This window comes from Perca flavescens, chromosome 13, assembly GCF_004354835.1.
Source record: "Perca flavescens isolate YP-PL-M2 chromosome 13, PFLA_1.0, whole genome shotgun sequence".
In the NCBI taxonomy this organism is placed as follows: domain Eukaryota; kingdom Metazoa; phylum Chordata; class Actinopteri; order Perciformes; family Percidae; genus Perca; species Perca flavescens.
This window is the reverse complement of record NC_041343.1, coordinates 14,596,384-14,667,747: the sequence shown is the minus strand read 5'-3', so window position 1 is coordinate 14,667,747 and position 71,364 is coordinate 14,596,384. Positions and strand designations below refer to the sequence as shown.

The window sequence follows — 71,364 nt, the reverse complement described above, 5'->3', positions numbered from 1 at the left end:
AATAAATAAAAAGGGGGCAACTCCAATGCTTTAAAAAACTAGAATTACTCCCTTGTGGTTGTATGCCTCCGCCAACCAGTCAAGTGGCAGTTTACATCCATGTATGTCCAGACTTTATTATATATACAGTGAAGACTTCAAGGAATTTAATAAAAGGTATTAAGTGCATTTTTGGGGCGAAATGGAAGTTATCACTATATTGACATGTATGATTCCAGTGAACAATTTTCGGTGAGAAACATGCTGTCTTCACTCAGAGAGTGGGGTTGTGGCATCAAGGTTTGGAGATCAGGTTGGAACTGGACAGGGTAGAGATAGTGGCGGAAGCCATCTTGGATAACCCCTCTCACCCTCTTTACAACGAGCTGTGGCAGAATGGCAGAATTGTTGCAGAGAGAAGGATGAAGGACAAGATCAAAGCCTAGGAGTCATTCCTCATCCGAGTTGAAGGATAGAGGATGCAATTTGTTGTGCAGATTGTGAAGCTCCTTCAGGATTTTTTTTATTTTTTTATTTCTGATATAAGGATATATAAATAAAATTGATTTTACTTTGTAAAGCTTTGTTGTTCTCGGTCTGCTGTATGTCTATTAGTAAGTTCATTGACAGAAACAAAAAACAGAGTCAAATTCCTTGTATGTTTTCACATGCTTGGACAATAAAGATGATTCGAAATAGAACACAAAGTTGTAGCCATGCCAGTTTGCTTCCAATATGGATGTTGCCGCAAAACAGCTAAAATTCTAAAACGTGGATGCTTCACACACATCTTCAAATCGGCATCATTGAAGATCGAAACAACCAGCGCAGTTTCAAGATCCTTTTTTTTTTTTTTTTGCAGAACCTCATGATGTCACAGTGAAGTTGACCTTTGACCTTTTCGATATAAAAAGTCATCACATTATCCTATTAGACATTTGTGTGAACTTTTCTCATAATTAGCGTATGAATTCTTGAGTTATCATATGGCCAAAAACATTCGAATCAGTTCGTCCAAGTGGACTTTTGTGCCAAATCTGAAGAAATTCCCTCAAAGCGTTCCTGGGATTCATTCAATATGTGCAATAATAATATCAATATGTGCAAAAATAATATTAATGGGGACAAGGGAGTTTGAACTTCTGTTTTTGATTTCCATGCCTCTGATAACATTTCATCTCCAGCGGGAAAACAGTTTATCCAGCCTTCCGGAGTTCTATTTAATTGAGCCTTTAGGCGATGATGGTGTTAGGACCGCTCTGCTGCGGCCAAATCTTAAGCCTGTCTCAAGTACATATTCCCAGTGTCTTACTGTGTATGGCTCCTTGCAAATGATTCCATTACATGTCATGTCAAGTTATAACTAAAAACAAATCAGACCATGTTTACTGCTGTAAAACACTGACAAAACTTTATGGGTTAAAATTGTGAGCAGAGGTACAAAGTGCATTCAGCTACATCAACTATGACCACTTTAAAATACAAACATTTCTGGTATGTGGAGTTGTAAAATGTCATTAAACTATAATAGCAAAGCGAATCCTGTGGCCGCATAAAAATAGCTCCAATACATCTATATTTTGACATCAAACTGAATTGGGAAGGCTGTTTTCTCACTAACAAATACACGGCTGTGTATTTGCTGGCAGATTGAACCCCAATGCAATGCCTTTTGCTACTTAATGCAAAAAAAACAACATTCAGACAGTCAAATGTATATACACAGTAATCATACAGGAACCAATGCACTTTAAATAAGGTGACACCTCATGTTGTATTTACAATAAATATGTTGATGGTCATATAACATCCTTAAAACACCCTTTACATTCTGAACAGAACGTGGCCCCTTGCACAACATATTTTACAATACAGATTATTTTCATATGGTTAAAGCAAATGGTGTGTTTGAGAAATAGATGCACATATTATCATTACTGAGTCAACAAGGTTTCAATCCCCAAATGAATAACTGGATACTGAGGTTGAAATGACAGTTATCAAACACTGTTATAGCCTGTGTTTTGTAACTTAATGAATTACATAAAAATATGTGATGATTAAAACATGACAGACAACAATGTATCAGTCAATAAACAATATTATAAATGAGTAATTCCACTTGCATTACAGGAATGACACAGGACACCCAAGTGCAACATGTATGAATAAAGTATGTACTGTATGTTATTGGGAATATCGTTATAGTGTCATGGGAGCAAAAGCCATCAGGGTGAACACAGGTCTTCTATCTGCTTGGGATTTAGAAAAGTCACCATCTCTCGTATGCCGTCTTCACAAAGTGTGGTCTGAGGAGCTGTGCTCAGATTTTCTCTCTCCTCTTTAAATTTTCTCCATGTCTCTGGAATAAAAAAAACAAACACTTGAAATTAATATAAAATCAAACACCAAAACCAAAATAGTCCTATTAAAATAAGTCAGCAGGATTTCACAAAACGGAATCATGAAACAAACCTTCATCAAGTGTCGTAAGTAATGTGTAATTTTCTGGATGATCCACAATGTCTTTTCTTTGAACGTCACCAATTTCCATTAATTGTAACACACCTGCATAAATAAAGAACTCAGATGAGAGTCATACATTTGTACAGCAATATTTGTCTTATTCGTCTTAAAGGAATAGTCTGACAATTTGGAAAATACTCTTTGTTTTCTTGTATTACGTATACAGGTGTTGTTCAAAACACGTTTGTCTGTGTGTGTGTGTGTGTGTGTGTGTGTGTGTTTCTTTTAAGCTGGAATTATGTTTCTGCAGAGATAAATAAAACCCAAATTCCTTTGTCTTTGTTTCACGAATGTTAACGTTTATTGATTTTTTCCATGCTTTCTGTACATTGAGGTTTGCTAAATGGCACACTGCTTTCTAGTGGACACTTATGTTATACTCAGTCCGTACGAGTAAAAAAAGAACAATGTACAAATGACGTGCGCAAATGACACCTGTGTATGTTCACTTAAGTGCAGCCTATAGAAGCGTAATTCCAGCTTTAGTTGCGAAGACTTATAGTCTACGACTCTTAGGTCTATACAATAAATACGAAGGTACTACCAAAATCCTTCGACCAGCACTATACTATACAACAACAAAGCATAAAATGTTTGATTTTATAGCGGGCTATATGCTAGATGCTAAAGCTAAGCTAACTGCCTGCTGTCTGTAGCTTCATATCTAACTGACAGATATCAGAGTGGTATTAATCTCAGTTGCCACCAGTAGTTACAGTAGTTACCTTCGACAGTCTTCCATACTTGCACTTCAACCTCAGCCGTACTTTGTCTTTCAACAGCAATGATCCTAACTGTGCTGGGTGAGTCAACTTTCAAAGATGAGTCTACTTTATACACCAAGAGGTTATTTTTATATCCGAGATAACACTGGGTCTGGTTACGTTCAGCTTTACTTTCTAAAAAGACAAAACAGACACAAGTTGTGCGCATGGTGTTTATAGCCGAGAAGACATCATGTCAGTATAAACAGTTAATTATGTCATAAGCCATGTTTGACTACCTGCACAAGTCTTGCAGCACTTTCCTGCTGATTTCATAGGATGTGGGCATGGGTACTGGCTGGGACACGTGATGCGCTTGCAGTCCTGGAGGCCATCAGTACAAGTGCACAGGATGCACTCCAGGACCTTCCCCAAAACTGGGTGCCAAATGTCTCCATGAGAGTACGTCTTGCCATTGTATAAGCACGCTGAGAGAAATGGAAAACAGCTGAGCGTTGTGCTACATATGGAAGTGATCATAAAGTTGTGAGGAACATGCCTATAAAATCAAATACCTATACAGGATCTTTGTTTTGACAACGTCTCACCTCTTTGGTGTTTCCTCTGCAACAAAATCTTCACGGTGGTCTCTGAAGCCCCTTTGAGGTTAAGTTTACTGAGGCTCAGGCATCTGGGAGAAGTCCTGTCTCTGGGTGTAGTGGCACGGTCGGACCGCGCCCTGCTCTGCTCTCCAGAACACTGGTCGACTGAATGCCTCTTTTGTAAACGCAGATATTATAAAACACAGTTATCTTTCATCGTTTCAGCTTTTGGTTTTACTTGCTTTTCCCCTGAGTGATAGCTGAAGGAGCATCATAGCCCTAAATCATAAAAGTGCATTGCCTGGCTCCAGATCTCTGAATCACTTCCCACATCTCAGATTCCTTCAGCAATTCAAATAGAACAACACTGCAATTCAGTCTTATTCTCAGGCCAAGTGGTTTATGAATCTTGAGGGGAAATTTGACTTTGCTTTGGCTTTAATGATTACAGCAATGTGGCCGTTTCAGAATTAATCTGAACAATGTGATGCCAAGATGAGCAAATCATCCTTCCGATGCTCAAGGGAAAACTATTAATTTGCTCGCCATCTTGCACAGGTAGGTCAAAGGTCAGCGTGAGCTACTGAGCAGCTCCCCTAAAGCTGTTAGTGATCTCAGTGTTATGTTCAAGGACCCTTCCTCAGAGCAGACACACACTTGCCTGTGAGACCAGTAACTTGTAGTTAAGTGCACCTGCTCAACTGACAACACCCCATTAATTCCACTACATTAAATATATTTTCAAAGATAGTCAAGTTTCTTGTGAAAGCAATATCTAGGAAATGTTAATTTAATGATAAATCAGCAAAAACATACAACGCCTCTGTTTAGTTGCTGGTTTCCATCCTCAGTTGATGAGGAGCCACTGGTGCCATGATCTAAAAACCAAACAGGAAAAAAAAACAATTGTGAGGATAATGTAATTAACACGGAAAATATGACTGGGCCATAATTCAGAATGATTGTATATCGACTTTTAGTGGAATTTTTTCATAATGTTATGATCGTATTGTGATGTTTTTCAGTGCATTAACATGGAACATTGCATTGAACATAATTTTGATAATTTTCAGTGTAACTTTACATCTATTTGCATTTTGTGATATATATCAATATCTGAAAAAAACATTGTTATTAATCAGCCAATGCTCAGGCCTAATCTGCATGTTTTAGTCCTAAAAAAATATGATTGCAGGTTAGAAACAGAATAAAGCCATTTTGTAAGCTTGGAGGAGTTTAACTACCTTTACACACCAAACAGCAGGTATCTGGGACAGAGACTGGTGAGGAACAGGTGATTGGTTGGCATGTTTTCAGAGCGCAGAAAATATTTCCATTCTGAGAAAAGAAAGGGATGGAAAGTTTCTTATCTTCTTAAATGTCCAAGTATGAGCTCCAGAGAGCAAGGCTTAAGTACTCCAATGTTTCTGCAGGCCTCTTGAGACCTGTTTATTTATTTATATTAACTCACATTTCACTCATAGAGACAAAGTCCACACAACAAATAATCACAGTGTCTTCTGAGATCTAATGTTCTTGAAAAATACCAAAGATATTCTTCTGCCACACATAATGGACACTCTCAGACACCAGTGGTGGCTGAGCTGCTATGCAAGGTGCCGTCCTGCTCATCTGAGACAATAAGGATTTAGTGTCTTCCTTAAGGATACAAATAACTACAAATAGCTCGAAATAATGGACAACATGCTCATAGCAACATCAGGACATCGCATGTCTTGTAAAACTTGCTGAGTGATCCATTTTAAAACCCGCAGTAAATTATAATCACACTGTCTTCTGTGAAACACAGGAAACCAATATCTTAGTAATAAGAAAAGCTGTGAGAATGTTACATTGAAATCAGGCATGAACAGATACTGCAAAGAGAATAGAACAAGTAATTCAGAGATCCATAGAAGAAGTGTATTAGGATAAAGGTGATTTGTACTGCTCTAAATTTTTTGCTAGGAATCTTTTTGTGAAGTACATTGTTATGTGTTGTCTCCTTGGAAACATCTGTTAATATACACCACTTAACAACTCATAAAATTAACTTCTCACATCATGCGGCCTTTGAAGGACAACTACAGGGTGATGTCAATTTTGGCTTCACTTCCACTTTCCTCTCCGATATCTGCCTTTAGTTTGCTAAATTAAAAATGCCATCCAATGTCTTGTGCCGATTACAACCACGCTAAGCCTACACACGAACCAAAGCATGATGCTTTCACCAGCTACAGATTAAATGGAATTTAATGATGCATTTCCACTTTAACTGGATAGCATTAGCAGCAATACTGTACGTTAGTGGGCAGAAATTCTCTTCACGCATATGCAACATTACAAGTACCTCAAAAAAACACATCACACACACACACGCACACACACACACACGCACGCACACACACACACACACACACACACACACACACACACACACACACACACACACACACACACATCTAAAGATGTTCTCTGCATGGAATACGAGATATTTAACATTAATTTAAAGGTGCAGTAGGTAAGCCTTATAAAACTAACTTTCTGTCATTTTTGCTGAAACTGACCCTATGTTCCAGTAGAATTACATGAAGCTGGTAATAAAAAAATCTGCCTCCTCTGGCACCACCTACAGCCTGTAGTGCGATTTGCAAAAATCCACAGCTCCCTGTTCAGATACACCAATCAGGTCCGGGGGGAGGGGGGGTGTCTAACTGCGTGTCAATCACTGCTCATGCACACGCATTCATTCTCCCTTGTGGGGGGAGGGGCTTAGGAGACCGTTTTGGGCTTTAGCAGAAAGGGGGGAGGGACTGAGAAGTTGTCCAATGTTCACATTTTTTGGCTAAGTCTTGGATCTTCGCAATCCTACAGCACCTTTAATGCACATCTAGTAATTAAAGATTTTTTCTTGACTTTGGTGGTAGTGCTCGAATACGCTGTTTAATAGGAAAAGAAACTTACAGAGCATGTGCACATAACACATTGATTGCTTTGCTTGGAGGGGAAGAGGTCGAGCTTTGTGAAGGTCTCCCCTGGCTGATAAATACTTCCATTATACCTGCAGGATTTCACTGAAGCTCGCAGCCCTGCAGGGATCCTGGGCTCATCTGAGGAGGGCACAACACACAAAACAGCAGTGTCACCCACTAAAACTCAAAAAACTCAGAGCTGATAGGGTGTTAGAGGAGGACAGTCTACCTGTGCATCTTGGACAACACTGCTGAGGCTCAGCTACTGGGTGTTGACATGGCAGAGCAGGACACTTGATTGTGTTACATTTCACATGACCTGTCTAAGAGAGAGTTTACAAGCACAAAATCCCAAGCACAGAGTTCTTCAGACAGTCGAGCAATGTTAGTGTAATATTCCTTTAGATGTTTATTTAGAAGTGATAAATAGGTGTTCAACGGTACCTCCGTGCAGACACAGCGCATACAGAACATGAATCCGAAGGGCTCTAGGTAGGGATGCCAGCTGTCTCCTGGGCTGTATGTCTTGTCTTTGAAACTACATACCACCCCGGACCCTGGGTGTCAAAAATGAGGATGAGCTACATGTGGCGCAGATGACCGAACGTCCATATAAACGCTTTTACATGTGAACTACATAACACATTTTCGTCAAGGCGTCATCAGCTCAAAGTAATGCAAGCCAGAGGAAAACATGGGAAACTGCAAATGAATACCACTGATCCCACTTCAGCCCATTAACACAAACAGAAGTTTAACTTTTGGTAGCTTTTAATTTTCTGTGACAGAACGACAGGCCTATAAATAAGTTTAACCACAAAACACCAAAGTTACACCACACGTTTAACGCTAGAGCAATAGAGGATGTTAATCTTAAAATATCTCTTCAGTTTTGGCTGAGTGCGAGAAAACTTTCCTTATATGAGTAACATTGTCATGCTTCTCCTTATTTTAAGCCCCGCACACGTTTGAACAGGACAGAATAAGCATCAGCAGGGTTTGGCTCTTACCTTTCCGGGGTTTTAGCTCTGCATCTGCAAACCAAATGATGAAAAAGAAGAAAAACATGGACTTCATTTTTTTTAAATGTGCGTGACTGAGTCTTCAGCGCGCAATAAGTGTGTTTCTGCAGGACAGAAACTGCAGGACTGTGAGACAAGGATACAAAAATATATCAAATTGTTCTTTTGGTTGATTTATGGCGCCCCCTTCAGGAGATACAAGATACAGCTCAGGAACTTAACAGCGGAGTAATCGCATGACCCTAAAATACACAAGATATGGTATGGAGTGATTACATTACAGATGTGGAGGAAGTGTTGAGATATTTTACTAACTACAAGTAGCGATTCCAATCCTGCATCATTTTCCTAATTTCCTAAAAAATATCAAAAGTAAAAGTACTCATTAGCTGACTGGTTGGCCCCTTTCTATCTACTATTAATATTGTTCATTATTATTATTATTATTATTATTATTATTATTATTATTATAACAAATGCATTATGTTGCATTCTAATGTTTTAACTGGACATAATTTTAATTATACTATTTAAAATAGTATATTATATATAAATGTTATGAGCTAGTTACTATGTCATATAAATGTAGTGAAGTTAAATATTCATAGAAGTACATATAGGCTTAAAATTAGAGTAAATAGTGAAGTACAAGTAACACTAGAGTAAATGCATATTTAAATGTTATATTGCACCACTGCCAAATAATGACCATTCGTTACCCTCACCAACAGATCATCTGTAGATTTCCTCGTGACAGGAGGGTAGTTGTCAGATATATGTCGGTTGATATACTGAACTTCAGGCAAGAGCGTATAGTAGATGACCAGTGAGTGCACTCATGATCAAGTCATTGTGCTATCTTCTATTACTTCCAGTGAAAGGGAAATTATCCCTGAATAATGCTGATTCAACTGTGCTCATTTTTGAGCCTGTATTTTGTGTCGTTGTATTAAATGATATCGTAAAACACCAAAAACCGTCTAAAACCAGCTAACATTCACAAAGTAGGCCATGAAGAATTGAGGGCTAACATGTAGACAAAATACTTAATACTGTTCTCCATTTATTAACACACATGGGGGGACAACAACGTGCAAACATGTTAAAATAGACATCAAGATGCCAAGAAACTTACTTGGAAGATATGTAAAACCAAAAGAGATGTGACCAATATTCCTACAATGATTCTGGTACTCCTGCTCCCTATACTATGATGCCTATTGCAAGCCATCACCTGGCTTAATAATAAAGTAGTTTGTTTGGAGTAACAGCTTAATTCAGTGCAGATGTACATCGAAACAAAGAAAATCTCAGACTTAATCACAGATTCCTAAAATCCACAAAACAGTATTTTTTAAAATGGGATTCCTCTTGAGATGGAGGAAATGGCATGCTCCCAACTTACCAAAGATCTGAAACAGGTTGAGACTTACAAAAAACAACCCCAAATAGACAGTATTCCTGTTTCCCTTTTATAAACTGCATTGGATAATTGGAACACTGACTTTTCAGCCATGAGTGGCCTAAAACTTTGCTTTCAGGATGTCATCCAGCCTGGCCATAGCTCAAAACTGTCAATATTTTTAATAAAAAATGTCACTTAAGATATTGTGTGTTTTTAAGTAGCTGAACACCCAGAAACATTGTTTGTTTAATCAAAAAATGTTTCTTATACTGTATAGGGTCCAATCATGTGTGTGAGAATCTTGATAGTTGAAAGAACGTCACAAGCAAATGTTAAAACACATATAGTATAGTAATCCAGCTCCTTGATCAGACACACCTAAGCATCCTCCACTAAACAAGATTTGGATTCAACGGCGGTCATATAAGTTACTTTAAATGTCTGAAGTACAAGATATTGCATTATATGATGAATTAGACCGCTCACACACCCACACACACAACAGAAAGCAAAAGTGGTGGAGTCTCAAGAACTGCTGCTCTGCGCCCCTGAGTCGTCCTCTTGCTTCTGCCGTTTCTTCGCTCGGATTTCATTCATGGCTTCCTCTATGGAGCGTGTGTCCCTCTTGTTGGCCACCGGCACTGGAAGGAAAAAAGATATCGAAATAAGGAGTGAATAAAGAGGCGGAAGGAGAACTGAGGTTCAAATTGCGTAAGTGAGGCAAAGCAATACAGTGATCAGTGAAACAACATTTACTCACCACAGCCATAAGCGCTGTTGGCCTCCAGTGTATGTGCTGCATCTTTTGCAGCTGAGGTGCCAATCAGGTGACTGTACTTGTCTCTGTAGTTGGAGTTGGGACATGTTTCTGCCTTCTTTGTCTGACTGGATGCGGTTTCTTCCAATGCAGCCTGTTCCTGCAGTGAAGAGGAAAGAAAAAGTCAGTCACGGATGAATCAACCCCATATACATAGTTAGATATCACCAATGCAAAATGCATTCTAGGAGTTCCTTGGCAGTAAAAATGTAAAACGTATATTTAAATATACCTGCTTCCTCTTAACCTGCCTCACTAGCTTTTACTTCAGTAAATTAATCAACATCTCTCCTGCGAGGACAATGGGACTTGTAGCAGTCAACTGTAGATTATGCATATTACTAAATATAAACTTCATGTAAAGGGCAACACAATAATGATATCCTTAGCCAAAGACCATTTGTGGTCAAGGTTATCGAAGTTAAGGCACCTTTGTATTTCTTTATGCTCCATTGAAGTGACATAAGAAAATTAGAAATTGGGGTTTCTTTCATGATCATTTTCTCCCTCTATGCTTGTTGAGTCTAAATAAAATTGCATTGTATTTTGTTAATAAGAGACGAAAACTGACACAATAAATATTTTACAGTGATTTTGTCCGTCTCCCTCTTTGCTTGTTTCAATTTGTTCTGCTGCAGCGTGGATAGGACGCCATTCAATTCAGACTTGTGAATAAGTGATACAGTGATAGGCCCCCTAGTAAGATAACCGCTGGGACTTTCACGTAAAAGTGAACTGGGTGCAGAACGACATGTTAAATTGCCATCAGATTAATGTAAAAGGGTGCATGTCTGAACTGGGCCTCAGTTTAAACAAACAGTCTTACTTTTAATCTGCGCCGCTGCTCTGCCAGCTTGGGGTCCCACTCATCTCCTTTGCGATAAGCTTCTAGCTCCTCATCTGATGGAGCAAACTCCTGCCATAGCACAAGGTGGAAATTAGTCACATTTCCCCACATTATTTTAATATCCAACACTGGATTACAAGCGTATTCAGACCTTCTTGAAAAGCATGACATAACGGCTCTCCTCGTCCTCTCCGAAAGAAAAAGAAGTCAGACCAGCCACTTCTGCAACATCATGCCTATAAGACAGAAAGGAATGACACGTTAATTGTTGTGAGCATATGATCAAACATGTCCTGTTTTTTGCGTAAAATTAGCTTATTGTAATTATCTGAAGTATTCACTACTTACAATATACTCCTTTCAATCTTCCCCATAGGATTGTATTTTCGTTTCTGTTGTGAACTGTCTTGGATGAAATCCGACACTTCTTTCTCCATCTAAACGAGAGACATAGGGAGTCAGTCTGTGTACTTTTAAATGTGATAAATACCGACAGTGGAGAAGGGAGGCCACAGGAGCTCTGTGTTAGAGCAGTGGCCACTTTATTATATAGACTTATACAATCTAATGCAATCCAATACAACTGTTCTGCCATAAAGTCTACTTTTAGGGTGCCTGTAATGTTTATGTTGCTGTTGTCATAAAGGTGTTAATTAAATTATATGTTTTAGCATTTATGTCACAGTTAAAGGTGGTTTTGTAGTCGAGTGCATTATATTGAGGTGTTTCTAATATTCTGTCCCCCATATTTAAATAAAAAGGCAAAAAAATTACCAATTACTCAATATACTGAAGTCCAGTACAGCACCAGCTTTAACTATAACCTTGGTAAGAAACATAATTGAATTTACACATTTCCAACAATGTCAAAAAAACCTATCTATTATTATAAACGCTGTAAGTTGTATTGGTTTGCATTCGATTGTTGTGGTGTACCTAATAAAGTGGCTATTGAGTGTATATTCAATAGTGTAACAGATGGGACACTTAAGCTCTCACCTTTTTCCTGAACTCGGCTTTCTTTCTTCTCTCATCTTCCTCCATCTTCTTGAGTCTTGCTGCTTGCTCTTAAAAAAGAACAGAAATTAAAGTTGTAATGTCATGTGGTTTGTTTGTGTTCGATAGCGTTTAAAGTTTCCATTGTAAAACACAGATCAAATAGTCTTACAGCTACAACCGGCCTGCTCATATTTTAAAGACTTAAGTCATGAAAAGGCTAATCAAGAGACAGACTTCTTGTAATCCCAAAACCACATTTCCAGAACATTCAGGGCAAGTACACAGTGACTCAAATCCTATTATTTGTTGCATGTGTCTCCAGGCAAACATCCTCTGATGTTTTATTGCAAGCCATACTCATAACAGTTAATGAAATGGATTTGGTTACTTTTTTATCATCGGCGTTTTGTGGTTATGTCTTCACAGCAACTTAAAATGAGATGACGTTTGTTTATTTGTAGCAACACTACACTTAGTATTGCCATAATTTTGTGCTGGGCTCTAAATAAGTACAGTTTTACGTGAGATCTGCAAACAGGAAATATTTTGACTAAATATACTTAAAAAGTACTATTAAAATAGATAGGCCTATATGGAGCCTAACAGAAAAGTAGCTGCTGTTCGTAACTCTGAAAGTCTCAAAGGTAGCTTTCAGTAACTTTTAAATACATAGGTGATTTACCATCTATCTATTTATCTATCTATACCAATTAACCAATATATGAATAATTAATTATTATGTACACTTTGATTTTTTTTACATTATTCACTTTTGTCTACTTACAAAATGCCCATAACCTGATCTTATAGCAAAGATATTGGTTTTTGAAAAGGAAAAGCTGTCAGAGAGAAATGGTAGCAAAAACTATGATCATGAATGGAAATAATAGGATCTTTCAAGAAATTGATATCTAAAGGTAGAGCACTATGAATTAGAGCTGGGCAATATATCGATATTATATCGATATCGTGATATGAGACTAGATATTGTCTTAGATTTGGGATATCATCATATTGTAATATGACATAAGTGTTGTCTTTTACTGGTTTTATAGGCTGCATTATGGTAAATGTAATTTTCTGAACTTACCAGACTGTAACTGTTCTATTATTTGCCTTTACCACTTAGTCATTATATCCACATTACTGGTGATTATTTATCAAAAATCTCATTGTGTAAATATTTTGTAAAAGCACGTCAACACTACAATATCGTTGCGCTATCGATATCGAGGTATTTGGTCAAAAATATCGTGACATTTGATTTTGTCCATATCGCCCAGCCCTACTATGAATGTTAAGAGGAAACTTATTATCCATGTCAACATTCAGGAGGCTGCAGATGAACAGTGCTGGTTGTATACATGGTGCTTAGAGCAGGTTTGTTATGTAACAGTACTATAACAGCAGCGCCACTTGTATTCTGACTAGCGTAACAGTTTGATCATGGTCACAGATTTAATCCATTCATGAATATGAATAACGTTACACATCAAGGATTTGGCCAGCAGATATCGCCATTTTGATTGTATCGAATGTTTCAAAACAATTAACCTTTTTTTTTTTTTTTTTTAACACAAGTCATTCTTAGTTCATAGTTATTCAGTGCATCAGAAAGCTTCGTTTCCCACATCACTAGTCTAGACTGTGACATCGGGTCTGCGTCTGCGGCAGTCTGCGGACATGCGGGCTGCATGATCCGCTGAGGCGGTGCTAACCCAGGGCCACAACAGTGCAAACCCAACTGGCCAATGGCAGCACCAGAAGTGCTCTCTTCGCCTGTCCTTCTAATTTGTGACACAAATCTAAGTTCCTTATTATATCTATTTGGACTGTTTTAAAGTAACGCAAAACGAGTCCTTATTTATGCAAAACATGATGTACCTCGAGCCTTTCGTCGGCTTTCCTTGTCGCCGACTGTTGGAGGCTTTTCCATCGAGTTTAAGATTGAGCCTAGGAGGTCCGCCATCTTGGAATGATAGGGCACACCGCTGTCTAGGGGGAGGTTGCTACAGCCAGGTCGAGTTGTTGCTAAAAGTTGCTTAATGGCGTTGTGATGTCATTACGCAAAGACGTAAACTGTATCATTACGTAGAATACACAATTACGTTACTCAAATATAAACACGTTTTTTATGATCAGATATATTTTTTTGTTTCGTTATATAGGCTATATAAAAAGGCTATATATGTAAGCAGGGTTAAAAATGAACTTTTCTGTCCACCAGCCCAATGGCTAGTGAATGTTCAAATTTTAGCATCCACTCAATAGATTACCATTGTTTTTTTGGCTGGTGAGTGAAGAAAATCTACCAGCCACTTGCATATTTTACCAGCATTTGGCTAGTAGATAGTGCTAATTTTGAACCCTGTATGTAAGCCTATATAAGTTTGCTTATTCATATTTCACGATAACAACAAGAATAAAAAAAAAACCTAGCTAGTAATGTGATGTGTTATATAGCCTACTACTAACCAAACAATAGTACTCTGAATGTGTTTAAATGATTTGACCAAAAAAATGTAGCTTGTTGTTTAGTTTGTCTTGTTGAAACCATACTTCTTCTGCTGCATCAACGATTGCTGCTGCTGCCTCTGGCTGGCTATTTAGCTGAGAATTGCAAGAGATTTGCAAATTGTATTAAAATCTCCCAGCATCTTTGCTTTGGGAGCTTTTAATAAAGTGTGCAGATCTTTTGTATGTCCAATAATAAATATAGGCCTATAATACAGTAAATGCAACACTTTCAATTGGGCTATTTTGCATAATGAGTACTTTTACTTTTGATACTTTAAGTGCAATTTGCCGCTAATACTTATACTTACATACTCAAATATTTTTGTTATTATGTACTGAAGTAGCAAATGTATCTTGCTATATATAGAGAGAGAATGGCTTTCTGTACTATTGAAGCCCCACAATGTGATTCACACTGATGAGATGGGTGTGCTTTAAGTGTATCCAGAGTAACCTTAAATCAACATTATGTTAGTCATTCATTACTACAACTATTTAATTTCTCTTTTTTTTGTCATACATACAATATCTTAAAAACAAAGGAGTGTGCTGCAGTCATGGGATTTGAGATGGGAGAGCTTGAAAAAGTTGTTGTTCTTCTCAGGAAAAAAACAAACATATATGCAACTGCATTTAATAGTTTTAAATTCATTGAGCTGTCATGTCTATATTTATGAGGCAGCAGACCGGGAAACTGACACATCATCGTCACTCTTGCAACAGACATAAAGAAGGTCGGCAGGCAACCAGGTGCAATGACCTTTTCAAACACTGGATGTCATTACTAATAAACTCCCTTTAAATACGTTTTGACAACTTACTGTATATTCAAACTATCTAGATTATTATTGTTTCACCTTCAAGTCTCTTATACACCCAATTGCCCTTCAAAAAAATGGGAGGAGTGCTACATACATCCTTATGTGCAACAGCTCCAAATTTTTAATAAAGAAAAACACAATTCACACAAATATAATCATATAATATCAGCTGGTGTAATCTCTCAGCTGTGCCACTTCATTACGTGCAATTTCAGTTAAAAGGAGATTCACGACCACTAATAGTGTTAGCAATTTATGTGCAACATTAGTAGAGAGCAGCAGTTGTAGCTGTGTGTATGTGTTTGTGTTTGTGTGTGTGTGTGTGTGTGTGTGTGTGTGTGTGTGTGTGTGTGTGTGTGTGTGTACGTGTGCGTGCGTGTGTGTGAGAGACAGAGAGTGAGAGAGAGAGAATACTGTGATTGTTTCATCATTTTATAACAGTCATGCCTCACTGTCAATTTGAAGATAAGCGTTATCTCCAGTGTGTGTGTGTGTGTGTGTGTAAACAGTTGGTAGAGAGTAAACAAGCAAACATCTTAATAAGCACTAGGGGGCATGCTATACAAGTATATGTCTATGTCTATCTATGCATGCCTTGTGTTGTTATTGTTTAGTTAACAATCCTCCCCTGTGTCACTGGAGCAGCGTGTTTTGTGCTGTTTGATTGTAGTTTCACAGCATCAGCAATAACACATGAACTTTTGCCATATTCAGACGTAGGCAGAGCAGTGGTCGAACAGAAAACACAGCAGGACAGACAGTATTGTACTGCTTACTGTGTCTAAAACAAATAGATCAGTTAGTATTTCACCTATAATTACAACTTTTGGAGGGCTTGTTCTTTTGAAGGAGTCCTTTGTGGAACAGCAATATAGGGGGTGTATGTAAGTACCAAAGAACGGACCCTTTTTCATTTCGATTTCTCTGATGGTACAGGTAATTTATAGTATCTCAATCACGGAACAGGTTGTATAATAAAGTATTGTTTTGCACAAAACACTTAACACATACAATTACAGTATGGTTCTTTCTAAAATGCCTAAAAGTAAACCTTAAATTCTCAAGAAGCTGCAGCTGTGGACTAAACTGAGTAAGCTGATAGTCCTGACTTTCAGCCCTCAGACTGCCATCATTCAGCGATACTTTGTTATTGTGATTTGGACAGAGCACGACAGACTCCTCCCCCGTGGGTTGAAATGCTGTATAAATGCAGCATCAGCCTGTCAACAACAGTGTCTGAAAGCTTATTGGTACCTAAACATGAAGGGACTGAGTTTGGTTCTCCTTGTGCTTCTCCTGATGCTCGCAGTCGGGGAGGGTAAGCAATGGATACACCCATTTTCTTCCTGTGCGAGATCAAATCAAGCGAATCATGATATGGCAAATGCTCAAACTACACTGTGCTCGTTAGTGGGCTTGTTTGTGTGGCTCTGAGAAGAAGTCAAACAAATTATGACATCACAACTTGACAGTTTTTGTTAACCATTAAGTAATTGCAAATTGCATTTAACTTCTTTTTAAGATGAATGGATTTAATGTGATTAGTTTATAAAAACGAGTCCACAAGTTACGTCAATATTCATCAGAAATATGGGAAGAATGTCTAATTCTTTTATAATTATCTACAGGCAATGATCCAGAAATGCAGTACTGGACATGTGGGTATAGAGGACTCTGCAGACGGTTCTGCTATGCTCAGGAGTACATCGTTGGTCATCACGGTTGCCCTCGAAGATACAGGTAGGCTTGCTAGGATCATAACTGTGCATACATTTAGTTGCAAAGGCAGCATAGCAATGATTGCTAATTGTAAGATTATCTTAAGCTGTACTGTCTGTGCTCATTTTCAGGTGCTGTGCTGTGCGGTCTTAGCATCTGCATGCACCAGTACGAGGGCTGACATCTCCAGCACAGGTAGCTGTGATCCTGGCTTACAGACGGCATTATTCTGGACAAACCATTTTGACGTTTCTCTCAATCAACCCCTCGTGGACATCTAACATGCTTTTGAAGTGGATTTTATATACAGCTCATTTTACAGCTATTAGGTGTGCAGCTGCAATCCTGCTGCTCATAGATTTGTTTTTGTTGCTCGAAACCGTGTGTGACTGATCCCGTATCTCACATTTAATAACGTTTTATAATCAATCCTTTGTGAGCAGTCAGTTTGACTCTCTGAAATGCAGTGTTACCAATAAATGCATGGAAATAAATTGACTGATGTTTTGGTTTGTTGCCGTTCAGTTAGGGTAAACATCACTACCATCTTTAATTATACTGTCCCAAATGTAATGCAAAGTCATTCTTTAAGTTTAATATCTGAAATATAGTGTTAACACTAACTCTGCAGCCCATTACCCACTTGGCTTGACCTTAGGGAAATAACAGCATGGAAAGCAGTCTGAGCTGAGTCTGGCACGCTTTCACTCAGCGCTAGTGACAGGACACAATAATGGTCAAGTGACTGACCCAAATAGCTGTGATGGAATAGAGCTTTTGTGAATGAATTATTGTGTCTCTGTGTTTATCTTAATTCACCATTCTGTCTGTCTGGACAACACTGTCTGGAACAGACAGACAACGTCACAATCCACCATTGCAAAGCAAATTCATTGTCATATTGTCTGCCTTTCTTTTGTCAAATATCTTTGTTGGTGAACTTTGGCTGCGTTTTATTTCATTTATTTAGGAAGCAATGTGACTATCAGCTGAAAACAAATTCCCACCTGAGTTTAAGGCAACATCATCACTGGACAACACAAAGTCATGATAAATGAGTAAATACTGACAGTCTAGTAACCGACTATATGATTCAAACATTTTATTGTCCATCTAGTTACTGAATGTTGTGCCAGAGTTAACAGAGCCAGGATCTGAAGATGGTTAATGACTGTTCCGGGCCACTAGGTGTCAAAGGCATGGATGCTGCTATTTGTAAACACGAGCCGCTGTATTGTGCCGCCCTGCATTGTCATCTGAGTGGAATCTTTGTGCTATTCAGACAGTGCAGCGGGACCAAACTACAAAGGGGTAACCCCCCACAAACCTGTTTACACAAGGCTGTCTGTCTTCACAAAGCTGACAGCTTAAAACAGTAAGTTATTACAGGATGGATGTATTTTTTAACTGTAACAGTATAGACCTTTGTCACTGTAGATAAACTAGGGTTTGAAAATGCTGCGGGTGCTTTTTACAAGTTGAGAAGAAATCACATAGTGATATTCTAATGCTAGCAACAAACTGTGACCTTTAACACTGCAGCCCAAGTACGGGTGCAGTTCCTCAAGTCTGGGTGACTTGTCAAAATAAAATGGTAATTGGAAATTATTTAGAGAGGAAATCACAGAGCCGACACTTGACTTTAACAATTGTGTCTGTACTGTTAAGTAAAAGTAGTGTTTTTGTCAAACTGAATGTTAATCTCATAATACTATAGGCCTAATAAACACATGGCATCATTAAGAAATATGCAAACGCATCAAGGATGATCTTTGACTTTTTGACTATTTATCCATATAAACCTATCATGTACTAATGTTTATTTCTGCTTTGGTGTTGAGAGTCATTCCTAAGACTTGTGAACAAAATAAAATGGTCTCCACTTCATTAGATGGAGCAGTGTAAGTTTGCAGCCTGACCAAGAAAAAACAACATTTTACAACTTCCAGTTCCTCAACTAAGCGACTCAGAAATCCAGACTAGTCCTGAAACCACTCCAGCGTTGTTCTCAGCTGTGTGATTTGGGTAGTTGTTATCCTAAGTCAGAGCACTTTAGATAATATTTTCTTAATGGACTTTGACCAGTCTCTTGCATTTGAGAGGCATCTGTTGTGGTGCTGCCACCACTATAATCCAGTAGCTAGAGCGATGGCATTATCCAGGTGATGAGCAATACCTGGATTTCATTTGAAGTAGTGCTTGACGTTCCAACATGCCGAGTGACATGCGTCACCACGACGTGTAGTTACATTTTTCAATAGGTGCATGTCATGGTACGACGTAGGGTCCGTGCCTCCACATACCTACGTACGTAGCCAATGCGTAGATTTAACGCAGAAGCATAAATCACGTAGCCTAGAAATCTAGACGCACCCTAGTGGCAGCAAATGTAATTTGCAGCCAGGGGGGTCTAGGCACTCTCTGTTGACTTGCGAGCTGGAAAAACCAAACTCTGGTCAGGCCAATCACATCGTGTATAGAGTCAGTGGGCGGGGCTTATGGCTGCTGCTGCTGGGAACAGCGGTCTCCTGGAAGACTTAGAGTTAAGCTTTTCTTTGAGAAAAGAACAAAGAACGGCACTGAAATCATTCTTAAAAAAGGAAGATGTGTTCGGAATTTTGCCGACCGGATACGGCCTCTGCCTTAAATTACCTTAAAAATAAAAAAAAGGCTGTATAAGCAAATACTGAACCACTGAATCTGGAACCCCTTTTAATCAATTTAAACGTAAAACACAGAGAAACATTCAGATATATCTTCTTATTCAGAGGAATACAAAACTAAACGCTTCCCTGACAGAATAGATGTTTTATCCCAACAGTTTCCCCAGAAAATACAAAGAGGTTTTAGCTATTTCACTACAGCTGTACAATGTCATACTTTAATGTTAGAAAACTAATAAATGAGAAGTGGGTACGCAAATGTACGACAATTGTTTTGTCAGGGCTTGTGTTTCTGACAAAATATGTGATCAATATTTCATTACTAATGCTTTTAATCTTATAATCGGAATGTAGCTACAGAATTTAAAGATTAGCTACCACTGAAAATTGCTCTGCTGTCCTGAAGAAAATCTCTGGGATTTTGTGTATGAGAAAAGATAAAATTTAGAAAATGTGAGCATATCGTTGGATGTTGGAGGTCTGCTGCACAAAGCAGAATAACTGAATTATTAACATAACATTGTTAAATAAAACCCATATAGCACTTTCTCTCAGCAAAAAGCCAGATGACCAAATGCAGTAATTCATCAAATCCATTTCTCTAGAATGGGTCCTCAAAGTTGCAAATACCAAACATGTAAATACTAAAAACAAATATAATAGGGTGTGCTTTCACTGCAATTTTTCTGATCATATTTTCTTTTGGTTTCTTTGCAACATGAAAACCTTGGACCTGAAGGTTTTCTTAATTTGAATCCATCCTGCACTATAAATTCATTCCGGTGATTTTTGCTGGCTTTAAGGGCAGACGTACAATTTTGAAGAGCAAATATTGCACAAAATTGTGTTGTACACTACTATAACTTGAGATCTGAGCATTATACATTTGAAAAAGTAATATTTCTCACTGCCATTAAACCCTGTTGAAACAAAAATATCTCTTACGCCCTATTTTGTGTGTAATTTAATTTCATAAAAATAAACATCACACAACTTTGTGCAATATCTTAAGGAGTACAAAAAGGTTTTACAGCACTGTTTATGACCACATGCAATTTCACATCTCCAGTAAAGACACGATTTAGCTTGGATACCTGGATTTATGAGTCAGGCTTGTTGGGTTAAGATCTCTAAGCTGTTGCTGCTGATACAGTAAAGTGCAATCTTTCACATTTGTGGCAAAGTACTCACTAGCTTTAAACTACCTTTGTTTCCCAAATAAAATACTCAAGAAGGAAATCTTTTGTTAGTAATGCAAAAAAGCAAAATGCCCTTGAAGTTACAGCTGTGGGCTAAATTTAAGCCTGAGAAACAGATTGTCTTAGTTTAGGAGAAAGGTGTGATTTGGTGCTGTGTCTGATGGGCCGACTGAGGTTGAAGCCAATCCTCTTTCAATTCAGAATGCAACCTAAAGCTTTATTGTATAGATTAATCGGTGTTCCACAACGTGTTATAAAAAGTTTGATGGAAAAAGTATTAAATATCTTTTTCTATTTTGAAGAATTTAAAAAGATAAAGTGAAATGAGAGTGCATTAACAACAACAATCCTTTGAAATGGTTTATAAAAAAATAAAGAGCCAATCTAACAATCCATGTGCCTGCCAGGACAGAACAAAGCAAACACATCAGAACATTGCAATGTACATATTCATTTGTTGTTACAGAGCTGGATTAGCAGTTTGTTTTAGGACAAAAACTCTGACTCACTCACAAATTGGCAGAGAACATTTGAAAACACACAAAAAAAAAAAAAAAAAAAACACTGGAAAATGACAAAAGCAGTTATGAACTTAATATTGACAACATTAAAACAAAATTTGCAAACTTATTTACACTGATCACTTACTAAAATAGAAACCTATCATCCATCCTTCTCCATCATCTCCTACTCTAGTATGCCAAATGCTGTAATTGAACCAGTCACAAAAAGGAAGCTTTTTAGTCCCAGCCACTTACAATGAAAGGTTGTAGATGAGCAATGCTCAGTGCGCACACCAGTAAAGATATAATCACAAAGACTAACTACCCATAAAATAGTTCGGCAGAGCTTCAATACAAACAGCCTATTAATATTTCAAATGGTAAAAAGTCATATGGTCATTTTACTAACAATCCATTTTCTACAAATGTAAATTTTTGTTCCGTCTTACAGAAGCTGATTTCAACTCAGGAGCTCAAAAGTGATTCTGATGCTGTTTGAATTAATGCCTGTCCAGTGGTGAAGATCAGACCACACAAAACAATGCATGTGTCGGATTTATACATCACTGAAGACGCTGTAGCAACTCTCTAATGACAGGCCTCTGCCTTAAATCTTACACTCAATTATACTCTCAGTCACAGTCACATAAACAACATATAAAAAGGTAGGGCTATGGCTTAACTGTCATTAAAAAATATACATTTGATCACTGCATGCTACAGATTTACCTTGCTAAACAGTCCTTGTGGTTTCTGTGCTAAATTATTGAGCTGAGCCGACACCTGGGTGTTAGCACAGCTTAAATGTGCCCCCTACCATTAGGATGGAGCATTGAAAAGGCTTAAAAAAACCCAAGAAGTGATTTGTTGCTTCCTAAACAGTCCAAACTCTCAAGTAAAATTACACAGGCCTGAAGGTTTACATTCAAAAAGCCAAAACTGTTTTCTTGAAAATGTAGATATCTGATTTTTCCCATTTTTAACATTTTAGCTGTGGTCAGGTTTGAGGTACCATATAAAAGTACTCTTGCCAGTGCTAGTAGGCCTGAGTAAACTACGTACTTTCCCAAGTCATAATAACAGAATCTAATATTTGATGACATTCATCATGACAGTTTTTAAGGAACTGACTGTTACAAAAAAAAAAAAAAAAAAGGACAAGAGACCGTGAAAACATGCTGGCTGGGCACTGGGTAAGCTTTCACTAGTTGTAGTTTAGGCAGTTTACTGGATGGCTGTTCTGTTTTTGTATGTTTTTGGCTGTTTTCAGTGCACCTTTCTCATCGTGCATTATTGTCTTTATCACTCAGACAAGCCACTTTTCACTTCATAGCGTCTTAGGTTTGTGCAATTTAGGAGCTTTTCATACTGTCCATGGCAAAATGTGGACTTACATTTTCACAGCTCTGTAACATATTAAAGTTAAATCAGCTCTAAGGCCTATTTTGCAAAAAATAATGACAAAACAAACTATATATTAGGGTTGGAAAATGGGACAGATATATCAGCTATAGACAATCTACGGCTGATGGAATTTGTTTGGCTGTTTCAAATTCACCAAAATATTTGTATTTATACGTCCACCACAACGGGATTCAAGGCTTCAAAAATGATGCAGATATGTAACCACAAAGGGCACAATTTCTGTCATCAGTAGTTGTAATGGATCTGGCAATATGAGGCTTCATTCATAACCTGCATAGTGTCCTACACAGCATAAAGCACATCACCCGGCTTTTTAAAGGACATCATGTCAGTATGATCTGTGTAATGGCTTTGGAATCCAGTGGTGTACTGCTGTTTTGCAAGTGCAACACACAGTTGGTCACATGGAGCTAATGTAGTGAACACACCATCAATCACAACTTAACGTGGATATGCTGGCCAATTGGAAAAAGTCTGCCCTATTGCCCAACCCTAATATGTAAACTTTATGTTGATGCGGTGGCACAGAACAGTTATGAAAACAAAGTTTTGAAAGTAAAGATATATGGCCAAAGATTTTCAAACACATGTTATGGCCTTGCATCAAAGTGGAGCATCATTAGCACTAGGATGGTCCAAGGAAAGAATCAGCTAAGCACCTCTTCTACAGTCTGGCCCAGCTATGATGTCCAGGTTATACACTGTGGAGTCCGATCCAAGTTCACTCCATACTCTTTAAGAATTTGTAGTCACAGAGGATTCTGATAGATACCTCTTCTCGACACATCTCATCTTTACGAAATTGATTCCACTTTGGTCCCATTCTCATTTCTGAATTTCATCTTCAGCATTTGAAAAGCTGGAGTAACTGTTAAGGACACAGATGATTCCTTGCAGTCCAGGGCAGCTGGCTGGCTTCTATGTATGGTGGTGGCTTAGGCTACTCACATTCAGTGATCTTCAAGGCAGGAGCGGTCATTTGTGAAATAAGTAGATTGGCCTCTGAAAACCTGGGGAGAAAAAAAAAAAAAAAAAAGTTGAAAATGACATCAAGTGGTGGATCACATGTAATGCATACATTTGTTCTGACAAATTAGAATATTTACCTCTTATTGAACACTTTGGGGCCCCAAGGTACTCAGAACTTGTGAAGCCCACCTCTGTTGTAAGGTACGATGAAAACTGGTCAGGTTTGAGGCGGATGCTGTGAAAGTTCCTGCTAATATTATCCTGGCAAGTGAGAGTGAAAAGAAACATTTTAGCTAATCAAACAAAGCTTTAAAAATCACAAAAGGCCACCTGGTATATCCCAGGTATTTTTGCTTTGTTACAAAAGTCATGGTTGGCATCACAACAGCCCTCTTAGTCATCTTAGTTTCTTACCGTCAGCTTCTTCCTCCTCACATAGGACTCCCAGGGCTGTGGCTCCAGAATGAACATGCCTCCAGGACGGAGATGTTTGTAGACTCTCTTGAAGAGCCGCATGAGGCCACTGTCTCCCCAGTTCAGGTGAACCCATTTGGTAACGCTCAGGCACAGGATCACGTCGTACTCTGGACGCTGAGTCAAAAGAAGATTATCGTTCTCCAGTACATAATTGGCCTAAATGGAGAGAAGAGGTGCAGTGAGAAAAAACATGGCCTTGACAGGACAAACTATTTTGTGCTACTCTGAGCACCATGACTGTAATAAAGTCAAGACTGTTTTCTGAAAGAAACACATTAGGGGTATGGCCACAGATGGAAATCTGGTATTTGTAAATCTTATTTGGTTGACGTTAATGAAAGTGTCTTAGATTTGGTTTGGGGTCTATTGGACAGCAGAGTGCAGTGATGACTCCACTGGTCTACAAATAAATAAAAATATATATAAAAAAAAAAAAAACAACACAGGGGCAAGTAAAATATTTTTTAAATGTGTCCTATAATTAATATATAATTATAAGATCGATCTATCTATCTATAAAAAACAGTATGCATTTGTATCTCACAAGCGATCTTCCAATACAGGCAGGTGGCAAAGCTATGCAACCTAAACCAACACAGGAGCTACTGAGGAAGAATACCCACCACATTTTACTGCTGCACTGTGAAACCATTTGACTTACAAATGGTGCAAGATTAATACGAAACCATGTGTCAACAAGTCCAGAAAGGGATTTGTTTTAATAATAAATGTATCACTTTGAGTCATGTATCAAGTTATATAAAAAAAACTTGGCTCCCCCTACTCAAATATGGAGATACATGGACTGATATGCATTATTGATGCGGAATGAGAAACAGTTGAGGAGAAACAGAAGGAGAGTGTTATTTGATCCTGATCACTATTTAAACAGAAGGCAACTGGGAACAAAGTTTGGGAAACTTGATTATCAGAACAGACCTTTTTCACAGTAGACATTTTCAAATGTAATGTCAGGAAAAGACACAGGTGTTACTAGCAATAGCTGGGGTTTGGTCTACCGCACGTCCAAGAAATGTTATCGAGAGTCAAGATGAGAAACCTTTACATTTGAAAGAGAAAATCTGACGTAACATTTGTCAAATTCTCAACCAAAGGTGGCACTGATAGGCCAATGCCAAATGCTTCTAGCCACATTGCAACATCACCCTGGTGAAAAGGACAGACTGCTTCCTCTTTCCTGCTTCCATCTTTCAGTTCTCAAAATCACTGGCAGCATCGGGAATAGTGAGCCTCTGGATGGAAACACACACAAGGTGTGCAACAGACATAAGGGGGGGGACAAACTAGTGGTAATTTCCTCCATTATCACAGCTTGAGCAAGTGAAGATGAACTCAAGACAATACAAGGGACTCAGAAAATCAAACGGGTGCAGATGCTTCCTTATTAATACAATAACAATATTTGTTAAAAGGCTAAATGTGTTGTTAAATTAAGTATGGTGCTGCAGAGACATCCCGGCCTACAAATCCTATCCTACAGACTAAAGAAAAGAAAAAAAAAAGAAATCTTTGTTTGGTACAGATCCTCAAAAAAAAAAAAAAAAAAAAAAAAAAAAAAAAAACTACTACTATCATTTTGACTGTCCTTTTAATTTGAATATTTTTCAATGAAAATCAGAATAATGATACAAAAATGTTCATTCCCATCAATATCGTAAATCATATCGCAATTGCAAGATCAGTAAAAAAAATAATCGCAATTAGATATTTTCCTCATATCATGCAGCCCTAGTTTCTGTACATCATGCTGCTACCTTAGTCTTAATGAATATATAAGATGCAGACATAATGCATGCAGCAGGTAATTGTGAGGTAATGATTTTATTTTGACCTTTGTCTAAGCTCCCAAGATGCAACAACATGGGAACCTCATTCATGCTGCCACCAGATGTTCACACAGGCAATGCAGTCTTACCTTGACGAAGGACACATTTGAGGGGAACTCGCCGGGCCGTGTGGTGGATGTTTCTGTTAGTGGAGGTGCAGCAATGGGCCCCCTGGAGATCCGTAGGGACACAGGAAAAGAGCAGCTCACAGAGTGATCAGCAGGGGGTGAATCACACGCTTCCTGCTCCATTTCCTCTGTTTTGTCGCCCTGTCTCTGGGTCCCCGCCTCATCTGTGTGACAGGAGTCATTGTCATTTGCAGCCTCTGCAGGGCCACTTTCTCCTTTCACCGGTTTACCGTTTTCATCCCTGCTCTCGGCTTCATTGTGCTTCTTGTCTGTGCCTGTGAGACTCTCATTTCCATTCCTTGCCTGCTTAGTGCTCTTTTTCTCCTGCATCGCATGCCTGGCTTCTTGGGTCTGCAGTTCAGACAGATAATGTCTGATGTTCTTACGAGCTGCATGTACCAGACCACTGTCAATATCCAGGCCTAATATGCGGGCAGGTCTTAACATTTTGGCAATATAGAGTGTTAGGTGGCCTGAGTTGCATCCCAAATCCAGAACGTCTTTACCTTCAAACCATTCGGGACGAAGCACACGTACCCGTGCGTCTTCACTAGCGCCTGGGTTGCGGTAGCCATAATACTTGTTGTAGTTCCCATACTGGAACTTCTTCTGTTGCTCCTTCGCCTGGGTGTGGGGCTGCTGGTGCTGGCGACCTCCTGGCCCTGTTTTGGGACCACTCCTTGGTGTGTGGAAGGACTGGGAATTTCTCGATGTACCACAACTCCGGTCTACAGATACTGACTTTCCAATTGGCGTAGAATGGGTCACAGGGGCCTCCATTTTTCCAGAGTTGCGCCTACGCTTGCGTCTGCTTGTGTGCTGGTTTGGTGCCCCCGATGTGGAGGAAGTGGAATCCTCGATAGAAACAGAGGTCATCTCTTCCTTGCAGCTGGCTGAGTTGTCAGCTGAGTGCTCATGGGAATCCCCTGCGACACTGGAGAAACTGTTGGACTCTTTGGAGACATCTAGTGCAGAACATGAGGCTAACATACCTGGAAGCAGTGTGGAGGTGCCAGTTTTAACCTCACTTTTTCCTGATTCTGAGAGGTTGATCTGTGTGGTTGAAATCCCACCACCTCCTACTCCTCCTCCAGCCCCACCTCCTCCTCCAGCCCCACCTCCTCCTCCAGCCCCACCCCTCCTCCTCCTCCTCCTCCTCCTCCTCCATGGTGTCTGTTGCGGTGTCTCTTCCTGCCACCACTTTTGAAGGGGGACACCAAAAAGCTGCTGCCTGCTATCCCGCTGTTCAGGTTCAGTGGATCTGTGATATCTCTGGGAATGAGGATTTCCACAGGGTCTCGACTCTTCGCTGGCAGCGGGGAGGATTTGGGCGTCTCTGCATTGAGTGCCCTGTTGACCTCCTCATCCAGCAGGCTGTTGAGATTCAGTGGGTCAAAAATGTTCCCACCCAGGAGGAAGTTGGTGGGCAGGACGGAGTCACTCTCAGAGTTGGCCCTTCGTCTCCTCTTGCCAGATGTTGGATGCTTGAAACTAGCGGTTGCTGTGTAGCGGCGCTTGGTTAGTTTTGTTTGTTGCTGTTGTTGTTTGGAATGATGAAAGCTGTTCCTGCGATTGATGTTATTCTCGTTCCCTCTGGCACCCTGTCCAGCATCGTCTGAATGGGTAAGTGCATCAGTCGCGCTGATGTGTTTTGGAGAGGCTTCAGGGCCTGAGACAGGACAAGCAGCTGCAAAATCAGGGGTGGCAGCGGTACCCTCCACCATCACAGTTATATTGCTGTATCCTCCAGTACATTCTGATAGCTGCAGAGATGAAGTTGAGCTGGCCTGTGGACTGCCAGTTTTTACAGTATCCTCATCAACAGACATCACTTCTGGTTGTCAGGACTGATGCAGACATGGAAATTATTCTGGATCTGAAAGTCAGAGAAAACATCTGTCAAATGAAAAACGAATAGTATAAATCATGTGAGGTATGGTGAACAATGTTACATAAAAGTAGGTTATTGCTGCAATCACACACTCTCTAACTACAATGCAGTCACTCATATAATTTACTATATTATGCTTTTGATATTCTCACACTTGAGTCCAGGGACCGGCACCTCAAAAAATGAGGGTTAGGCTAATTAAAGTACACGTTGTGGTCAATCACTTTGCATTTACAGAAGAAGATGTACCAGATGTCTCTTTACTTTCCACTGTCATATCCTAACATAGCAGTGTTTCCTCTGTATTCATTTAGCAGTGCTGCACCACCACAGCATGGAAATGACCACCACTGCAAACATAGCCTATGTATAAATATTGTAATTTAGCGTCAATGTTATCTATAACTAAACTAAGTGTAGTCCAGCTGCTTTATAAGTAACGACTATATAATAATTATAATAATAAAATATATGTTGAACATTAGAACCTCAACTTTAAACATAACTTAGACCCAAACAGCAAAATATATGAGACATAACAATAATTATTGCCAAATGCAACACGGCTGTCTTAAAATTACAGGGGAAACACTGCATAGTGTTACAATAATAACAGTCCCCGCTTTAGATGCAGTGTCTAGGACTACGTCATTATTAGATTGAGTATCTGACATCTAAAGAGTGGCTACTCAGGAGTTACTGACCTGAAAAGTTTAGAAGTCCTCCCTGTGTTGGACAGTTATCTAGTTAGCCAGCTAGCTCTTAGCTTCTCTATTGCGGGCCAGAAGACTGAAACGTCGACTAAACGTTCAGCTCCACTCCGGCCAAAAAGCCGATACTAGACAAACAGTCAACTACCCAGCTCGATGTGCTGCTGCCTGAACCCCCCTAAAATCGTGATTGATAAAAGTGATACTATCTACCAGATGCCTATCTCTACGCATACAGTCAACAGTTTAGTGTAGTCACCATCAAACTAACAGTCTCACCTCACAGTTCTCCCCGCCTCCGGCCGGACTGTCACTACCGCGCACTCTCTCGACTCGAGCTAACGTTAGCGTAGCTAGCACTCAAGTGTTCCTAGCTACATCAATACAACGGTGGCAAGCAACGCAAACAAACAAGTACACACAGCGCGGGTATCCCGTACTAGTCATCCCGCAGTTAGGGGCTCCTCTGCCCTCCAAACTGTCTTGTCGACTTCTTCAGTGAACTCCTAGTCGCCCAATGGCAGGCAGGTTGGTGAATAAATTATTCCATTCGCTGATAGAGTCGGCATGGCGGCGCATCCGGGCTCCAAACTGTCCAAGATGACAGGGGCGGAAATCTCTGACTGGAGGAGAGCTCCGTCTCTGGGCATTATAATGAGCCTCACTGATCCTCATGCTAGTAAGTAAGGCTGCAACCACTATCGATTAAGTCAATTATTGTTACAATTATGTAAGATTAAAAAAAAAAATAAACAGAGAAATTCTGCAAATCCTGTGAAAATGTAAATGTTTAGCATTTCCCCGGCTACTAACGTTACTTAGCTGTTAAAAGTTTAACAAAATTGATTTTTTTTTATGTCAATCGATTTGACTAATCGTTCCAGTCCAAACATTACAACACATTACATTGTGGTGTTATAGTATCCATATAAGATTAGGCCTGTTGTTTTACTTTTAATATATTTTCAACTCAAAATGTAGTTAGTTCTGTCCATGTGAGTAAAGTCTATGGTGTAAACATAAGCAACAATTTGTGTTCTGTGGATAACATTACTGACAAGCAGGAACATTTTCTTTCTGAACATTCTAATTACCATATAAAAGACCTTCATGTATGCAGGCAAGTCCTCTTCAGACTTTTATTTGTTTTACTTTTATACTTTAGTAAAGATTTTTCATATATATATAGATATCTTCTCCGTGAACCATCACCTTATCGTGGTGGAGAGGTTTGTGTGTCTCTGTGAACCTGAGGGCTGTGTTGTCTGGAGCTTTGTGCTCCTGGTAGGGTCTCCCAAGGCAAAGTGGTCTCAGGTGAGGGGCCAGACAAAGAATGGTTCAAAAACCCCAATGAAGAAGCAAGGTAGAGATGGAGTGACCCTGCCCGGAGGAAGCCCGGGCCCCCGCCTGGAGCCAGGCCCAGACGGCGGGCTCGCCGGGCGAGCGCCTGGTGGCGGGTTTGCCACGGAGCCCGGCCGGGCACAGCCCGAACAAGCTACGTGGCTCCCATCTCTCCAGCCCATGGGCCCACCACCTGTGGGAGGAACCGTTGGGGTCGGGTGCGATGCCACATGGGTGGCAGTGAAGGTCAGGGGCCTCGACGGACCAGACCCGGGCGGCAGACGCTGGCTCTGGGGACGTGGAACGTCACCTCTCTGTGGGGGAAGGAGCCGGAACTGGTGCGGGAGGTGGAGCGCTACCGGTTAGATCTGGTGGGGCTTACCTCTACGCACAGTCTCGGTTCTGGAACCATACTCCTGGATAGGGGTTGGACTCTTTTCTTCTCCGGAGTTGCCCAGGGTGTGAGGCGCCGGGCGGGGTGGGGATACTCACAAGCCCCGGCTGGCCGCTGTGTTGGAGTTTACCCGGTGGACGAGAGGGTCGCCTCCCCACGCCTGCGGGTTGTGGGGGGAAAACTCTGACTGTTGTTTGTGCATATGCACCAAACAGGAGTTCGGAGTATTCGGCCTTCTTGGAGACCTTGACTGGAGTCCTGCATGGGGCTCCAGTGGGGGACTCCATTGTTCTGCTGGGGGACTTCAACGCACACGTGGGCAATGATGGAGACACCTGAGAGGCGTGATTGGGAGGAACGGCCTCCCTGATCTAAACCAGAGTGGTTGTTTGTTGTTGGACTTCTGTGCTAGTCATGGATTGTCTATATAACGAACACCATGTTCGAACATAGGGATGCTCATAAGTGTACCTGGTACCAGAGCACCCTAGGCCAAGGTCAATGATCGATTTCATAATCGTTTCATCTGATCTGAGGCCGTATGTTTTGGACACTCGGGTGAAGAGAGGGGCAGAGCTGTCAACCGATCACCATCTGGTGGTGAGTTGGGTCAGGGGTGGGGAAGACTCTGGACAGACCTGGTAAGCCCAAACGTGTAGTGCGGGTAAATTGGGAACGTCTGGAGGAGGCCCCTGTCCGACAGACTTTCAACTCACACCTCCGGGCGGAGCTTTTCGTGCATCCCTGTGGAGGCTGGGGGCATTGAACCCGAGTGGACAATGTTCAAAGTTTCCATTGCTGAAGCTGCGGCGAGGAGCTGTGGTCTTAGGATCTTAGGTGCCTCAAGGGGCGGTAACCCACGAACACCGTGGTGGACACCAGTGGTCAGGGAAGCCGTCCGACTGAAGAAGGAGTCCTTCCGGGATATGTTATCTCGGAGGACTCCGGAGGCAGTTGCAGGGTACCGGGGGCCCGAAGGGCTGCAGCCTCTGCCGTGAAAGAGGCAAAGCAGCGGGTGTGGGAGAAGTTTGGAGAAGACATGGAGAAGGACTTTCGGTCGGCACCAAAGTGTTTCTGGAAAACTGTTCGCCACCTCAGGAGGGGAGCGGGGAACCATCCAAGCTGTGTACAGTAAGGATGGGACACTGTTGACCTCCACTGAGGAGGTAATAGGGCGGTGGAGGGAGCACTTTGAGGAACTCCTGAATCCGACTAATACGCCCTCTATGTTAGAGGCAGAGCTGGAGGATAACGGGGATTGTCGCCGATTTCCCAGGCGGAAGTCACTGATGTAGTCAAACAACTACACAGTGGCAAAGCCCCGGGATTGATGAGATCCGTCCAGAAATGCTCAAGGCTCTGGGTGTGGAGGGGTTGTCCTGGTTGACACGCCTCTTCAACATTGCGTGGAAGTCTGGGACGGTGCCAAAGGAGTGGCAGACTGGGGTGGTGGTTCCTCTTTTAAAAAGGGGGACCAGAGGGTGTGTGCCAATTATAGGGGTATCACACTTCTCAGCCTCCCTGGTAAAGTCTACTCCAAGGTGCTGGAAAGGAGGGTTCGGCCGATAGTCGAACCTCGGGTTGAGGAGGAACAATGCGGATTCCGTCCTGGTCGTGGAACAACGGACCAGCTCTTTCTCTCGCAAGGATCCTGGAGGGAGCCTGGGAGTATGCCCAACCGGGTCTACATGTGTTTTGTGGATTTGGAGAAGGCGTATGACCGGGTCCCCCGGGAGATACTGTGGGAGGTGCTGCTGGGAGTATGGGGTGAGGGGTCTCTACTCAGGGCCATCCAATCTCTGTATGACCAAAGTGAGAGCTGTGTCCGGGTTCTCGGTAGTAAGTCGGACTCGTTTCAGGTGAGGGTTGGCCTCCGCCAGGGCTGCGCTTTGTCACCAATCCTGTTTGTAATATTTATGGACAGGATATCGAGACGTAGTCGGGGTGGGGAGGGGTTGCAGTTTGGTGGGCTGGGGATCTCATCGCTGCTCTTTGCAGATGATGTGGTCCTGATGGCATCATCGGCCTGCGACCTTCAGCACTCACTGGATCGGTTCGCAACCGAGTGTGAAGCGGTTGGGATGAGGATCAGCACCTCTAAATCGGAGGCCATGGTTCTCAGCAGGAAACCGATGGAATGCCTTCTCCAGGTAGGGAATGAGTCCTTACCCCAAGTGAAGGAGTTCAAGTACCTTGGGGTTTTGTTCGCGAGTGAGGGACAATGGAGCGGGAGATTGGTCGGAGAATCGGGCGCAGCGGGTGCGGTATTGCATTCAATCTATCGCACTGCCAGGAAAAAAAGAGAGCTGAGCCAGAAGGCAAAGCTCTCGATCTACCGGTCAGTTTTCGTTCCTACCCTCACCTATGGTCATGAAGGCTGGGTCATGACCGAAAGAACGAGATCCAGGGTACAAGCGGCGAAATGGGTTTCCTCAGGAGGGTGGCTGGCGTCTCCCTTAGAGATAGGGTGAGAAGCTCAGTCATCCGTGAGGAGCTCGGAGAGCTGCTGCTCTTGCGTCGAAAGGAGCCAGTTGAGGTGGTTCGGGCATCTGGTAAGGATGCCCCCTGGGCGCCTCCCTAGGGAGGTGTTCCAGGCACGTCCAGCTGGGAGGAGGCCTCGGGGAAGACCCAGGACTAGGTGGAGGGATTATATCTCCAACCTGGCCTGGGAACGCCGGGATCCCCAGTCGGAGCTGGTTAATGTTGCTCGGGAAAGGGAAGTTTGGGGTCCCCTGCTGGAGCTGCTCCCCCCGCGACCCGACACCGGATAAGCGGACGAAGATGGATGGATGGATGGATATATATATATATATATATATATATATTCCACAACAATTTCTAGTGTTTATTGATCAATTCAATGTACAGAATTTACTAATGACTAGAATTTAATGTTTAGAGTGCATTTTTGAGGAATAGAAAGATCGCAGCCTCTTGCAGTTAGATTAAGGAGGCTGAATCCTTTATCATCTTTTTCACTTTTGTCTTCTCTACACACAGATGTAGGAGTGACCATGAATGCAACTTCAAGCTCCTGGTAAGGTAGCACACAAAACCATTGCCAAATTTTGGAAGTTGCTATATACCAGTTCAATTTAAAGACTACTTCGTTATTCTGTTTACCACCGCATCACAGCCATGGCTACAATCCACAAACCAGTTGTTGGTGCTTTGGTTTTGATGACACCCTCACAGTCAACTTCAAGGCCACAATCTACATGGTAGGCCTGTTCACCCTATCATTGCTTCCCAGCCCAGTGTCTAGAGTAAGCCTGAAACTAGAGCTCTGGATGAGAACTAAGAGGCCATTTTGCTGAGGTAGCAGGACGGCTTATGTCACTTCCATCTCCACATAATGGCCTTTCACCACAGCATTTCAGCCGTTGACAGGGTTTGATAAAGGCCAATGTTGAAGATACAGAGTGGTCCTGTATTAGAGCAGCACATTGGCCAGTGCTGCTGAAACCAAACAGATTTTCTAGATGACTTATAGGTTTTATTTGACCCACCTGTCGTCTCAATGGTTTTTGTGACCTTTTGGTGGTGAGGAATGAAAGTTTTACACCTTAATGGTATAGATAAATATCATTGTATACACATTAGTTACATGCTTTAAGTAGATTTACTACCGATACAACTATCATATGTGTGTTAGTGTCATATATGTTGTTTTATGATTTTAGAGTGAAACAAAATAGGATAACAAAAGAGTAAGATTGGCAAACATTACTGTTTGCAAAGTACTTTGTTTACTTAGTCCCATGCTAATAATCAGCTTTCTATCAAGTTCTATCCAATGAAGGTATCAGTATTACTCAAAGTCTGGGATTACAGTTCATCTTTGGTATATGTATGGCGATGTAGAAAATATCCAAGTGATTTCTTTCTGTGGAAACACCACAATGAGGGACAGACCAGTATAGTCTATATCCTTGACGTTCCACTTCCAGGATTGCTGCACCGCGTCTTTTCCTGGTGCCTAGCACTGCCCAAGATGATTGTGATTGGTTTAAAGAAATGCCAACAAACCAGGGCACGCTGTTCTCCCATCCCTGAATGCTGTATGGACTAGCCAGACATTTTTGGCGTACACTGAAGGTTTAAACCATTACATTTACAAAAGTACACATCTGATAAGTTAAAGTCTTCTAAATATTTTCTCATTGCATCCAGTCCAACTCAAAATAAGGAATTGCATGGCTGTAACCTAATTTCCCATGAAAGTAACATGCAACAGCACTTGCTCCACTGTTTTCTTGAAGTTAAGCTCAAAGCATGGAAAGAGGACATGGTCAGACATTTTCCCCACTCTTTGCAATTACGTAATTAAATTCATTAGTCAATGTGGGCACAACAATTATGTAAAAAGAATATTGTGCTGAATATAAAGAATGTCATTTCTGAAGTTACCGAAGTTACTGGAGATGCTAGCCGTCCTCCAAATAGCCACTAGGGGGAGACATATGATGAGTTGTGGACACTATAGGCTGTATACACCTCCAGAAATGCACCTTAGCAGTATTTAATTTCTCTCTCTTCCACTTTCTCACTCATCTCTTCTTTTTAATCATACTGTGTGGTGGCAATCATAATGGCTTCATTATTGTAGTGCTGCAAATTGACTTAAAATGTTGCAGGTCAGCTTTCCCAATAAATTGGTTTATTTTGGAATAGAAGAGATAGAGGAAGACATTTCTTTTTAAAGAGTCATTTTGTGGTCATGAGAAATCCTAACATTGTTGTTGGTATGACGACTAATGAGTCAAAAAAAAAAGAGCGGACTCATTCCACCCAGAGAGAGGATCCAGCACTACAATCTGCAGCTGTAGCAACAGGAGGGTTTAAGTTTTTAGGTAAACAAAATGCTTCCAGTGGAAAGAAAGGAAAGCTCTACCAGCCAGTTTCTCTGTTGATACTACAGGCTTATGTTTTGGCATACCAGCTTTCTCCAAATCATCAGGGGTTTCATGATGACTGTGATCTGAGAAATAGCCTTACCAGGTCCGGAAACATTCAAGAAAATCCAAAGTTGTTATATAGGCGATGCTACATATATATTCCCAAATATTAATTAATAAGTACTCTGGCAGCTTTAACTCTAGATTTAGAGTTTACCATGACCAGCTGCAGATATCTCTTCACATGAAACGCCCAGTATGTATAACCACTTAAATCTTAAAAGAGATTTATGCAGATTAAAAAACGTTTTACTGATTTAACCACCTGCTGGCATTCAAAAAAATGCATAAAAAAGACTCATCATATGACTTATTCACTCAAGAATAAGTATGTAGATCTAGCTACACACATAACAAATATAATAAAAAGATAGCTTTGAGTCAGTTACTCTTGGAAACTAATATATCACATGCAAAATGAAATTTTCTAAATAAGCGATGAACTGGAACTGTTAAATATAAATAAGAAAAATGCATTTTTTATGCAAGCGTAGATGGTGACTTTTTTTTTCGAACAGGATCCTCACATTTGATATTCTCTGTTGTTGAGTTGACAGCTTGCTCCTAATTGGGTTCCAAATCAGCGACACAGACTCTGCTGGGTAAATGAGTCACCCCCTTTCTAATCTCTAGAAGGGGGAAATAGGAGAGAGGGTACCTGTTCCCCCGCCTATGTCCTTCTCTTTTCTCATGTTAATGGGGGCGCGGTCCTCGATCCCGGGCACCATCTGCCCTTCCTCGGGGTTTGGGCCCCAAGCACTCCAGACGTGTCCTATTGTTTGTGTGTGTCCAAGCAGAAAGTGGCGAGTACACATGGTTCTTGTGGCCCAAAAGGCTCCTCCATCAAGAGCACGAGCCTGCTGTTCATTAGCCTACATGTGTCAGAGGGAGGGGGCTGCTCGCGTGCCCTGTGTGCAGTAACATCAGGGGGATCCACCCGTTTGATCTGCTGTGAGTCCTGTTCAAATTTTATGTGTGATGTCATGTATGTAACCGTTGGCTGAGGGATGACTCGACAGGTCAACATGCTCTTTAAAATAGCACATTATATCAGAGATGTTATGACTGATTACAGATGACCTTAACTGAATAACTTAACTGATCCATTATGCTCTGAACGTAAGGTATAATTCATTTATGTTTTGTCAAAATCTAATGATAATTTGTGATGGACAAGTAGAAGACTTTAGACAGTGAGGATGCAAATTTTGCAATCTTCACAAAATAAATACTATAACCTTTTTTAAATAAACTTGAATTAAATAGCACACCACAAAAATAAAGTTGTAAAAAATCTGTTTTGTTTGTGTAATAGGACATAGAAGTTCTGTTAATACCCAGTACCCACTAAATGGTTTTTAAAGTCACTTATCCTACAGTATACCCTTCATACAAGCAAAGAGGGTGGATACGGTGCCTTCCTTGAGCTAATTAATATAGCTTTGTTGACATGCTTGATCCTTACTGAGCTCAGTCAAAATTGGGTGTCTGAGATGTGACAGATGGATGGATGAATGAAGTGAAGGATGAAGACTAACCTATGGTTGCCCTTTCTCAATTTCATTACTGTGGGGGGGACGATAACATGACAGAACAAAATGTAATTTGCAGTCTTCGGAAGAATAATTGCCAATGTGCTGCGATAACCTTTGATATAACAACTTGATTACAAAGCAAATTATTCTGCAGAAACTGAAAGAAAAATTAAATCAACTTGGTAAATATTCAAAGTTAAATTAGGCAAAATGGGGAATAATGTGCTCCCTAAGACCTGTGCACAGCTATTGGCTGATTAAAACACTATGGTTTAGATAACTAAAAAGAAAGGTGTTAGTCCACGGGGACCTTTTTTTTGGCAAAAATAACTTCTTGTTAAACATCATGGCAAATGGACTTAAGGACATTGGTACTTAAGAGAAACACATACAGACTAATGGCAAAGCAAATAAAAAAACTAACTCTATCATATTGTGCAGCCAAGGTGTGTGTGCAGTTTCTGACCCATCTATGAATCTTAATGTAAACTAATAAGGTAACCTCTCAGTTACTCGACACAACACCGACTAGCAGATTATTACTTTCCATCGAGCCTGCCCTCCTCTACGTGCTGCTGGCTGCATTGAGATTAGTTATTGAACTGTCCAAGCAAAGGGAAACAAGGCCACTTTAGAGGCACAGCCATAGGCACAGCACACAATAAACCAGCTGTCAGTGGGAGGGGCTTGTTCAAAACACTGTTGTAATGGATAGGACTTTTGTGTTGTGTTGCCCTCTGAGAGCGGATAGGTGCTCCTGTCATGCACTGATTAATATTGGCACAAAGCTTGACTGAGGACAGAGTTAAAGTTTGGTCTATTGGTGAAGTGAATATGGACACTCTGTTGTTTGTGAGTATGCAAAGTGTATGCACAGGATTGTTTGAGACGTACAAACTGTGTTGGAAAATGTTGAAGTGTGCCACATTGTGTTGGATTGTGCTCCTCCTGTCGTATCCACTCACCACTGGCCTATCCTTTTTAAAATACTTGTAAATAAAAAATAATTATTGACCTTTTATAAGCACACACACAAACCCCCTTTCTCTAACCCCCACAGGCCACGCATTTGCCACCCCTGTTTTACATGAAGAGGTACGTCTCTGAGCATCTTCTTTGCAGCATCAGAGCTGATGTCCGTGCAAATTGCAGTCCTCTCCACCCGCCGGACAGACACACTTTCTAGTCTTAGAATTATATGTATATCAATGCTTACTGGCCTGGTCTTACATCATACAACAGGAATATAAACACAATTTGTTATTGTTAGAGGTCATTTTTCACATTTTTTATTTTGTTATTAGTTATTTCAGCATGGCTAATACCTGACATACAAGGTGTATTCCCAACCCCCATCAACTTTGTTTCAAACCATAATAACATCAACAATCAACAGTGTGAAGCTGCCTTGTTTTAAAGTCCAAGGTAATTCAAGTGTAAAATGGATTTGTATATTGTAGATTTCACTCTCACACAAATGTCATAATAAAAATCCCCTAATCCTTTTTAAGAATGGATTTATCAGACTGTGTTACAATCCAGAGGTCATGCTGTAGTATGTTGAATGGGAAAGGTTTAACAGCTGGATGAGACTTAACATCACTTTAGAAGAATGAAAACAAAGGATCAGTTTTGAAATGCAGTGCAGCATCTGCTTTGTCCACGTTTCATACATAGCTCTACAATGTTGCAGTTTAGACTGAATCACATACCTGGACAGCTGTGTGGATAGATAAAATGAATGAGTTTCTTCCAGGATGTGATACTACCCTAAGTGCAAATAAAATAGTTTTGATATCATCGTATTTTATCAGCACACATCTCTCAAATCCATTTAGCATCACAAGAGATCATGTATTAGATTTACAACAACTACAGTTAAACACATCATACCAGCCACACAGCCATCAGACACAGCAGGCTATGAGACTGCAAAATGTCAATAAGACCTCCCTCCACACGCACCCACACACCACCCCCAATGTGGGTAACCACAGATTAGCAGTGTGAGGATGGAATTCTGTTTGATGGGACAAACAATGATGTCATTGTCATGATCCAAAACATACGGTATGAGTTTGATAAAAAATGCTCCCTCTTGGCCTTAGCACCCTCTTTGAGTAAGCAGGTTGAAACATGTAACATAGCCTACATTTAAAATCTTGGCAAAACAGCCAAGGTGTTAAGTGCACAACATTAAACTGCTCTGTAATCTGTGATTACTGCACTCAGCTGTCAGCACTTAGATTACTGTTGAGCACTTTTTACTTTGAAAAAATGTTGAATAGACTTAATGAGCTTTTGTACCGTGACTAACCTATCAATAGGTTACCCATAATCAGCAGGATAGAGGCCCACTAACCTCAATTATATTCCTTTGGAGGTAATCTCTGCATTGCCAGTGCACACAAAAAGTAGCTTTCCTATGTGTGAATGTAGCTGTAGCATGGATGAGCGTGACCCATTATCATCAAAATGCCGAATTACCAGTGGAGGGCTTACAGAAATTAATCTGATGTGCTAAAATGAAGAGCATTTAATACACTGACCATATCAGCCATCACTCTTCTGTTTTATCCACTGACATCACCGCACTTAGAGCAATACTTTGCTGCATATGCTTTTTGTTGGTGGAGTATTTGCACAATATATTGTCTTTTAAACACAACATTTTGATTTGTAAAAAGCAATGTGGTTGAAGATATCGTTTAATGTAGGTTTTTGTTGATGCTGAACAAGAACTTGATTTAAATGGGCTTAATTTTGTGAATATTACTGCTATTATAATTTTAAACATCCACTGTTATATAACAATATAACTTGCACACTTGAAATTTTAGACCTCCATCATAAACCTCTGTTTGAATGAGTCAAACAAGCTTCTTTCATTCTTTAATTTAGTCAAAGAAACAGAAGTACTAGCGGCTTGGACGTATGAAACCTGCAGAAAACTTCACAGTGTGCTTTCCTAAATTGCTTTACCTGATGTCAGCATTGACTAAAAGAAAATTGCACAGTTGTTATCACAAGATATATTTTCAGGCACAGGAAAGAGGTGATCTATTTCATAGATCACCATAGCAGAAAGCAAAGTTTAGTTCAGTGGGATTCACCCTCACACTTCATCCCTCTCATATATCATCATTTCCAGCGAGGCTTGCATGCCTCTCTAAACCTTCCCTCTACCTCTTTCTCCCAAGGCACAGTGAGCACTGCCATAATATGATAATCTAAACCATAATTTGATATGGTTTATACAGTAGTGATTGACCAGTGCTGTGATTATTTGATTCTAGACCAAAGAACTTATCATCTCAAATTTCTTCCTTCCATTTTGCACAATGGTACATTCTTTCTTGGACTGATTAAGAAGGATAATCAGGAAATGCTGCTACACACACACGATAAGTGATGAAATGTCACATTCACATTGCAAACATTTATATTGCAAACAAAAATGATATGATTTTTCTGTTGATGTTATTTATCAACCAAAGTGGTGGACCAACAGACCATCCATAAAGCCAAACATCTAGACTACAGTACTTGGCTAGATTGGTATTTTCTCTACTTTCCCTTTCCATAATTCACAATATTCTCATTTTACAATGTACTCCACACTTGTTTGTAATTTTCTGCAAAACTCCAAATGCCACATTGATCAAAATGCCTTGTACAAAAAGTAAAATTTCAGTGTTGAATAAATGCAATGAAATAAGTCTGAAACATGCTTCAAATTACAGGCAGGTAACTGTAAACTCAGATGCCTATAACAAGATTACAGTTTTTTTTTTTTTTGGAACCTACTTGATTACATTACTGATTAGATTATGAGTCAGGATATATGTAGGTTATACGTAGGTTATATGGATTTAATTGTAAGAGCAATTTTCCTGACACTGCCCACAAGACTAGTTAATTCCAGATGGGGCTTATTACAAAATGTCACCACCACAGAGATGTGCTTTGCCTCCGAGGATATTTATAGGATTCATTATATAAACCTGATCACTGACAGCAGCCTTTGTGAGTAAATCATGCTCCTCCTCACTGCAGCTGCAGGTTGTTCTGTCAGCTCCTGGTCTGCGCTTTAAGCGCCAAGCTTTAGGAAATGATCTGTCTTGAGTATTACTTGGCTAAGTTTTTGAGTAAATGTCGCATATTTAGCGGAATGTGGAATGGAGAAAATAACACTTTAGGGACCGTTCGGTATTTATGGAATGGACCACTGGAGGAAAATAGGGGAGGGTCATGTCTTTTTATTCTTTGTTGAGGGGAGGGTCATCCAAAATGTTTTAGTCCAGAGGGGCAGGGGGTCACCCAACTTTTGTATTCATAGAAACAGCAAAATTTCAAAGTGGCTTGTTTGGTGCATATTTTTCCATGTAGCTCTCAGTCTCGGCCCTCCTTCGCTACCAGATGGGTCTGACCCATGAGTTTGCAGTGGGGCAGGGGGAGCACTGCCCCCCTGGTGGCTGAAACGGGTAATTGCCTTTTTTAAAAAAGGAGTAATAATTATAAATAATAATTATGTCTGGCATGACCATATATTTTATAAATATCTTAAATAACACAAAACAACTAAATGGTAGGTAATACATCTGATTTCATATACTGCTTTAGTAAAAAAATATTTCCTGGCTGACAATGGGAGCAGCAGGACGCAAAAAACGAAAATGAATGTTGCAGTCTGAACATCTTACCGTGCCAAGGTTGCAATAAAGGTTTCCTAAATGCCACATTTGATGTCAGCTTACTAATTGATTGCAGGTTTTGTGTAGATTTGGACTTATGTTTATTCCACTTTGTTTAAACGGCAAAGTGGAGGAAGCCTAGTGACAGTCCATAGCAACCAGTTTGTGTGTTGAATGTTACCCAGAGTGCTTTGCTGAATGGTCTCAATATTTTATTGTTTTATTTCATGTGAATACTAGTTTACTAGAGGAGTCACTTAGTATTTGAAGTAATGCAGTAATGCAGAAAATGTGCATTTAGTTTCCATGCTTATTATTATATTGTGTTTCCACAACAATGTTAGTGAGTAAATCTACTGAAATGGCCACCACACCATAACAGGGGAGTGTGATACGTAAGATGAGAAAGCAGAGGTTTAGTTATGTAACTCATGGCTGAAAAAAAACAATGGGAATCTGTACATCTTTGCCAAGCGCAAACCAGTACAGAAGGTATTGATAAATTGTTGGGGGAGGGTCATGCCTTTTTTCCAAATTGTTTTGGAGGGTCATAGAAAAATTATTACTGGCGAGGGGAGGGTCATGTCTATTTTGACTAAAGGTCCCAAAACTCCTCCGGTGGCCCCTGAAATAAATAACGAACAGTCCCTTACTTGAAGGTATCTACATAAGAGTGACATGACACATGAACCCTAACTCTAACCCTAACCGTAACTTGACATGACAAAACCAAATGACACTTACTAAAAGAAGCATTATGTCATAAACATTTATAACTTGTTTATGACACGTTCATGACAGTGTCGTGTCACTCTTATGTAGATACCTTCAAGTAAAGTGTAACCAAATATTGCATCAGTGTTCATGCAGCTGCTGGAACTGATAGTGTTTGAGACTCAAGACCAGATAAAAGCACAGGGGGGTTTTGTGTGTAAATGAGAGGTATCTTTATCTTTAATTAGAACATTTAATGCATTCTTATCCATTGTGACTTACAATGAGGGAGCAGGTATGGGTTCAGTACTTCTAAAGGGCATGACAACAACACACATGGTCGTGAAAGGAGTTGGAAAGGACACACTGGCTGTTGTAGAAAGTCTGTGACCTTTCTGATAATTGTTCTTTCAAAACACCTGCTCTCCACTGGAAGCGGGCTAATCATGTTACTCCAGGTGAAATATATAATCCTTTGTTCATTTCACCTGTTAAATCTACTTGAATTTGCTAAATGAAAGGTAAGAGAAGGACTTAACCATCATTTGGAGCCTGCATCTGTGTGTGTGTGTGTGTGTGTGTGTGTGTGTGTGTGTGTGTGTGTGTTTTATTTCCTTTTTTGGATGGTGGGCCAGATAAATGTTAGGGCCGACCCTGTGGATTGGCTGAAGCGTACAGCAACAGATGGTTTACAGTTAGTGAAGTAACCCTTAACCATAACACTCACTCTTTAGTGGATGACATAAACACAGATGGCCCAAAGCACAAAGCTGTGGTTGCGTTGGTCCAAGAAAAAAAAAGAAACTTGGATATGTGAGAATACAAAAGACATGAATTGATCAAGAACTTCGTCTTGTTGGATTTCTGTTTGTGTGGGTTTCTCTCGAATCCAAAGGCTTGTGAATTTGGTTAATGGTGATCCTGAAATGGTGATCTGTTTGAGAGTCTCCATGTGTTGGACCTGCGATTGACAGCTGACCTGTCCAGGGTATTTCCTCTCCATCAGCCAAATGCCTGATGGGGTTGCCCCACTGTGACACTGACTATTCATAATTACAGTCACATGTACGGAAGTCATGAGCATGGCCAATTAATGAAATAGTGGTTGCTGCATGGGAGGATTAGATTGGATAATGTAACAAAAAAGAGATCTGAATGGAATATATATGTCCTGAAATGATAACATCTAACAGGCAAATATTATCCAAATGTTGTTTTTTGTCATGGTTGTTGTGTTGCCTCAGATTTGGGAGCATTTTGAGACTTTTCTGTACAATCCATGCCTCGCTGCCTCTGTGTGAAGTGTACAGTGATCCTTAGTGTCTGCTGTCAGGAGTCAGAGCAAAACCTGCTTAAAAATGTTTGCATGGCACTGCTGATCCTAATTCACATTTGCATTTCTCTTTTGTGTCGATGTTGGTATGGTTTAATCACGTCTCGCTGTTATGCCTGCAAAGCTGGTGAAAAATTGTTCTGTCACTTTTTCTTAATATATTTAAAATCTTTAGAAGACTTTAGAAGGTCTCAAATGATTGTAAGTAACAACAAAAAAACACATTTCAGACACAAATTATTTCAAAGCTCCGTCTGTCCCAGAAAATATAATTGCAATTTATTTAAAATGTCACAAAAGCCACCTTCTGATGTGAATAAAAGGTTATAAGGGACACTTTCTTCTCATTATCATTAGGTTCTCCATTTGAGTGAACACTGTCACAGAACAGCCATATTACGCTTTGACAAGGAATCGACATTACAGGGGTTGTCAGGACAACCAGCCATGATTCACGGAGCCTCAGATAGGCCTCCACCTTGGGCTTGAAGCACTAGCCATGAGACTGAGCAGATGCTGTGCCAGTCAGCCAATCACAGATGAGATAGAGGAAAAAGATGACATCATAGGCAAATTAGGGCAAATGCAGTGAGTATTTTGTTTGTTGTCTCCGCCTGCTCACGAACCCAGAGTCACTTTTATACTGTGAAAAAAGAAATCTGTAGGTGTTTGGCAGATCAGTCTTAGCGTTTAGGAAAATATTTGGTTTAAATATTGGTATCATTTCCAAAAATTTGGAAATAGATATATACATAAACGTATATAATAGGGGTAAAAATTTAGCAATACGGTAAATTAACATCATATCAACAGTACATGTTCTGCCAGACTACCTGTCAAAGAAAGAAAACTGTGTACTTATTGCCAGAATTAACAGATGCGTATTATCTCTATTGTGAGAAAGATAACGTAAAATTAAAGAATCCCCATTCCTACACAAAATAAAAGTGTACTATTCCATTTACCACAGATAAATAATAAAATCAGGGTGTATGGTGTTTGTGATAAATTTGAGACATTTTCAAAATGCAGAGATTTCAGAATGGGATTAGTTGTGTACTGCTTTTTGTATTTAGCACTTTTTGACCAAATTATTATCATATTTTAATATGTATTTCAAAATGTACTTACTTAAATGCTGTATTGTGCCATGTGATCAATACATTGTAAAACTATAACTTCTTAAAGGAACCAGTGCATCAAACACAGCCCTTTTTAAATGCTTTGTCAGGTTTCAGTCAGAATTTTGCACATACAGTAAAAACAACTTTGCAACATCCTTATAGTATTAAGAGGTTTGCAAGATAGAGCAGCCCCTGAGCTAGACATGTAACCCCTCCCTCCTGGCTTTCTCACTCATCAGGTTTGTTCTGTTAAACAGAAAACCAACTCTGTCTGCCCGTTGGCTCCCTCCTCCCCCAGACTCGCTTCCTGCATTGATATTCAGCCTGTCAGCCAATGAGCAAAGCAGGGTGGATGACATCATGGGCTAGGGAACAGTGAGCAGCCAGTGAAGCATCCAGCCTGCCGAACAAGCTTGCTTTTAGGGTCAGGAACTGGTCTGACAAGAGAATGGCAATCCTGCCTGTAAACTGTCATTAGGCCTGTACGGTTGACGATGAATCTACCAGAGCTCCGGGCTCAAAGGCGAAACACTGAGCAAGAGAATGTGAAGACATATTTCAGGTAATTCCCTCTCTGTGTATGGCAATAGGGGATGTTGAGGGGGGAGGCAGAGGAGGGAGGATAGGAGAGGAGAGGAGAGGAGAGGAGAGGAGAGGGGGAGGCTGTGTATGTAGGGGTGCTTTGTAGCCTTTTTTCCTCCTTCTTCTACTCTGCATTCTGCCCTGCTAAGAAGGCAGCTGTTTCATCAGCAGTGTGTCCGTGAGGGCGAGATGGAAATGGATGCCTGCATCAGATGGGCTAGAGATGTATTTATATGATCCTATACCCCCCTCTGCATCACATCATTTCTGTATGCACTCCCTTGTGCCTCTCGCAAATAGCATCTTTATTGATGGGGAGGTGTTAGAATCAATGGTGGCGTGTGTGTGTGTGTGTGTGTGTGTGTGTGTGTGTGTGTGTGTGTGTGTGTGTGTGTGTGTGTGTGTGTGTGTGTGTGTCAGTCCTGGAGAAATGCAGCAGCTGCAGTGGCAACACTGGCACAAAAAAGAAGCAATGCTATTTTGGGTCTGTAGACCCGAGGCTGACGGATGGATCAGAGTTGTATATGCTGTGGATGGGGGGTGATGGATGCCTAATATGCTGATAGATGCTCTTTTGTTATCTCTGCACTGCCTCACTTATGGCCTTTCTAGGGAGTGTTTGCTAAAGAAATTGCTTTTATTTCCATTTATTTCGTTCAATGACCAGAGAGAGAGAGAACAGAGACGTGCCTCTGTCTCCTGGCTTTAACATGGATGTGTGTAGCAGTTTCATGGAGGCTGTAGTGACAGGGAGATATACAACATCTGGTCACCTGACTTCATTGGGGAGCGGAGTGGGGGTAGGGGCCGGTCCTGTAAAAGCTGAGCTATTCTGCCTCGGATTCTTCCACAGCCATCGGTGGTGGAGGAGAATGTAAGGATTGGCTACAGTTGTGAATGTCTCCTCATCACCTCTGCTGATTTAGATTGTGGTGTCAGAGCTTATGCAGAGGGAGATTCATCTCTAAGGGAGCAAAGTCATCCTCCAGTTTGTGAGAAGCAGGGCCTGATGGGAGACCTGTTGTCGGACTGTCGTGTGAAAGAGGGATGTTAGGGAGTCATGTCAGTGATCGAGGGAGGGTGAGATGATTGTAGAGGGGAATTGGGGGATGGGATGCTGAAGGTGCTACTCCCTTTGAACATTGGCCCGTTATACTGATATACAGTAGATGTGATATATGCCCTTCCATTCATCACTAATCTATCTGTCCACACACCATGACTGCACTCCTTTCAATGTGTTCACCCAAGGGTTTGTATTGTGTCCACTGCTATCTTTTCAGAAATTTGAAGTGTCCCTATAACCACCATCACCACCACTATGGCCCCACCTTTGTCCTTCAGTTCAGCTCAACATTATTTGATGATCTAAACTGTTATTTCTGTTTGAAAATAATGTTGTTGGTGCATAAAATAGTTTGAGTCGGTACAGCTCATTACATTAGACAGCACTTTGCTTGGCAGAAAACACCAGCCCTACAGTTGTAATCTAATGCAGTGTCAGAGACAATCAGACAGCGATGCTGTGATATACCATTAACGTGTTTGGTATTTATACATCCTGCTGTTCAACTGATCTGTGAAACCATTGCTGGATAATTGGCTGCCGCTCTGGGTCTTAGACGATGTGCTACACTTGCCACAAGCATTATATATTCATCACACCTTTTATCTGCACAGGTCTGTTACAGCTCTGTATTTTAAAGCTGCTTAGCATCAGTTGAATGTTTTTACATAGGTCTTTGTCTCTGTGTTACAGGCATCTCATGAAAATGTTATATTTGCAAAAGGTGGTAACGTGTCAGCTCTGATATTCTGTACATTAATAAAAATAAAAATAAAGCTGCACCTAAATAGCATACTGTTTACAGTGTCAACATTAATTGTGTAGGCAAAATCCAAGCTTATTGTGGCTTGGCTTTTTAGGCAGTGTCTTAACAAACTGACCCTTGTGATCAACTTGCATAACCAAAACATTATTATTTGTTTTAATCCAATACTTTCTGTGGACACCAACCATTAGATAGAATTGCCTTGTAAGATTAAAGGCAGTGAAACATGACGGAAAATCATCAACTTAATCATCAGAATATAGATTACAAAATCCACATTTAGATTGTTATTTACAGTATCTTTGTATGCAATGTGAAATATGATGGTATGGCTTTTTCTGCGTAACAAAATAAACATGACATTTTGCTTAAATAATGTTTTATTCTAGCTTGATTTGTCAGACAGGTATGTTTTGCAGTACTATACACACCAGGACCTCCTTATCTCTTGGCCACTTGGATATATGTACTAGTTGATGTTTCATTTGTTTTATTTAAGTTTTTAATATGATCGTCTGCCCAGACCCGGATGACCAAAATGAAGTTGTTAATATTTAATCTGCCACCGCATAAATTGCCCTGCACATTTATTTAACATAATCATATAAACAACACATACAATCAGAAATTTTTTGTACACTGAAGCAATGTGAACCATTTCTTTTTTCAGTATATCTGCCTGTACGTCTCCATGGCTATTAGTGTGCAGCAGTTCTGGGCTTCCCCTTGTTTTCCACTGGCCAGTGTAACCTAACACACACAGCTTCTCTTACCTCACCTCAGCTAACAAAAGCAATAGACACAGAACCTCATCTTGGCCTATAGCCTGCTAACTGGGCTGCCTGAAATATGATAGCAGGACACACAACACATACAAGTAGGCCTCCATCTGCTGAGGACTTAGTCTGGATGAGTTATGCTGCTATTGTTCTGTGAAGTTATCGGCTAGGAGTCTTGTTGACAGTTTATAAATGTGTAGTGGCCTCATGTGGGCTGTTTGGGTGTGCTTAAGGGCATAGCTGTCTAAAGCAGGACTGTAGTCTTGTGGTAGGTGTGTCAGAGCTACAGTCTGTGTGTTGTGGATTAGCATGTAGGATTGGAAGCCATCTGGCCATTTTGTCTCAGAAAGGGGAGGGGGAATAAGTGAGAGAGATGGATGGAGAGAGAGAGAGAGAGAGAGAGAGAGAGAGAGAGAGAGAGAGAGAGAGAGAGAGAGAGAGAGAGAGAGAGAGAGAGACACACACAGAAGAAACACTCACACACTGACACATTGACACAGCTCCCTCCGTAATCTCCCTACTTGATGTCTGTTGCTACTTAGAATAGAATGTGTGTGTGTGTGTGTGTGTGTGTGTGTGTGTGTGTGTGTGTGTGTGTGTGTGTGTGTGTGTGTGTGTGTGTGTGTGTGTGTGTGTAAAATCCCTCAATTTGTGACCAGGATAGTTTTTCTGTGACACTGTTTCTGATGTAACAAACACTAATAGGAAATATGGCTTCAAGATAGTGAAGAGAAATGTCTTGGGAGGATTTGAGATTCCCGGAGAGTTAGAGGGGTTAAAGTCTTTACAGTAAGTTGATGCAATGGGTGTCTTCACCCATTCCAGCTGGATAGAGACTGTCGAGAAGAAAAGGATGAAATGTTGCAGAGAAGGAAACAGGTTCAGGGGGTTTAAGAGATTAACAAGTTGCGCTGGGTCAAGAGTTTGCAGAGAGTTGCAGAGGGGCATCTGAACTTGAATTTGTTTTAAGGTAAACAGACTGCAGAATGTAAGAGTGAATTAAAAGAAATACCTCAAACTTTTTTCAAACGGTAACTGTTTCTCTGTTATTTCCATAAGAAGAATTGTTATAAACTCACATTTTGGCCCTTGTTCTGTTTTGTATATTTGTGCTGTTTCTCCTGAGGGGAGACTTTCACAAATGCTTCAGCTATAATATCTATACAAAACGCTTAATAAGACTTTCATTTCAACTGGAGTTTAAATGCAGCAAGCCTCATGTTTGATCAAGATTTGTCAATGACATTAAACAAGTATGCTCACAATTAAGTTGATTTACTGAATACAACCACAGGCACAGTTTTGGTATTTTGATATAGGAAAGCTGTGGTCATGACAAACATGATCCAAGATTTGTAACTCCAGGTAGAAGGGAATTACTCATGTGTCACACACAAATAACACCTTCGAGCTCAAGATCACTTAGAGCAGTCCTGTCACTGTTTAATTTCCCTTAAAAATAAACAACAAGGAATTCAGCTGCATGGATGTGCAACTACTGTGTGTGGCAGAACACAACCTCTCAGTTGATTCACTTGTTGACATAAGTATTAGTCCTGTGGCAGTGTTTGCTATGCAAAATCATAACGCAGCTATATGTGTTTGGCAGGGGAGACATTAAAATTAAATGCACGCCTAGTTGTAGTACTGTAACAGCTAGACTATATTTTGTGCAGTATAGTTGTAGAACATGATACAGAGATATAGAGACACATTGGAGATAAGCTATATATATATATGCTTAATCTCAAAAGAATCAACTGACCTTGCATACATACAAACTATACATTGCTGGAAAGGTATTGGCAGCATGTACGTATTGGTTTTCTCTTCCCATCTAACGGGTGCATTTTAACCCTTTCAACTTGACTCAGAGCAGGTGCACCAGCTGGCATTGCAGGAGGGAATCCACTCCCCTCTCTGCCTCCAGCTGGCACTCAAACATGCCCACCCATGCCACACTAATGCAAAAAAAAAAAAAAAAAAAACACACACACACTTTGGTACCTTATAGCGGACAATACGTGATGGGCAACCTTACATGTGCTTGGTGCTCACATCTTTATCAGACACAGAGTTAATGTAACTCAAATCGTCGCTTTTGGAGTAACAAGCCAACCTGGAGCAAAGTAGCCAGGGAGTTGTTTGCTTATTTTGTGATGATATGACACCAAACCTAGTAGGCCTGTCTTGATTGCTGACATGTTCCCATGCAAATGTTTTTTTCAAGTTCAAGGTAAGATATGAAATTCAAATTCTACAGTATAATATTTGACACTCAAAGATGCTTATATTGAGGGTTGGCTGATAATGTGTTAGTGTGAAGGACAGGGGGAACGTTGGTGTGTTGCTTATCATCTTGGAAACTGGTATGGGTTGTTACTTACAGTGTATTCATGGGTTGCAGCCACCAACATTGTGCATAACTATGAGTTACTTGGGATGTCATTATATGAAATATTCAAGGTTTTGGTCATCCCTGAGGCATAGTGGTCCAAGACACATGATTTATAACTGCAATGTCTTCTGTTTGATTATCCCACTGTTTCCTGTACAGTAAGTCTCCACAACCAACTTTCAAATAAAGGCAAAATGCCATAAAAAGGTATTGAGTTGCTGCTGACATAAACCACTGGACCAAACTGCAACCACAAACTGCATCCATCTTGCGTCTTTATTGGACCTGAATGCATGCCAATTTCATAATAACAATTTCTGAAATCTTGAATACAGGGTTAAGAGTAGAACATTAATGCAGAAATACTTAATATTTCAAGATGTACTATCAAATGTGATTAAAAATAAGGCATTCTGTTAAGTGAGGTCCCGTTCATTCTGTCAGTGAGAATAGAAAAGCTATCCTTGTGTACTAGGATGATAAATAGGCTTTGTCAGGCAGGAAATGCCAATTAGAATGAACTAACAGTTATAGAAATGTGCTTTGAATAAAATAAGGCCTTTCTGTCAGGAAGGAATAATCTCTCAAAACAATCAACGAGTAGTGTAAATAAGGTAGCTAATTTTAGCTAATTTTATCAAGTTTTTAATAGTTTTGTCCACTTGAGAGAATGAGCTACTCCTGGTAGTCCATTTTAATAGACGTTTCCAACCTAACTGAATAAACTGTTCACTTTTATTCTACCGATAACTTATCCAGAGAGAGCCTCTCAAACTGTCAGAACACAGTGCACAGCAGTTTTTTTCAGTTTTGATTGTTAGTAGTTTATGTAATGCTTTTAATTTAATGTTGTTTATCAAAAAAGACGTGTGTGCACACAGCTAATTAACTTACATCAGAAAACGATTTTGAGATGTTGATACAAAAATCGGTTGAAAATGAGGAAACTAGCATGACCGGTTTAAGACATTGTGTGTGTGTGTGTGTGTGTGTGTGTGTGTGTGTGTGTGTGTGTGTGTGTGTGTGTGTGTGTGTGTGTGTGTGTGTGTGTGTGTGTGTGTGTGTGTGCGCACATATACATGCATGTGTGGTTAGAAAGAGTTACACTGGGGCAGGTTCAACCAAACTCAATATTAAATGACAGAGTGAGCTCTCAAGCTAGTAAAAGAAAGATGCCTGTTAAAATGAGAGGCATGGTGGATTGTAGACTGTGATGAATAAACATGTGAGAGCCGAGGGTTAGTAAGTCTGATATTGTGTGGTAAGATCACTGAATGTTTTGAGTTTTTGAGAGTAATTTGTGTGAGGTTATTATCATCATTTTTATTTTTTTGCTAATTAGCAATGGACAAGATCAATGTAGGATTTTAACATCCAGACAAAAGGTGTTTTGTAGTAATTTCATTTAGATTAAATGAGCATGAAATCAGAAAATACTGTGTTGTAGGAAAAACCATCTCTCACCTTAAGCTGCTCACTCTGAGATACGTGGTAGATTTTGTATCTTTCATCTTTATATCCACTATAGAAAAAACAAGTTGTTTGAAAAACTGCTGTTTGACCCAGTTTAAGTTCAATTTCAGTTCCAGTTTTGCTCTGCAATTTGTGTGATATTTGCATGGAAACCGAACAGTAATATATAAGGTCAAAAAAAGTCACCAGGATGTTCATAGGCTATAATAACACTTGGTTATCTAACCTTTCTAGACAATCCATTAATAAAAATGCCACGATGAAGTAAAACAAGAACAGACATAGACATCTGGCTGTTGGCTAATAATAGATCACTGGTTACTGATTAGGGATTTTTATGCACTGTGTAGTGTTTGTTGTCAGGTTCTGTCTTAATAAAACTAATCTTTAATAGGATAATATTGTATCTGAATCAACATGTTTTTCTGTTGTTTTTTTTTTATCTCTGAGGGATGCAATGTGTCAGTGTGAACTGGTATTTAAAGTTGGAACTCTTGCACCCATTAGGTTTGCTTTTGATATTATGTAATCATGCTCTAGTTAGCATATTATGAATAGGTATAAGCCTTTTATACTAACATGATTAAAAGATGTGCATCTTCAACATTTCCATAGCTTTCTTTCAAGGCATGTGTATCAGCTAAATTAGAAGTTGGAAGAAAAAGTTTGATTTTGACTTCTTTTTTTTCAATAATGCAAGACATGATTCTACTGCTGTTATGCAATTGACAAGCAGTGAAAAATACAATTTCACACTTCATGACAACACTGAATCAATATGTATGAATATGTAATGGAGCTTTTATCAAGCTCTTGCTCAAGTATCATTTATATGTTAGTGAGTTTGTATTTTTTTTGTTACTGTGTATATAGATATTTGCTACCTCTCAGAATTGTTCTTTCCACAATCAAACGTCCCCATTAAATATGAGACAGGAACTTGTGTACTTACAGTGAACTCAACAAGATTTATGCTCGGTTGTCGAGTTGAGGAAAACGCACATGCCCCTGTCTCACCTGCCACCTGTTGTAAGCAAACTGATGAGATTGCTGTGACTTGTCCTTTTCATGAACCAAATGTTGGCAGCTGTATGTAAAGTAGAGTTTTGCAGGAGGGGGACCAAACCGGAGAGGTTGAGCCTAATCAGACAAAAGCTGATATGTCAAACATTTTTATATCACAGTTTACCAAGTCACAGACAAAAATTGGATGCATCGGTCAGCAGCTGTATTTTGATGTTTTGTAAATTCCAGATCCGGTGTATGTTTTGTGTTGGCTTAAGAATGTCAAATGTCAGCTCTTTTAGTCACTAATCTACTGAGTCTGACTTTATACGTGCAAACATGTTGCAGATTAAACAAACAAGATATAACATGCTAATCAGTGAGCTTTAGAGGTTGCGGTAGGCGGATTTAGATACCTTTGGACAGAGCCAGGCTAACTGTTTCCCCCTGTTTCCAGTCTATGTGCTAAACTAAGCTAATATGTCCCATACTGATAGTAAAGAGTGGTATCAATGTTTTCATCTAACTCTCTGCAAGACAGCAAATAAGCGTATTCCCCCAAATGTCAAACTACTCCTTTAAGACTTAAAGCCGGAACCCTGTCCCCAGACATCAATGTTAAAATTTGGCGATTCTGCAAAAGCCTGGATTACGTTCATTAATTCCAGGTCTGTTACACAAACTCTGGTACACACCCATGTGAACATAAGTCCCAGGGAGACTGGACTCAAATGTAGAAGTAATGAATCTTCAGGATAATATCTGTTTAATAACATAATAACCATTAGTTGTCAACGCTCAGTAAGTAAAAAAACGACATTAAAAATGTTTTTTTCAATCATCCTTATGTTCGGTTTTTCTATAAACTAAAAATAAATAAATGAAACTTAAACTAGATAAGATGATTTCCTTGTGATGCTGTGCCATGTTTGACCACATGAGGTTTTAATCTTATGACCATAAATTTTACTTGAGCAAAATTGTACTATAACACCAAACGCCTCCTCCCCCAACCTTCATTTGAAATGAAAGGGGGATGGCATCTGCATTTTGACTCTGTGTGTTTTATTCTTACCAACCATGTGAGAGAGGAGCGTCACTGCAGCATGTTGACATCTGTGTGTCGTCGGCCTCCAGTGCTTTAATGTCTGGGTGAAGTGTCTGTATTATATGAAGGTTGTCAAGTGAACTAGCCTTGTCTTTTTTTGTTCTTGCTCATAGTAGAATGGGCCAACTTTACTGACTCTGTGTCTATAAAACACTCTCCGGTGGCCAGTAAAAGTACTGTATGAACAGCACCAAGATAAAGGAGATAACAATGGTAAACTGCAGCTCTGGAGTATCCCCCCTTCCTCCTTATCCTTTGAATGCCCTCTAGCTGTCCATCCCATCCAAGTAATCAGCATCCTTCAAAGAAGCACACTCAGAGCTAAAGCAAAGTCCAACAGAGTGTGTGTCCTAATCAGGGGCAAAGAGCCGGGCTTATGGAGCCCTCCCCCCACTGCGGGCCATTACTGGGCCGCCATGGGCTCAAGATTAGAGCCTCTTCCTCTGTTAGCCATTCAAATTCTGCATTAATGTTTGAAAGAGCAGAGAAAATGCCTGCTCTTCATAGATAGATTAATATTTTATGGAAGAGAAATGTGAAAACATCCTCAGTAATATCTGAGTTGAGGTGGTGTCTCTGCGGTGGTTCTGTTTTTTTTTTTTAGACACGTGCATTCATACTGAATATTGTCAATTCCTACCAAAGCAAGCTAAGCACAGTGAGGTTTGGGGTTGTAATTTCTTATTGTGGATCAGTGTTACAGCTGACAGAAATTGGTCTCTTAATGATATTTTTTCACGTTGTCTGCTGAAATAGTTCAGCCTCAGACGTAGAGTTGATTTATAATGTTGAGAGACTAGCTTATGTGTGTTTCAGAAATAGGAGATGCTTGTTTCAGGGACAGTGCACTCACTGACTGAATGACTGACTAACTGACTGCCTGTCAGTCTGCATAGTAAATAGGTCAGTGTTTTATGTGAGAGAAGAATCAAGTAACGTCTGGGCCTCCATGAATCTGCCATCCTTAGCTGTCTGCTGCTGCTGCTGCTGCACGAGATTAGCCAAATAGCCACACAGCAGTGACAACCAGAGTTTGTAACATATAAATTCATTCGGTTTCTTGTGGTTTCCTGCTGTATTCTTTAGCTTGTGGCACAGATTCTCGCTGCTGCCTGATATAGTCAGATACTGAAGAGTACATAATTCATTCACACTGCTCTCCAATGGCAGGTGTTGTATGAAATTATCATATTAATGAGCATGCGCTTTACCCTCACTGCTTTATGTAAGGGTAGTCTGCGTTGCATCCTCCCAGGGAGCGCCTGAGTATCGACGAAGCCAAGACTTCACCCAAATTCTCAAGAAAATATAAATTTGAGGTTTAAATGGTTCACAACCTCTGATCACTTCGTCATGATTGGATGTCGCAGCCATTGATTCTTTTCTTCTGTATTTGCAGACCAGATAATGACCTTATTGATTAGATCCCAGTTGCTGCTGTCAGGTCTTGCTTGTGCCATGTGCACATGTTAGTGAATCCACTTCTGTGCATGACTATATAAAAGCTGTGTGACATACTGTAGCTAGCAAGAATGTGTTCAAAAGTTTATGTTAATGGTTAAACAGGGGCATCATTCACAGCTACATTAGTCTCAACAGGGCAGAGCCACTTGCATGTGTCTTTGTAATAGAAAACAACTCTAGACAATGGATATATGTTATGCTGATTAAGCTGAAACACTTACAGTAATTGTATGTATCATTACGACCCTTTAACTTTAAATTTGGGCTTCTTTGTCATGTGGCAGGCACTGTAAGGTTTCAGTGACATACCACTATGTCTTCTTTCTTTTCCTGGCTACTTCCTGTAGATTTTTTTATGATAGCCATGTTGTCAGCAACTCCCTGTTGCTCTCTGTCGATATTGTGACATAACTTTGTAAACCGCAGAGTTTCACTGGGTTTTGTTGTTAGTGACACGCCTAACCTTCATCCTAAGAGAACCTGTTTGCTGCTGTTGTCAGGACTTTCACCTGGAACTCACCCAAGATGGTAGAAACTGCCAGCAGAGTCAACCACCACCACCAACACTTCCAGTATATATGGAAATACGCCATGAAAATCATCTTAAAAGAGATGCAATGTTTTTTAAATCTTTCTTTTTATCATGTTCCACACTTCACGGTGGATGCCCCCCTCACGCTTGTTCAGTGTATAACCCGTGTCCCGCCGTTAGTTGCATGACAGTTCATCCACAGCCAGCTCTGATACTAAAGGCCAAAAAAGTATGGCTTCGCTATCTACCAAATCATTTCCTGCAGTGATGATCGAACAGTTTGTCCAATTGAAATGATCACAATGCAGTTTCTGTGTTACATTCTCTTGCCAAGTGAAACACAATTGTTATTCTCATTACACCACCAGCAGCGGGGAACAAAAACACTGTCCAGTTTATTAGGAAACAACAAGATTGTGTTTGTCTTTTATGGCAGACCAATGTTTGATCTTAAAGACTTTTGTCAGATAATTAGTATTGGCAGATATTTTGTAGTCTGGTTTATATGAATAAAACCTTAGAATAAGTCTAAACACACATTAATGGTTGATGTTATCCAAGGGGGGAAAAAACTGTTAGATCAGATGAGAGACTGTTCCGCTCTTATGGAGATACAATTGAAATACCCATCTGTTAATAATTGTGTTGCTTTGAAGGAGTCACTGCAGAGTTAAAGACAAAGACAGTGAACCCATTCTGTAAGATTCTATTGGTTCTGGTTGTCCTGTCCAAACAGGAAACATTAGTTGCAAATATGATTCACAAGAAGAGTATGCTGTTACTGTTGACATATTTGATTAAATCATGGCTTCTCATAATCAATATATAGTATTTCTTTCTCACTAATCTAATTCCTTCATTCAATACAAGCTCTTTTGGGAAGTTAACCAAAAGTAGGGTGTAACCAACCAGATTTTGCCTTGTGCACGAAGATGGTTACATAAAATTGTAAAGGCCACTGTGATGGCACATGTGTAATTTGTCAGAGGCAGTGAGCACTGTGTAAGAGCTGAGGAGTGGTCTTTGTCTGGTAATGTAGGTCTCGACTAAGGGGGCGGCCTGGATGGCCCGCTTTCTGGGACGGTTGTGCTGCACATCACATGATGGGCTTGGCCTCAGGGTGAGGCAGTGAAGGAGTTTAAGATGGTAGTGGGATGGGTAGATGGAAGATGAGAGGATGAGTGATGGGAATGTTTACTCTTGCCAGTTTCTCTTAGAATCAACTCCTGGTTACTGTTTTCACAGCTGAACAGACCCACCGGACATCAGACTCAGATGTGTTAGCAGAGAATTGTTTTAGACCTGCAGCCAGTGTCGATGTAACAGAATTCCTCATGTTACAGTGCTAAAATAGGCCAAAGCTCTAAAAATACAATACTTTGAAAGTGTAACTAGGAGTCTTCTGTAAGTGTTAGATCTGTCTGAATTCAGCTAACTTAAGTCTTGACATGACTTTGTCACATTCATATTTCCCCAATTCTGCTGCTTCAGAAACCAGCCACAGACAAGGAATTCACCTCGGCCTCTGCAACTCCTATATGTCACTTTCCTATAGCTGGAGCCCACGTGTATCAGTAGTCTGTGTACAAAACTAATTAATGTCAGACTTTTGTGAGAAATAGAAGATTTTTATAGTCTCAAGCAAAAAAAAAAGTGAACCTTGTATGACTGCTGAAAGAATGAATTGAAAAGACAAATCAACAAAAACTCAAATGTGAATTCAATATCTTTGGGTTTTGGACAAAATAAGCAAGCTTAAAACATTACATCTGGCTCTGATTCCTATGGCCAATTTTATACTATTTTCTGCCATTTTTAATAGAATATGCATCTCACGCCTTTGTCATCCTTGATATTGACAGAATAATTTAGTCCCTTGATGTAATTGTATTTTTTTGCACTTACTATGGCTAAGCACTAGTCCAAATTCAAGGTTGCTATGTTTGGAGCATCCAGAGAGATTTTGTAACCTTCACGAGTCCCGACTGATCTATACCCAGATTCTTTAACACCAAACTCCTCCATCTCTCTCTTTCTCTCTCTCATAGGACATTGTGAGTGCTACTAAAGATGTCTGATAGTGTTGATATTGAAGAGAAACCACCAGCCCCCCCCTTGAGAATGAACAGTAGTTCCCGAGACTCTTCATCACTGAATCACGCCTCTAAACCGCTTCCAATGGCTCCTGAAGAGAAAAACAAGAAAGTCCGCCTGCGCTCCATCTTCCCCGGGGGAGACAAGAGTAAGTATCCTCCCCCACACGTCACCCTCACGCTCTGCCCCACATTGATTCACATCCTTTACTAGTTTACCTCTGTATAAAAAATACTCAGCTTGTAATCACTTTTTGTTTGTTTGCTGCAGCTAACAAGAAGAAGGAGAAGGAACGTCCTGAGATATCCCTACCCTCAGACTTTGAACACACCATTCATGTTGGCTTTGATGCTGTAACAGGAGAATTCACAGTGAGTATCTCTTTCACCTGACAATCAGGCATATTAGCAGGGACTGATCCTGCTCCTATCTGAAAGCAGAGTCCCAGGCACACGTTTCTAAAGTCACAATTCCCTCAGGCGAAGAAGTCAACTAATGATATATAGTATCCTCCACATAAAGTTGGCAATACAAGTGACTTGAATGACAATCACTCTATCTCCCCTATCAGGTGAAAACTGCACTGGAATCCTTTAGCGTTTCTTGGTAAATTACATTCTAGCTGCAGTTTCTGTTGGCAGTAGATGTTTTATTCTTACACAAGCCTAGATATATTATACCATGACACAGTATTTCCTTCTTTTATTCTCTGTTTAATGTTCTTTACGCTGAACTGAGTTATTCATAGAGAAGACCTGGAAGTGTTTTTTTCTTGTTTTTATACTTTATACCAAATCACAACAATTAGGGGCTCTAAGTAGATATAATATGTTAGGAGTATTATACTTAGACACTAGACTCATCTGTTTGACACAATCTAGTGAGCGGTTCAATGCAATAGCTCCAAAACAAAGCTTATAAAGCTTTCAATGTTCTGTTTTTGATTCAACAGCTATGTTTATTCAGCTTTACTGATGTGTATTATGTACAGTATGTTGTACCTTGGATTTTGTTCTTCTTATATACTGGAAGGAAAAGCTGTTGCAGGGGAAGTTATTGTAATTAATCGCATCATATTGCATTATATAAGTTTATTATATTATTTATATGTTTATTATATTGTTTTCTACACCATGTATATGGTAATCCGTTATCATTGAGGTAATCCTCTGTTATGGGAATAGCAATGATATCATGCTATAAAGAATGAAAACACATAAACAGGTTCATGTACTGTATAATGGAACCGTTATACTGTAACATGGACAAAGACCATACCAGGCCTAATCTGTAAATCGTGTTTAGTCATCTTTGTTTAGACCTGAAAGGAATTCTTTTCAAATGAAATAATGGCTGAGAAATACAAGACTTATCATCATTCCCCTGTAAAACCACTTTTTCACTGAGAAGTACTGCATGTCTTTTGGTCTTTTTCAGTAACAAATACTTCCTTGTCCATTTGATAAGCGTTGTGCTCATGACACACAGAGCTCCACAGTTTTAATCCAAACCACTTTGATTTCACTTACTTTATGGTTTTCTGGGAGGATACAGTATATTACTGTTGACTTGCTCCTTCATCCTCATCCAAGTATCATCTTTTTTTGCTTCCACAGAACAGTAGACTATTTCTTTCAACAGTTGCTTTAAGTGTAAAAATATCCACAAGTTTACAAAGATTGCATGAATGAAACCTATTGTTGATCTACATTCAGCCCACTGTAAAAGGCCTAATGTCCACCAGTGGGCATTGAAACATGCAAACATAGGCTAAAAAAGTGCAAAAATGCCTTACAAGAGTAGTTGTAGTAGATGTTTTCTACTACTTTCTTGCTAAGAGTTAGATGAGAAGCCCGATACTACTCTCATTATTTCCGTTAAATATGAAACTACAGCCAGTTAGCTAAGCTTAGCACAAAGACTGGAAGCAGGGTTGGAACTGCAAAGTTGGCTCCAGTAAGGTTAAGTAAGGGTTAAAGAGTTTGGGGATATGTTGGGTTGATTGACAGCTGTAGTGACCACTTATTGTCCAGTGTCTAGTGTTCACCTAAGTATGGCTCACACTACATCTTCAACCATTTCTGGCTGTGATTGAAGGACTATTAACAACCCACACTCTTTCCTCACAACAAAACTTGAATATTGTAGCTAAAATGATAACATTTTTAACATTGCACTCTATCTGTTTGTGCAGGGTATCCCAGAGCAATGGGCACGTCTCCTACAGACCTCGAACATCACCAAGCTGGAGCAGAAAAAGAACCCGCAGGCTGTGTTAGACGTCTTAAAGTTCTACGACTCCAAAGAGACCGTCAACAACCAGAAATACATGAGCTTTACCTCGGGAGGTAAACACCAAAATACTGACAAAATAAAATAACCACCACCAATATAACAAAAACATTTCATATTTATTCTTATGTCTAATACAAAAGATTATAATGTTCTTTTCTGTTTCAGACAAGTCAGCACATGGGTACATAGCAGCAAACACTCTGGTGAGTTCTTTTATATCGAAGCTTACTTTGATTAGTGTTAGTTATAAGCCTAAATAATACATTTGATGATTATTAAGAATATAGATTACACCTTCAAATTAGTAAATAAATCATGATGTTGCTAATTAAACACTCCCCTTTTAGTATTTAGTATTAGGAATGTTATTGCTGCACACTACATATCTTGAATTCCCTAGACTGTGTGGTTATTATAGAAAAAAAAAAAACTAAAAGTACTAATCCACCCAATTTCTGGTTCTTAGTCATCTCTGTCATATTTCATTGGACAATCGCTCAACTCAAAGATATATTTATTCATGATTTATATGTAACAGTGTAATAATTAAACAGGTAAGTTGCAACATTATGTGGCTTTATTTCATCCACTTCAACCTCATGAGCAATTATGCCTCTCGACCTACACCACAGTAAATGTTTCTCACTTTACTATCACTAACTCTGTCTGGGATTTCTGGGATAGACTGTGTAACTCTCCAGCATGTATTTGCACAGACTTCTTCCTCTAATGGGCAAAATGTGTGCGCTTCCCTCTAGAGGCTTACTGCCCTCACTATGTGGCATAATGCCCTGAATTTTGCATACATGCCAATCAGTCTGCAGCTCCTGCACGGAAACGGTGGCTGCTGTGAGAGCCTCTGCTGCTCATTGTTTATTTTTCCAATCTACTCAACCAGATTTTAAATACCCATAGACAAACTCCACTGGAGGCTCAACTGCATCTAGAAGGACTCCCGCTGTGCTGACCTCATTCTTGGCTTTGACCAGAGTAATCTATGCTTTGAATGCCTTGGCCTGAACACGCTCAGCCGGGTGAAGAAGTGAAATCCAAGTCTGTTCAGTGGGATTCGCTGCCTCAGGCAAATTACAATGGGATCACTTAATGCAGGGCTATTGCTTGAAAGAGCTATTTGCCAATAAAGGGCAAGGGGGTGTGGAAGTGAGTCTAAAAGGTTGTGCGAGCCCAGTGAGGGTATTTGAGAGCGTGTCAGCTTTGGACTGTCATAGTGGTCCTCGGCGTGCTGAGGTGACTCAGCTATTGACTACGGTGACACGGATTCCATCCTAGGTTTGGTCCGCACTGTCTCCGGCAAGCAGAGCTACAGGAGAGGGTGCCAATATTTGGTCTGTAGAAGCAAACTCTTAAGTATCCCATCATGAGCTACGTGTTTTGAACACCAACTTCTACTAACCTGCAATGCAGGTAAATATTAGAGAGCTGGTGTGTTGTTTTTCTTTAAGCAACTTGCTTTGCTCTTCCTATCGCCTACTACAATCCATGTCTACTCTGCAGTTTTCTTGTCTTGTCATTAAGGATTTAAGACCAAATAGAACCTTTTTAAGTCAGATGGAAAGTAGACTACTATCCACTAGTCATATTGTAAGATCGTAGGGTTTTATTCAACTTCTTTGAGCTTGCATTTGAGCCATGTTTCAGCCATGTTTCAGCTATGTTCAGCATACATTTATAACTGCAGATAATGCCGCGAGGGACACTGTGTTGCATCCTAATTCAAGCTTTGGTCGGACCAAAAGTTGTATTAAATTTTAGATTCTAGGATCTCGTAGTAAGACTTTACTTCCTGTGTCCGATGTCCACTCTAACATGGTAAATATTGTTCTTATTGTCCACCTCTACCAAACAATAGAGTCACCTAAGAAATTGTTTTGGAAGGAAACAAACACTTTGCTTTTATAATACACAAGACATGGAGATGAAGCTTAAGATACATTGGCAGGGTTTCAGACTCAATTGTAGTGCCTCTTTGTTGCTGCTTTAAATGATTGATATCTTGGTCTGGGTGTTTCTGTCCTGGTGTTACAGTTTCCCCTGTTAAGCCATCCATTAAGTCATATATTTCCTTTTTTATATTAGATCTACTACCAACCAGTAAGTCCTGGATATTTAACTTTAGCTTTCTGTCTGAGTGTCAGACCACAGGACTCATCTGTCAACAACACAGACAGCTCGACCACTGTTCGTGTAACAAAGTTTACAGCATTAACACATTTCTCATAGTGTGTGAGCTTTACCTAACATTGATATTTCATCTCTTGTGGGTTGTTTACCTTACTGTTTAACTTCACAGAAACCCTAGGATCCAGCATGGTTGGTGCATGGAGGCTGCAATTCGGCTGTTTTAGGATTTATAATTACTTGTGATGGATTATAAGAGAAGTGGTTCATGCAGTTTAGGTGCCAATCCTGCCTTTTATCTACTTTAGTAAACAGAAGTGCAGCTGAATAATAATATGTATCTGTAACTAAATAATTTTGGAATTATCAAGTCAGTATATATGTTTATATACAGCATTGTAGCAGCTCAGTATAATCAGATGAATCAAATTGTTGTTAATTAATTCAGGTCGAACAGCCCCATAGCTCTGTCATTGTTAGTCCTAAAACAGTCTGTCAATAATTCTCAGGCTTTAAAGTAAGAAGCTTCCAAAATGCAACAGTTTAATCCCCACATAGACAGTTAATTGGAAATTAGTTGATGTTCAGAAGTCAACAAGAATTGCATGGACATGACACAATGTTTATTCATTTACAGGATTATAATTATGATGGTCATAAAGGTTTAATAGTATTAGAGAAAACAGCATTTGTCCATTCGGATCAATGAGAGCAGCCACTTCATCTTCACCAGAGCGGTATGGAGCCAGTTCTTTTATTAACAGTGAAACCATTTTTTCTGTCTGAGTAACAATTATGCTCAACTATCCAAAACTTTCTGCAGTAATAAAATGCACATCTTTTTTTATATATATATTTGTACCATAATGTCTAAGACTTAGACATTATCTAAGTGAATACCACAACATTGGTTTCACTAACAAAGCTTTCCTGCCAGCTAATGGAAGGAGATATTTAAAACTGAAACTGAAACTTAGTGATGTCAAAATGTGTGCTCAAAAGTGAACAAACATATATAGTGGGAAAGTTAGCTTTTGTAACACATCTGTCACCATGCGGGGTGCTTATGACAATAATTGAGGCGTCTAATGGATTGCATCCTAAACATGTTATCGGGAAATTTCAAATCAGCTATAAGAACACGACACTGGGCGCGTGAACAGAAGTGGAAGTCCTTACGGTCCTTATAGTAGCGTTCAAATTAAAGCTGATTAAAATAACATTTCATACAAGAAATCTGAAAATATGTTCTAGGCGTGGGCAAGGACAGTCCTCAGGTGGCATTTTTTGTCTCCATCATGTCCTCTGCTCATGCTGGGTGTCAGGAGGACAATTTGCGGACCTATTGTCCATCCCTCAGTAGCGTACCCCTGCCCTCCATCCCCCCTCCCCTTAAGTCCACTTACTCTTAAACATTGTGTGGGTTTGTTTTGAGTAAATCCATTTTCAACCTTCACATTCAGAACCGACTGCTGTCATCTGGGCCTCCTGTCAGCCTTAGAACCTGCAGCGCATTATTTGACAAGGTAACTCCTCCATATTACTTTCCACATGATGTATCCGTGCATTGGCTTTGAAGCTAAATTTGATCTCCTAATTTAGATTATTCAAACAGGCTAATGCAAAACCCATATACATATATTTGATTTTAAACGCATCATCACTCTCTGTATTGATCATGGGGGGTATGATAGGATCTATTAGTTAGTAATGTTACTGATGTATTTATTATCTTCCACAAGAGCACCTCTTATCTATATATATATATATATATATATTTTTTAAATGGACCGTCTCTGAAATGGCAGGGCAGGGGCGCATGCCACAGAGGGTTATAATGCATGTGTGAGCTCATATTCTTTACAACTGCCAATAACGTGCCTTCATTACCATTGTAGACATTACCGCATGGCTCTGTAAAAAAAAAAAAAACTAAAAACACACATGCTTACAGTTAGCTAGACACTCATTTCTGCACTGCAGTCTTGGCCCAGCCCTCCTTGGAGTGGGTCAGAGGCCCAGTATGTCTGAATGGAGGACTGAGACTTTTCTTTAGTAGACCCTTTCTTTTTTAATCACTAGAACTAAGCTCCACTGCTTCATTTATGCATGACGAGAGCGGAAATGTTTCCACTCCATAAGAGGAAGATGATCCAAGGCTAGCAGAGTTTTGGATGGGGGAAATAAAGGCTGAGCATTAGGCATAATAAATATGCCTGAGGCTTATTAATCAGACGTGTTAAAAAGTATCTACCATATCAAGAGGATGTCTACACTTCATCAACATATTGCTCATTACTGCAATGTGGCTGCATGTTTTCTCTTATTAGCACAATGGCACCTCACTTTTAATGCTTGTCTCTTTAGCTCCTACTGGACTCATAATAATAATTTGATGATAATAATTTTCCCTTCACTTTTAACACAATTGCTCCCGACAATTTAACAACAGATTAACTGTATTTTGTTTATGTCACTTTTGAATAACATGTTGATATGATCTGACTCTGTTATATGGTTATATACAATTTAAAAAATGAATTTGCCATCACTACAGCTTGTATGTTAGACACAGTATCTTTTGAAACTCAACTGGCCAGAACTTAATGGCTGGTTTGGTGTTTGCAGGCTGTTTACTGTGGTAAACTGTGTACATTTGTTTAATTTGGGGAAGATACTCTTTTATTTTTTTTTATTCTATGCTGCTACATGGCACATGCATCCAGACTCACTTACGTCTCTACCCTCTAGGCTGCCAAAACATCATCGTCAGAGCCCCCTATCGCTCCCCCTGTGTCAGAAGAGGAGGATGAGGAAGAAGAAGAAGAGGAGGAGGAAGAGGAAGAAGAGGACGATGACGACGAGCTGCCCCCGGTCATCGCACCTCGGCCTGAGCACACCAAATCTGTGAGTTTATATGGCACGATGGGTGAAATCATTCTGCTGCAAATGCAAAATCCCCTCTGCATTTCTTTGACTCTTTTCTCCTCGCAGATCTACACACGCTCTGTCATGGACCCAAAGCCTCCCACCCCTGTGAAAGAAGTGGTGACTCCACCAGAGTCGCAGGTCCAGCCGGATAACACGTCCAGCACAATGTATCGCCACACTGACCGTCAGAGGAAGAAGTCCAAAATGACAGATGAGGAGATTCTGGAGAGACTCAGTATGTGCCTAAGACATTTTTTATTCACCAACAAAACAGCTTATAAAATGTGATGATGTATATATATATATATATATATATATATATATATATATATATATATATATATATATATATATATATATATATATATATATATATTTTTTTAGTTTAGTTCAGTTGTTCAAATTTATTTTCTGTGTATTGTGTCTCCATCAATATAAAAGCCTTCTCCACACTGACAGGAACTATTTTGGTTGTGAAAAACCATGAATCTCTTGATTTTTCTCATCTTTTAAAATATCATAATCATCCAAATTTGTAGAATGTCCTCCTAAGTTTATCCACACATTCCCAAAAGCAACATTGAGGACACGACCTCAGAGTCGGATAATTCCCTCTGTGGTGATTAGAAGACAGGCTGGATATTTGGTTTCCAGTGGCATATTACTTTGTACTTCTAGTGCACTAATTCTGTGTATTTACAAGAATTATGCAAAAGAACAGGGAGCACTAATGTAATCAAATTTGGACAAAGAGGGACTTTTTGTTATTGATTGTTGCCGTGCCTAGACCGCTCCTGTCTCTGCAACGTAACTTCAGCCCAAAGTACCGACATGAAGTAGAGAGGAATCTAGGGTAAGTCTGAAATAGAAGGGCAGACATGGTTCTGCCGTGATGTTTTCTGTGTATGAGTGTGTTTGTTTAAAAAGCTGTCATGATTGTGTGCGCCCACACCAGCTCAATCATTATAATATATCTACTTTGTCTCTGACTCAGGGAGTATTGTGAGCGTGGGGGATCCCAAAAAGAAGTACACACGCTTCGAGAAAATAGGACAAGGGTGAGTCCATCAACCATAAACCAGTCATCACAGTTATTAAAATAGAGCAATTTAAGAAGCAGTCAGTGTCGCCAGGAGAGATGGAGCTGTAGTGACCACTTTAGTGAGACAGAGGCAGAGGGATGGTTAGGTTGAAGGACTGGGAGAAAGTAAGTAGAGAGGAAATGAGAACTGTTTTCTGAAATGGCTATGGGCCAGATTATCTCTCTTCCTCACACTCTCTCTCTCTGTCTGTCTCTCAACTTGTCTTTCTGTGTTTTACACATATGCGCAGATAAAGTCTGTGCAGTTGTTATCTGCTCTGACATTCTCACTATTTCCATATTTGATCAGGAAGCTCCTGCGTTAAACATTAGATAACTGTCTATTTACTCTCTGCCGGGTTATCTTTAACTTATCAGTAGCAGGAAATATGCATCATTATTCATAGCTTCTGACTAAACGCAGGTGTAGCTGGCAGCAAGAGAAAGAGGAAAGACCAGAAGAACTAAGTTCACAGCTGAATGTTTTTAGTATCATGAGTTACACTTCCAAATAAGGACGGAATGGCTGCATACCATTCCTTTGGCCAGCTATTGGAAACCATAAATTTCCTAGATCTTTGTGCTCATCACTGCTAAGGTCATTTAATAGCACTTAGCTTTCTTTGGTAAAATAAGCACAGACAGTTTGTTAGTGAAGCACCAAAACATTACTTTAACTCATCAAGACTCAGGTTTAATCAAGTTTTTGATAGGCCAGCAGTCTGTTGTCTGTTTTTTAAGTAGTACATCTGATGCATGCAACTTAGAATTGGTCTTATATGCTATACGTCTCTTGAATCTTTTCAATAAATAATAAGAATAAGAATTTTCAAAGCTACCTCACACTGTATAGACTAAAGAGTAATACTATGATAACACCATTTAGTTTTTTGTCAATAAGTAATTTAAAACAATTGCAATAACAAGAATGTGATTCTGATCTTGTGTTTTACCAGAGCGTCTGGCACTGTGTACACTGCCATTGACATAGCAACTGGCCAAGAGGTAAGTCAGGTTCTGATGTTGATATAAAACATTCACACACTGTATATTTATTTATTTTTTCCTTACTAAGCCATCAGGCATTCTCTTGTTCTGAGCCACAAATTCCTCATCTGTTTTGTCAGGTGGCCATCAAGCAGATGAACCTGCAGCAGCAGCCCAAGAAAGAGCTGATCATCAATGAGATCTTGGTGATGAGGGAAAACAAAAACTCCAATATAGTGAACTACCTGGACAGGTGAGTTTTCACATGCAGGGTCACATATCACACCAAGGAAATATATTTTCCTAGTGGCATCTTCAAATGGCTTATTTTGTCCAACCAGCAGTCCAAAACCTAAAGCTATTCAATGTTATATAATAGAGAGGAGAGCAGCACATCCTCACATTTGTTGCTGTCAATTAAGTTTCTCTAACAAGACATTACCAGCTATATAGCACAGTTATTATAGCTTTAGTGGCATATGTAAAATAATTGTTTGCATGTTTTGTTTTTCTAAGATGGTTAAACACTAATAAGCTCATGCAGCACTATTAATGTATCTAATATTAATTTGCCAATAGCAACTAATTTGTGGTTAGAACTCGGAAAAGGTCAGACATGTTGTTACCATAAATTACATTGAAGGATCCTCTGAGCTTTTCAGATCCCTTTTCTTCTTTTTCATCTCCTTCTTCTTTCTCCTTTTCCCTGTATATGGTGGTCAGCATTCATCATTCGGTACATGACTGCCACCTACTGTTTTAGAACATGGAGAAGAATTTTAGTATACAATAACTCAGTTTCTAGCAGATTTTTAGCATCTGTTCCACTCAGATCTGATTTCATAACATTGGTCTTTCTGCTGCTGTTCACAGCTGGCAGTAACATGCTTGAGCACCTTCTGTGTGTTGTAATTGACTCTGCATCATGAAGCCCACAGTACATCTTAAAATTTAAAGATGCTGCTCTATGCTCTTCTTCTTCAGACATTTTGTTCTCATTTTCTGCATATGTGTCAACCAGCGTGCCTAGATTATTGATTTGTCAAAGCAACGACTGAACTGAAAACCCCAATATGAAATGCATGTCACACTAAGTGAATTTCCCCATTGTGGGATGAATAAAGTATTATCTAATCTAAAACTGTATTTTTCATTCTCGCTTGTTTTAGTTACTTGGTAGGAGATGAGCTATGGGTGGTGATGGAGTATTTGGCCGGTGGCTCGCTGACAGATGTAGTGACTGAGACCTGCATGGACGAGGGCCAGATTGCTGCAGTCTGCAGAGAGGTAAGAAGTCAAGTTTAGACATCAGCAACACCGCCCACTATTTCTGTGGCTACGGCGAGCTGAACCTTACATATAGGTGGGCACATGCAAATATAAAAAAAAAAATATGAATACTTCCGCAGCCAGGAGAAAAAGACCAAATGTGTGTGTAGTACAGGCTTCCCTTTGTACGTGTGGGTGTCAATTAGGTATATTATTAAGCTTTCTTTTCTCTATCTTTAGTGTCTTCAAGCCCTGGACTTCCTACACTCCAACCAGGTGATCCATAGAGATATAAAAAGTGACAACATCCTCTTGGGGATGGATGGATCCGTCAAGCTCAGTAAGTCTTCGCTTTTTTGTTCAAACATGTAAATTTGCTCTTGGCTTTAGTGTGGTAGAGTTACAGTAAAATTGCACCATTTTTGAGAGAGAAGTGTGAGATGTTAAGAGTGATGGTAGTGTGTTAAATGAAAGACTATAACACACCACTGCACCTGTCTTCCTCTGTCTCCCTCTGCAGCCGACTTTGGCTTCTGTGCCCAGATCACTCCAGAGCAGAACAAGCGCAGCACGATGGTGGGAACGCCCTACTGGATGGCACCAGAGGTGGTGACTCGGAAGGCTTATGGCCCAAAAGTGGATATCTGGTCCCTGGGGATCATGGCAATAGAGATGGTGGAGGGAGAACCGCCCTACCTGAATGAGAATCCACTCAGGGTAAGACACAAAGTGCAGCCACAACACAGGACTCATGTTAGCTCCCTAGTGGTAATGCAGTATGCATGGAGATGAAAAATTCAGAATTCTTTTCCTATGTTGCCCTCATTTCATGGTCTCATGGTTTGACCTCATCCATCTCACCAGGCGCTGTACCTGATAGCTACCAACGGGACTCCAGAGCTGCAGAACCCAGAGAGGCTGTCATCTGTGTTCAGAGACTTCCTCAACCGCTGTCTGGAGATGGATGTGGACCGCAGAGGCTCTGCCAAGGAGCTGCTCCAGGTAAAAGCGAGACTAGATCCTCAACACGCATATACACACACGTTCATGTCCGGCAGATGTCACCAAATCATCACTAAATGCCAACTATTCATAATTCTAAATGTGCATACATCTCCCTTTGGCTCCACATCTCCATTATTATCCTGTCTGTCCTCTGCAGCATTCTTTCCTCAAACTGGCGAAGCCTCTATCCAGCCTGACGCCTCTGATTGTAGCTGCGAAGGAAGCCATAAAGAACAGCAGTCGCTAGGGTGTGACCTGTGTCCCCACCCGAGGCTGGAGCCCTGCCTGTGATGCGTGCGTTCATGGGGGCAGGGGCTTGGGTGTATGGATGGTGGGTGACGTTACAGTGACAGCACAAGGAGGGGGGATGGTTTTTGTGACTTACCGTGACAGCAAAAGGATAAATGACCCCCAGGCCTCATATGTAGGATGGACATCTGGCCTTGCAGCCTCTCGGCCCATGCTGCTGAAAAGACCTTGCCTCCTTGTTTACTTTTCCAGCACTCTGTACATGTAGAGCAGTCCATCACAAGTGTGTGTGCGTATGTGTGGGTGTGTGTGTGTGCGAGTGTGTACCAAATGTGCACATCTCTTTGTGTCATATGTCTTGTTTGGCAGCAGTCGCTCCCCAAACTAAGAAAATACAGTGGAAAAAAACGAAAAAGAACACATGCTCATTTTGAAGCAGAAACTTCAGGAGCGAAGAGGAGAAAGTGACAAAACTAAAGAGCCTGTGATTTTTCCCTGCCCAGCTTTAGGCATGGTTTCCTTTCCTCTAGTCCTTCCATGGAGCACAATCAGGCCACACTTACACCTGCAGTGACCAGCTGATGTAAGAGAGTGACTCTGGGACTCTGGACCCAACCTTTGCCTGCATGACTAATGGCTCTGTGAAGAAACATTGCTACTCGCAGATTGTCACATCTCAAGGTGGCATATTTATGTGTGTGTGTGTGTGTGTGTGTGTGTGTGTGTGTGTGTGTGTGTGTGTGTGTGTGTGTGTGTGTGTGTGTGTGTGTGTGTGTGTGTGTGTGTGTGTGTGTGTGTGTGTGTGTGTGTGTGTGTGTAGGGGTACAGCTACAGGGGAAAGTCAGTAATAATTTCACATGACCTATGCCAGCTTTAAACATCCTTCATTAATACACTTCATATCAGTGAAGAGATACGGGTCCCGTATTTCATTTGAGCCAACTTCTTTCAGACAGTCTCTGCCATAGAGTCACTGGAGTTCAGGTTACCTGCAGTTAATTTGCTTGTTTTCTCTCTTAAACTGGCTACATATTATCAGATTTAATGTTGAAACCAGAACCATGTGTGATTCAACTGTAGATCACACATGCAAATATTTAATTTTGAATATATAATATACATACTTTCTTATTAATTATCAAGAGAAAAGTGTTGTGATGTAGTTGGATACATTTGATTGCACTGACATGAAGATATGTCGCACATTTAAATCAACATTTGGTACTGAACACTCCGTATTCCATGTGGCAGAAATGATCAGAAGGACTTCAAAACAATGTCAGCTTCATTACAAATGGCAAGCATT

General features: G+C 40.1%; 5 protein-coding genes across 6 annotated transcripts; 1 reads left to right on the top strand and 4 right to left on the bottom strand.

Annotated features, from left to right (window-relative positions):
* Positions 1-1,384: 1,384 nt before the first annotated feature.
* On the bottom strand, positions 1,385-7,948 carry chrdl2 (chordin-like 2). The gene is made up of 11 exons (XM_028595433.1): positions 7,794-7,948; positions 7,228-7,340; positions 7,013-7,106; positions 6,776-6,921; positions 5,056-5,149; positions 4,628-4,689; positions 3,818-3,986; positions 3,509-3,697; positions 3,231-3,404; positions 2,455-2,547; positions 1,385-2,341 (listed from the first exon to the last, which is right to left on the bottom strand). Exons 1-11 carry the CDS (start codon positions 7,858-7,860, stop codon positions 2,208-2,210), a joined length of 1,335 nt encoding a protein of 444 aa, XP_028451234.1. The 5' UTR covers positions 7,861-7,948; the 3' UTR covers positions 1,385-2,207.
* An 891-nt stretch (positions 7,949-8,839) lies between these two features.
* On the bottom strand, positions 8,840-13,911 carry spag7 (sperm associated antigen 7). The gene is made up of 7 exons (XM_028595358.1): positions 13,758-13,911; positions 11,874-11,941; positions 11,223-11,311; positions 11,026-11,110; positions 10,854-10,943; positions 9,971-10,127; positions 8,840-9,851 (listed from the first exon to the last, which is right to left on the bottom strand). The coding sequence occupies exons 1-7, from the start codon at positions 13,840-13,842 to the stop codon at positions 9,736-9,738; spliced, it is 690 nt and encodes a 229-aa protein (XP_028451159.1). The 5' UTR covers positions 13,843-13,911; the 3' UTR covers positions 8,840-9,735.
* A 7,227-nt stretch (positions 13,912-21,138) lies between these two features.
* LOC114567142 (7SK snRNA methylphosphate capping enzyme) lies at positions 21,139-27,229 on the bottom strand. Its single transcript, XM_028596092.1, has 4 exons — positions 26,103-27,229; positions 24,104-24,322; positions 23,827-23,950; positions 21,139-23,730 (listed from the first exon to the last, which is right to left on the bottom strand). Exons 1-4 carry the CDS (start codon positions 27,129-27,131, stop codon positions 23,696-23,698), a joined length of 1,407 nt encoding a protein of 468 aa, XP_028451893.1. The 5' UTR covers positions 27,132-27,229; the 3' UTR covers positions 21,139-23,695.
* Positions 27,230-27,289: 60 nt separating this feature from the next.
* LOC114567027 (7SK snRNA methylphosphate capping enzyme-like) lies at positions 27,290-29,382 on the bottom strand (the record flags this gene model as incomplete). Its single annotated transcript, XM_028595916.1, has 2 exons — positions 29,022-29,382; positions 27,290-28,037 (listed from the first exon to the last, which is right to left on the bottom strand). A coding segment is annotated over exon 2 (681 nt), but the record flags the coding sequence as incomplete, so codon positions are not given.
* A 15,825-nt stretch (positions 29,383-45,207) lies between these two features.
* Positions 45,208-70,783, top strand: LOC114566551 (serine/threonine-protein kinase PAK 3). Of its 2 annotated transcripts, XM_028595094.1 has the most exons (16): positions 45,208-45,397; positions 58,057-58,250; positions 58,373-58,473; positions 60,297-60,450; positions 60,563-60,600; positions 64,000-64,062; positions 65,288-65,443; positions 65,531-65,702; positions 66,462-66,525; positions 67,505-67,553; positions 67,676-67,788; positions 68,705-68,822; positions 69,045-69,144; positions 69,325-69,521; positions 69,669-69,806; positions 69,967-70,783. In XM_028595094.1, exons 2-16 carry the CDS (start codon positions 58,079-58,081, stop codon positions 70,054-70,056), a joined length of 1,725 nt encoding a protein of 574 aa, XP_028450895.1. In that variant the 5' UTR covers positions 45,208-45,397; positions 58,057-58,078; the 3' UTR covers positions 70,057-70,783. The 2 variants fall into 2 exon arrangements, with proteins under 2 accessions (XP_028450895.1, XP_028450896.1); XM_028595095.1 differs by lacking the exon at positions 64,000-64,062.
* The last annotated feature ends 581 nt before the right edge of the window (positions 70,784-71,364 follow it).

Excerpts from the sequence above, each read along its gene's own strand:
- spag7 (XM_028595358.1), bottom strand. The coding sequence starts at position 13,842 with ATGGCGGACCTCCTAGGCTCAATCTTAAACTCGATGGAAAAGCCTCCA. Across the intron at positions 10,944-11,025 it reads ATGTCATGCTTTTCAAGAAG|GAGTTTGCTCCATCAGATGA; the intron begins GTCTGAATACGC and ends GTGCTATGGCAG. Across the intron at positions 9,852-9,970 it reads CAACAGCGCTTATGGCTGTG|TGCCGGTGGCCAACAAGAGG; the intron begins GTGAGTAAATGT and ends TTTTCCTTCCAG.
- LOC114566551 (XM_028595094.1), top strand. The coding sequence starts at position 58,079 with ATGTCTGATAGTGTTGATATTGAAGAGAAACCACCAGCCCCCCCCTTG. Across the intron at positions 64,063-65,287 it reads GCAGCGCATTATTTGACAAG|GCTGCCAAAACATCATCGTC; the intron begins GTAACTCCTCCA and ends TCTACCCTCTAG. Across the intron at positions 67,554-67,675 it reads ACATAGCAACTGGCCAAGAG|GTGGCCATCAAGCAGATGAA; the intron begins GTAAGTCAGGTT and ends CTGTTTTGTCAG.
- LOC114567142 (XM_028596092.1), bottom strand. The coding sequence starts at position 27,131 with ATGTTAGCCTCATGTTCTGCACTAGATGTCTCCAAAGAGTCCAACAGT. Across the intron at positions 24,323-26,102 it reads CAAATGTGTCCTTCGTCAAG|GCCAATTATGTACTGGAGAA; the intron begins GTAAGACTGCAT and ends CTCTCCATTTAG. Across the intron at positions 23,951-24,103 it reads TGAGGAGGAAGAAGCTGACG|GATAATATTAGCAGGAACTT; the intron begins GTAAGAAACTAA and ends CTCACTTGCCAG.
- chrdl2 (XM_028595433.1), bottom strand. The coding sequence starts at position 7,860 with ATGAAGTCCATGTTTTTCTTCTTTTTCATCATTTGGTTTGCAGATGCA. Across the intron at positions 7,341-7,793 it reads AGAGCTAAAACCCCGGAAAG|GGTCCGGGGTGGTATGTAGT; the intron begins GTAAGAGCCAAA and ends TTTGACACCCAG. Across the intron at positions 6,922-7,012 it reads GTGTTGTCCAAGATGCACAG|ATGAGCCCAGGATCCCTGCA; the intron begins GTAGACTGTCCT and ends TGCCCTCCTCAG.